The 72,089-nt window shown below is 40.3% G+C and overlaps 4 protein-coding genes and 2 long non-coding RNA genes across 8 annotated transcripts in view; 3 read left to right on the forward strand and 3 right to left on the reverse strand.

The window, feature by feature from the left end:
• Window positions 1-32,930: 32,930 nt before the first annotated feature.
• Window positions 32,931-36,381, forward strand: LOC307016174 (uncharacterized protein; the record flags this gene model as incomplete). The annotated part of the gene is made up of 6 exons (XM_079645210.1): window positions 32,931-33,115; window positions 33,727-33,943; window positions 35,246-35,411; window positions 35,677-35,751; window positions 36,114-36,155; window positions 36,260-36,381. Exons 2-6 carry the CDS (start codon window positions 33,728-33,730, stop codon window positions 36,379-36,381), a joined length of 621 nt encoding a protein of 206 aa, XP_079501336.1. The 5' UTR covers window positions 32,931-33,115; window position 33,727.
• A 400-nt stretch (window positions 36,382-36,781) lies between these two features.
• On the forward strand, window positions 36,782-37,841 carry LOC307017284. Its single transcript, XR_013802114.1, has 4 exons — window positions 36,782-36,873; window positions 37,231-37,298; window positions 37,401-37,444; window positions 37,645-37,841. It is a non-coding gene; the product is annotated as an uncharacterized lncRNA (long non-coding RNA).
• A 2,185-nt stretch (window positions 37,842-40,026) lies between these two features.
• On the reverse strand, window positions 40,027-40,712 carry LOC307015305. Its single transcript, XR_013801460.1, has 3 exons — window positions 40,636-40,712; window positions 40,351-40,545; window positions 40,027-40,188 (listed from the first exon to the last, which is right to left on the reverse strand). It is a non-coding gene; the product is annotated as an uncharacterized lncRNA (long non-coding RNA).
• A 1,105-nt stretch (window positions 40,713-41,817) lies between these two features.
• LOC307016067 (uncharacterized protein) lies at window positions 41,818-43,767 on the reverse strand. The gene is made up of 6 exons (XM_079645112.1): window positions 43,482-43,767; window positions 43,291-43,386; window positions 42,977-43,209; window positions 42,264-42,442; window positions 42,086-42,176; window positions 41,818-42,002 (listed from the first exon to the last, which is right to left on the reverse strand). Exons 1-6 carry the CDS (start codon window positions 43,699-43,701, stop codon window positions 41,925-41,927), a joined length of 897 nt encoding a protein of 298 aa, XP_079501238.1. The 5' UTR covers window positions 43,702-43,767; the 3' UTR covers window positions 41,818-41,924.
• Window positions 43,768-66,205: 22,438 nt separating this feature from the next.
• LOC307014654 (uncharacterized protein) lies at window positions 66,206-70,711 on the forward strand. 3 transcript variants are annotated; one of them, XM_079642714.1, is made up of 14 exons: window positions 66,206-66,304; window positions 66,925-67,073; window positions 67,321-67,546; window positions 67,647-67,722; window positions 67,869-68,149; window positions 68,252-68,290; window positions 68,385-68,458; window positions 68,568-68,648; window positions 68,946-69,151; window positions 69,229-69,572; window positions 69,669-69,775; window positions 69,854-69,998; window positions 70,143-70,269; window positions 70,408-70,711. In XM_079642714.1, exons 1-14 carry the CDS (start codon window positions 66,263-66,265, stop codon window positions 70,707-70,709), a joined length of 2,199 nt encoding a protein of 732 aa, XP_079498840.1. In that variant the 5' UTR covers window positions 66,206-66,262; the 3' UTR covers window positions 70,710-70,711. The 3 variants fall into 3 exon arrangements, with proteins under 3 accessions (XP_079498840.1, XP_079498839.1, XP_079498838.1); XM_079642713.1 differs by having other exon boundaries at window positions 69,229-69,328; window positions 69,410-69,775; XM_079642712.1 differs by having other exon boundaries at window positions 69,229-69,775.
• Window positions 70,712-70,776: 65 nt separating this feature from the next.
• The window catches only part of LOC307014655 (uncharacterized protein), a 5,077-nt gene continuing 3,764 nt past the window's right edge, over window positions 70,777-72,089 (reverse strand). Inside the window, exons 6-8 of the mRNA XM_079642715.1 lie at window positions 72,016-72,089; window positions 71,615-71,888; window positions 70,777-71,148 (exon numbers count right to left, since the gene is read on the reverse strand). The exon at window positions 72,016-72,089 is cut by the window's right edge and continues 37 nt beyond it. Of these exons, the coding sequence (XP_079498841.1) occupies window positions 71,056-71,148; window positions 71,615-71,888; window positions 72,016-72,089 (441 nt within the window). The 3' untranslated portion in view covers window positions 70,777-71,055. The remainder of the gene's footprint in view (window positions 71,149-71,614; window positions 71,889-72,015) is intronic.

The following is a 72,089-nucleotide window of genomic DNA, read 5'->3' on the forward strand; positions in this document are numbered from 1 at the left end:
CCTAGGAGTGCGGTCCCAGGAGTGCGGTCCTGAAACTGCAGTCTCCGACGCTGCAGCTTCTTACTATTGCTCGGAACCGAGAGCAGACCCGTCCCAGAAGACCTGAGACACCTTAATGGTTCATAATTATGCAGAAGAGATCGTTAATATACTTTGGTCCTAAACCATTTCGTGATTTAGAATTACCAATAATACTTTAAAATCAATATTTTGTGAGCCCTGTGAAGACACTAATGCAGTAGTTGAGTCTACTGAAGATAAAAGCATGGACAAGCTTTTCTAAATCCTGTTGTGACATTAGTTTTTTAATCCTAGATATGTTCTTCAGGTGATAGTATGCTATGCAGACCTAATAACTGTTGTAGACTGTTACAATTCAGGTCTGAGTCCATCACTACACCTAGATTTCTAGCTTTATGAGTTACTTTGTAGTCTGCCGACTGAAGCTCTGCGATTACTTTTTATCAGTCCTTCTTTGTTCCAAAAACAATGATCTCAGTTTTTGGTTTGTTCAATTGGTGAATGTTCTGAGTCATCCAGTCATTTATGTGCTCAATGCACTTGCTCAGTCTTCTAATCGGAGAGTAGTCTCCCGGTGTAATTTAAAAATAAATCTTTGTGTCGTCTGCATAGATGTGATAGCTTAGATCGTTGTTTTTCATAATTTGAGCCAGTGGTAGCATATAGATATTAAAAAGCAAAGGTCCTAATATGGAGCCTTGACATATTTGTCAGGGCTGATGTGTAGTTGCCTATTGAGACAACGTTTTTTCTGTCCTTTAAGTAGGAACTAAACTAAACCAATTATTACATTTAGATATGTTATTAGCATTCTCTCAAATATTTATCCTTGTTTCTTCTTCTATCTCTACCCCAAGGTCTTGAGCCCACGTTTGCAAGATGTCATTATCTACTTCGCAGGGCTTATATATAGAGCTTCATAGTGGGATCTATCTTATTAAAGAAACCTATCGAACCAAAAGTACATTTATTTATGTTTTATAATGTATTTATTTGTGTGTCTTTCCACATACATTCATCATGGTCCTTGTCTCCATTCTCTTTGTTGTACTTGACATTGCTGCTGTCTTCAGGTTTTCTCCAGCATAGAGTCCAGCTTCCTCATCATCTCTCCCCCCCACTACCTCCCCCAGATCCTCCAGTTGACACCATCTGAAGAGCCAGCCGTCCTCTCGAACCTCTTCTCTCTCAGCACAGCCTGTGATATTAAGATAAGAGGTACCACTTTACAATAAGACTATGAATAGTTTGTAATTCATGTATTAATTAGCTTGTGAACACTTTATAAATCATTAATAAGCTTTTACAAGACATGAGATAAACAGGGCAACTGTGACCGGTTGCTTGCCAAATAGTGAGCCCACATTTATCTGTACTGCTAAGCCTTATATTGGCTACTTCGCTTACTTTGTCTTCTTCATCAGCCAGCATCCTTGGTATCTGTTGTTTACAGAGTTGATTCTCCCCCCATCCATCTTGAAGTTTATTGGCATCTCTTATGACCATCTATGAATGAGTTACTAATATTTGTAACTGCCAAAAGGGAGCCTTATTGTAAAGTGTAAAACACATTCCCATTTATTAATGAGTTACTACCATTTATAATTGGTAAAAGAGAGCCTTATTGTAAAGTGTGAAACACATCATCATCTATTGATGAGTCACTAACATGTACTGTATAACTTCTGAAAGGGTGCGTTGTTTTTAAGTTTAATCCACATGTCCATTTATGAATGAGTTATAACATTCACGCTTAATACACATTGTTCACATGAAATGCAAAGTAAGATGCAACAGAACCAAGCAAAACATTTTATTCACACATAAATAATAAACAAATCAAAATAATGACAATTTAGTATGACTGATACAGATACTGTATTTAAACATAAAAGTCTTCTCAGACATAAATGAAAGACTTGGTAAGACATAATGGTACTCAGACTGGAAAGGCTTTGTGTATATTCTTGAACAAGCGTCCAAGCAGTCCATCCGGATGAGCAGAGCCAAGCCAAGATGACTATTAAAGAACCTTGAGATGTTCCTCCAACAAACTATCTGTTTCCTCTCAGTCTACGGCAGGGGCGGACTGGCCATCGGGACGCTCGGGACGAATCCCGATGGGCCGTTACTGAAGTGGGCCGGTCGGACGATGTGGGCCGGCCGGTAACCGGCAGGGCTCGACATTATAAATGGCCCGCTGGCCCGGAAGAACTATTTAGACACCCCAGGCAAGCATAATGTACTTTCCACTTGCCCGCTCGGGCCACTACAAATATTGCTTTAAAATAATTGTCCTGTGGTATTGGTATTTTGACTAGCAATTTAGTTAAATTGTTTCGTTTATCGACGCTACAACATAGAGTTCCGTGAGTTTTTGGGTGTCGTTGTTGGGTGAAAAGCAAACAGCTGTTTGCTGCGGGGCGCAGCGCGAGCAGGCTCCCGTGAGCGGGAGCGCGCTCCTTCACTACAGACAATCGTGCCACCTAACCATTGGCCAAAAATGTTTTTAATACCAGCGGTAACCGGCCAAGCGCCGGGCAAAAAACAATCTTCAAATAAAATAAAGTTATCGGAGGAGTTAAAGGAGAGTGACAGGGAGCATGAGAAGAAGAGGGAGAGAAAGTTTCAGCCAGCTTGATCGAACTTTGGCTTCTAGTGGTGCAGTGACGCGTCCTAAAACCCTTTTTTATCATCTATCGATTAGATTTATGATTTGAAAATTATAATAGAAGGGTAGACATGTGGAGATTATCCGGCTGAACAAAACGTGCATTTATCTAACAGGTTTGTTTTCCACAGACCTTATTTCCAGCTATTTTCCAAAACCCTTTTGAGAAATCCCATTGCTTTTTGTCGAGGGAACCAGCAGCTTACTTCCTGGTTTAGGACGCGTCACTGGCTGCACCTCTCAATATGATGCCAATATAAATAAGGTCTTCTGTCGGCTCTGTTCATCAATGCCAACCTATGCTGACAAGTAAGTGAAGAGTAGACAATATAAAGGTATTGGCGAAATGTCCCAGCAGTTTAGGATAATGAAGGGTCTATCAAATCAATTACATAGCCATTACATGTCTAACTCCTAATGACAGGAAGGCAGAAAGTGCATTATACAAATAATAATACTCATAATAATAGCAGACATTTTTTAACAATGACCACAATATCATTATTTTAATCAACCAAATATGAACAATTGAGGAAAATGAGGAAGAACCGATTATTCAAATGTTGTAGTACAAGTAGTAATGTAGTTTGTGCATAAATTACTATTGCAACAAAGGTGTTAATTTTCTTCATTATTAGTCGATTTCTTTTTGGACGAATGCTCCGGGCCATTGGTTACAATGGTGGGGCCAGTGATAATATAATGCCAGTGGCATTTTACCATGCATTTTATCCTTAATGTCTACCTCTGCGGTAAGTCACTAGCACCGCGGTGGGCCGGCGGTACGGAAGTGGGCCGATCGAGAGTCCCGGGCTGATTTGTAGTCCCAGTCCGCCCCTGGTCTACGGACATGTCCTTTGACAGTCGACCAAGCTCTTTCTATATGTTGGATATGACTGCCGTCTGGAGGTTCACAAACCACCTGCTGTGGTTTATGGTGTAGTGGTTGTTACTCAGCACTCTCCTGTATGCCCTCCACTCATCACTAATAATGCTACTTCCTGACTTAACATGCCGTCTAATCAGAGGGACAAGGTGGCATCTTGATCGTTTCTACACTAGTTTCAACACTAGTCTCCGCCTTTTGTCTTTAACTCCCATCTTTCCGAAGATCCATTTGTTCCTTCTCCAGGTATGTCCAAAGCGTCCACGTGCATACTAACACAGAAGAAATAATAACACCATCTTAGTTAGCAACAAAATGCACACAAATTACAGTAAAAATTGTTGCACATCATTTTTCAAAATACCATACTTGTTAATTAGGTGCATTGTATAACATCATTTAAAGATAATTATACAGTAATGGTCCGTATTGATTTAAAAAAACATAGGAACTGGGTACAGTACCTTCTCCCAGACACAAATACTCAAATAAAATATTTTACTTTATCAGCATTCGTATTCCCAATGCTTACTATTTATTTGATACCAATTTGGTAATACAATTAAAGAACAAGGTTTGGGTTCGTTCTTCAGATATGACTGTGACGTTAACGTGTAAGCTCAATAATGAATTCCAGCTCCACCAGCCATATTGTAATATCTAAGTAATCATCTTGAAATATGACATTATTATTTGTCATATACACACATCTTATTGTGAGGTTGATTTCACATACACCAGTCCGCTCTTCAACACTACTTTGGCGTTAGCTTGTCTAAATAATCGATCATAGCGAATTTAAATTAACCTTAGCAATGCATAAAGTTGCCTACCTAATAAAATATCTCTCTAACTTACAAGGATGATCTTATTTTACCAACCTCAAACAGAAGCCGTTTATTCTACAGTATTATCCCACTTAATGCTTAACACTTCTCTTTTACGTTTTAACTTGGAGGCTACGATTAGCATCGTTAGCAAAGATGTAGCTACCACTTGCTTACATGCTAACCCAAGCCTTAACATTCATTAACGTTAGCTGACTCAAAACATAAGCAACACATAAATAAAGTACTCGAATTTCACTTACCGTAAAACTGCATTCATGCACCGTCTGTTTTAAACGCAAAGCGAGTCACAATAGTCCGAAATAAGCATGAAGAATAGTCCATAAGGCACCAGCACAACAAACACGGCCGAGTTCAAGTTATATCTCTCACAGGCTCCGCCCTCTACTGCAGTGCTTCTCAAAGTGTGGTCCGCGGACCACTGGTGGTCCGTGAGCGCCCCCTAGTGGTCCGTGAGTATATTGGTAACATTTCACATTTTAAATAAATAAATACATTTCAGTTTTCCGCACTCTCGCGGGAATATCTCCGCAATGGAGCGAGGTTAACTTTTGATTACATGATATAGCCCAGCGCAACACCTTCATCACACATGTTGCCACCTGTTTGTACCATTTTCTGGCGATTTGTAATCTGTTCTAAAGAAACGATGTGTTTTTTGATATTTGTGGAGTTAGGTGGTCCGCGAGTGTTTTTTTATTGGTTAAGTGATCCTTGGTATGAAAAAGTTTGAGAAACACTGCTCTACTGGACTCTATGGGTACTACCTTATCATGCAAGCATTCACTTACTGAGAATTCTATAGACGTAGCCGGCCCCGGGGCGGGCCTACCTGAATGCGAGCGCATCTCACCGTATAAAAGGAGGCCTCGCCTGCTGACTGTCATCCCTTTCTCTTCAGCAAGCGGAAGTGATGCACTGGGCATAGACGCGAATAAGAGAAAGAGAAGGAAAGCATGGACTCACCACTCCTTGAGCACCGGACCTGCCCGATATGCCTTGGCCTGATTGCTGGGGGCTGATCTGCTCCCAGTGCCTGGGGCCGGACCACGCCGAAGATGGCCTAGGCCAGTCGCCGGCCTGTAACGCCTGCCGGATGATCCCTCGGCTGAGCCGCCGACATCGTGGCGATCATTTCCGGGTGAGGTTCGGCCCGCAGGTGGAGGTGGAAGATCAAGACCTCGAGGTGTTGGAGATGGATGAACTTCATGACGAGGTGCCATTCGAGTTCACCCTCCCGATGGGCCGTGGGTGAGGGCTATTCAGTAAGGGGCAGGCTTGGAATTTCGTCATTTTAGGGGCAAGGCCATTTGGCCTTTGGTGTTACACATTTTTTCAGGGCGCAAAGGCCACATGCCAGGGCACAAAGGCCATTGAGGGAAACATTTGGATTTGGAGCTTACAAATAAATAACTTCACTTTTTGAAAAGAAAAACACACGAATGACATGGAAAACAAATCACTTTTTTAATATCAATAATGTCAAACATGATATCATCATATAGGCCTATGCCTCCTTAGTATTACCGTATATAAAATAAAATACTCAACTTTGAATAATTAGTGTTTGGTATGTTTTCTATCTACTACTTCTCCCATTCACAAATCAAAAATCAAATCAAAAAATCTAAAATTCTATTAATATGCAACAAATATATTCCATTTCAGAGCAGAAGTGTGTGTGTACGAGAATATCTTTCATCAACTCCTCACAGCTCTGGTCAGAAACTGGACAAAAGTTAAACATGTACAAATCACAGACTGTTATGGCAAATACAATATCTGCTTTAATTCTGTCTTTAGGACGTTGTTGTGAGTGTGGACGGAGCAGCTACAGGTTAGTTTGGCCTGATTGATCCATTCAGAAAACACGCATTTTAAAAGGTTTTTCGCTTGCCGTCTTGTCTGCAGACTTGTCAAAGCATTAATTCATGTTTTTTACTAACCGGTATCAGTATATAGTTACTTCGGCATCATTTTGAAACGTGTATTACAATTAAATCGCTGTAAAATAGGTTAATTTTGTCGTAGCTGGCTTCCACCACAGTATTTACATGGAAATAAGCCCCGCCCCCTCTCCAGCGCGTCCTGTTTGAATGACAGGAGTAAACACAGCTGACGCAGCATAATGCAGTTCAGAAAACACTGTTCTGTCGCTTTTAAAGCAACTTCGAGATTTTAACAGTATCATTGGCACACAGGCCATGGTGGCCGTAGGACGTACAATTATTTGTGGGGCATAACGGCCAGACCGAGGGGCTACGACGTCCATGGCCGTCATGGCCGGCATGAAAATCCTACCCTGGTAAGGGGGCTTTAGTCTTCCACCCTATAGTGGGGCCAGGGAAGCTAAACTGCACCTCCTCCGCCCGGTGCGTGCGCTAGCATGTTATGTGGAGCGCACGGCTGCCCTTGGAGACACTGAACAGCTGTCCTTCATAAAGTTTTATCTCTTGGACATGTCTGGCTCTTTCTCCTCGTCTGTGCTTGCTGGGGCAACACAGGACTGCCGAGGAGGGTCAGTGGGCATCTGACCCCATCCCCGGGCATAATGCGCTGGAGGGCTCTCCTTGCCTGCCTGGGGGCAGGAGGGGAGAGCCCTCCACACTATAGTCCAGTGACCACCAACTGGCGGCCCGCGGGCCACATCTGGCCCGCCAGACATTCTCATCCGGCCCGCACGACGGGGGTGACGGTGGCGTTGGTGGAGTGGTTACTGCGTTCGCCCCCCACCCTTTTTTTTACAACGTCTCGTGAGTAAGGTGCAGTACCGGAGTCCAACAGAGAGGCAGCAGCTGCGGGTCAGTAGACTGCGTACTGCGAAACCTTCCCTGCCTTGAAGAAGTGATCCTTCGTTGTGAAGAGTCTGGTTAATGCGCTCGGCACCACAGCAGCAGCCCCGCTGCGACAGAGTCCAACAGAGAGGCTGGAGCTGCGGGACAGTAGCCTAGAAGCAGGGTTGGGTTGTAACGGAATATATGTAACGGCGTTACGTAATCAGAATACAAAAATCAAGTAGGCTAACTGTATTCAGCTGGCGTTACATTTGAAAAACGAGTAATCTGATTACAGTTACTTTCGTAAACCTGAAGTGAATACATTTTGGAATACTTATTGGAATTATTGGTGGAAAAGTTTCCTCACAAAATGTAATATTCATTACCGGAAGAACTGTGTGCACACTGCACAGCGCTGCAGCATGTCTGTGAGCGAGAGAGATGGTGTCTGTGAGGCCCCGCCCCCGCAAGCAAATGAGAGAGAGATCTCTTTTAAAATATATTGAAAGTTAGAAACGGAGATGGTTAGATAAAATGTGCAAGATAACGTTTATGTAGCATTTATTTATTGTCGAAATTATGACATTTCGTAACGGGATACAATCAAAGTGAATGGCCTGCTGCTGCTGAATGCATGGGGCAAGTGACTGGAAACAGTTTTAAAAGTTATTACATCGTTTCAGATAATAAATAATGATAATTCATTCTATTTAGGGGCGCCTTTCAAAGCACCCAAGGACACCTTACAATTCATAACATATTCCAAGGAAAGGTTTTAAGACAGTACAAAGAATGCAGTCCGGGTGATGTTTTTTATGTGGGGTGCAGATGAGAGAGCTGTCCAGAATGACACCAAGATGTTGTGTTTGAGTTCTCGATAAGCCATTAAAACAGTAAAATAAGTGTCTCCTGTTCACCAAAACATACCCATCTGTTATGGAAAAATAAAGCATACGTTTTTAAGACACGTAACTGTAACTGTATTCTGATTACTTTCAAAAATTGCTGGCCCGCGAAAGTGTCTATTTGATACATTTTGGCCCTTGGACAAATGTAGTTGTTGATCCTTGCTTTAGTCCATGCACACTCTGCACGGGGTCAGTGTCTGAGTGTAGGGGACATGGGGCAGTTGCGCTCTCCCCGGGCTCCTTAGGGACTCGGGAGAGGTGGTGCATAGTGAACCCATACGGGGGAGGGTGGGAGCCCCAGCACTGTTTTCCGAGCACACTTTTGGCAAGGTAAGCGCATCAGAGTGTGCTCTGTCAGCCGCAGCCCAGACTTCTCCACGGTTACAACCGAGGGAGAGGTGAGTGAGGTACAGCGGCTGCTGACCAGAAAGCCGGTCAGGGGCAGTGAGGGGGAATGGTGTTGTTGGACGACAGCGCGTGTATACATTGGGGCTGAGCCTGTGAGAGATATAACGAGGGGTTAGGTATGGTAACCCTTGTTATATAAGCACAGGCGGAGCCCTCTACTAGGGGCACTGTCTGTCCTATACCGCTCACTGAAGAGAAGTGTAGGATAACAGTCAGGAGGCGAGGCCTCCTTTTATACGGTGAGATGCGCACGCATTCAGGTAGGCCCGCCCCGGGGCCGGCTACGTCTATAGAAGTCTTTGTAGGTGAATGCTTGCATTAAAAGGTAGTACCCATATAGTCCAGTAGAGGGCTCCGCCTGTGCTTATATAACAAGGGTTACCATACGTAACCCCTCGTTAGGTTCACCGGATGAGTTGAGCTGGCTGAGTCCCTGTAGCATCACGTAGCTGCTAGCATAGAGACAGGAAGCTAACAACAGCAGTCACTGGAATTACCTGTCACTCAATGTGACCACGACCTAATTTATGCATAAGTTTAAGGCTTAAAGGTGGGGTAGGTAAGTTTGAGAAAACGGCCCGAGATACACTTTTTGTTATATTCCATGGAATGCTCTTAACATCCCGATAGCAATGAGTATCTTAAGTGCTTTGACAAAAAAAAGAATCCATAAATAAATGTCATCTCTGGAAGCCGTAGTACTGTAAAAAGCACGACCAATCATCTGAGCCGGCCCGGCTAAAATAACTGGATGGCCTACCTGCCTGTCAGCCTTCCATCTGTGCACAAACTTACCTCGTGCCCTCATTGGTCATGTGCGCGTTCGTGTGTGTTGGAGGAGGGGCTCTGTAAGGAAGTGGCAGATTTTTTCCGGCTGTGTATTTTCAAATTCTAGCGCACTCGAGATGGGTTCTCCAAAATTACCTACCCCACCTTTAATATAACTTTAACAAATTATAAATTGTAGTAACTCATTAATAAATGGTGATTTGATTGACACTTTACAAGGCTCCCTTTTGGCAGTTCTAAATGTTAGTAACTTGTCATAAAGAGATGCCAAGAAGCATCAAGATGGATGGGGGCAGAATCAACTCAGTGAACAACAGATACCAAGGATGCTGGCTGATGAAGAAGACAAAGTAAGCTAGTGCCAATATAAGACTTAGTCATCTTGCCAAATAGTGAGCCTGTGTTGAGGTATGACAACTATGTTAGAACTGGTTTATAAATGGTTCTTAATGATTAATAAAGTGTTTACAACCTAATTAATAACCTAATTATAAACCCTTTATGAATTATGTATAAGGATAGTGTAGGTGCCATAATGCTACTTAGCCTAAGTTCATTATTAGGGCCTGAGCACGAAGTGTGCGAAGACCTATTGTTATGCATAGAATTATTATTCTCCCGATTCTTGTTCTGGGGGCTAAACCTGTTTTTGAGGGCTTTACGACGCCATTCATGTAGCGACATTTGGCAAAGTTGGCAGGACGGGTGAAACATTTTAGATTCTGGAGTCGATGGGTTCAAAATTTCAAACATGCTCGCTAGCGCCACCTGTGAAAATTCAGTTTTCGAAAAATGTACATAGTCGCAGCGTAAGTCTGATGGACCTGACATTTTGCACACTTATCCGGGTGGAGCTGCTCTACATATTGTCCTCTGGTATCCCTAAGCTCCGCCTACTTAGATTTTTTATTATTAGCATAATGTTAAAAACAGTGAAATATTAACTTCAATTTCAATTTCTTGTTTTTTAACACCCAACTTAGTGTACAGCATCATTGGAGGGCCAGACATATTACCGTAGGACATGAGCACGGTGTGTGGAAAAATGTGGCCGACATCAATTGCAACGTATTAGCAAAAAGGCGTGGCTTACACATAAATGCTCATAATTCATCCACACTTTATCCAAATACCTATTTTGGTGGATAGGTTCAATCTGTCTTGGGGAATAGGCACAAAAAAGCATGTTCATTTTTGACAATAGGGGGCGCCAAAAACACAACAAATGTATACCTCAAGAACGGATGGACAAAATATATATATTTTGTAATAGATATACTGGCAGGATGAGTATAAACTGAGATTTAAAGTCTCGCAACCAATGATGAATGTGGGCATGTCCTATTCAGTTTTTTCTCGAAATTGAAGGGTTAAAAACACTTACGGTCACATAACTTTTTATTGAAATGAGTTATGGCCTGTACACTTGGAACACACGTGACAGCATGACCTTTTCCAGACTGTACAAATAAATAGTATGTTTTTGCAAATACGGCTCAATAGCGCCCCCTATTGTGCGGTAGTCACATATAGTTTCTCCAAGCTACCCGAATCTTGGAACAGACATTCCTCATGGAATTGCGGACATATTTCAAAATGGCTTCCATTAGCCCCTCCCCACATAAAGTTGGTCATTTTGGAAAATGTGCGTTTTAAGCACATTTTTGCTCACTTCTCCTTGGGAAATTATTGGGAAAATTCCAATCCAGGACAAGTTCAGCCCATATCCAATGTCATGCTAAATTGCGAATAAAATAGCTGCAAGCTCAATCGGGGAGGTCGTAAGCTAACAGAGAATATACCTTTTTTGACGATTTACATGTCGCAAATGACTCCAAACTTCTCGCATATAGTTTTCCCGATATTCACGAAATGCTGTATACACATTGCTATTATTATTATTATTATTATGGCACACATATTTCAAATAGCTTTTCAATAGCCTCGTCCACCAGAAAAATTGCTATTTTGAAAGATGACCATTTTTCATGCATTTTGAGCACATGTTTGTACACTGCTCTTAGGGAAATTATCGGGAAAAATCCACTCAGACAAATTCTGCCCATATCCACAGCAATGCTAAATTGGGAATAAAAAAGTTGCTAGCTCAATCGGGGCGGTTGTAAGCTAACAGAGAATATACCATTTTTGACGATTTACATGTCGCAAATTACTCCAAACTACTCGCATATGGTTGTTCCGATATGCACGAGATGTTACACATTGCTCTTATGATTGCGGACATCTTTCAAATTGCTTTCCATTTGGCCCGGCACTCAGAAAGTCGGCCATTTTGAGAAAAAAAATTATTCATGCCTTTTCCGCACATTTTTCCAAAGGCCTCCAAGGGAAATGGCCGGGAAAATTCATTCCAGGACAAGTTCAGCCCATATCCAATGCGATGCTACATTGCGAAGGAATAGTCAGTTGCTCTAACGGGGAGCTCACAGGCTAGAATGTACCATTTTCCAACATTTAGATGTCAGATAAGCTACTCTGCCTTCCACATCATCTGTTCCTCTATCACACACACGCACACGCACACGCACACACGCACGCACGTACGCACGCACGCACGCACGCACGCACACACGCACGCACACACACACACACACACAGACACACACACACACACACACACACACACACACACACACACACACACACACACACACACACACACACACACACACACACACACTGCTGGCAATGATGTTGAGTGTTAGTCCAGCAGCTCCCTCTGCTGGCGGCACATGCAGTCACACATACACTCCATAACACACACATACAGCTCTTAAAGCATATAATATATATCAGGCTACAGCCCATGTATATGTTATGATGTGATGCACTATTTGGTTTCTTGAGCATACAAATAAAGTGTGTAATGTTGGCCTGTTACTTATATTATTGAGTGACATATATTATACACACTGTTCTGCTTTCTGCACTGGCCTCAGCAGCTGTTCTCACTGTAAATGTCGGCTCACAATTAAAGCAGTTGTATTACAAACATACATAGCCTAATATCCAGAGGAGATGTGTTTATTGAGGAAACAAACAGTAAAAGGCAGAAAGTCTGCACAACCCACCGCACCACACGCCACGGTTACTGCTCCTCCAGACAGCCTCCGCGATAATCGATCCTCGACGAGCCTTTACAGAAATTTGTTTTCCTTCGAGGCGGCGCGCCCACATCCGTTTCCGGTTCGCTGCCGGAGGACCGAAGAGTCCGGGACACGAACATTTACAAATGGCTAATTTCGGAGGACTCACTCGCGTCTGCCGGGACGACCGGCGACCCTCCCCGACAGGCGCTCGGACGCGAAGGCCCGCCCACAACTGCGTGCACGTCTGTGACCGCAGTTTTAATTTGTATTATTATTATTATAATTTGTTTCCGTCACTTTTATTTGTTTGTTGAGCACTTCCGGTAATTGTCACATGGGTGTGGTTTGTGCGGATGGCAGAGGGTGAGCTTGTGCTGTCATTTTTTCTGTTGACCGTTTAGTCCATAGTTACTATGTTATGTTTTTGTTTATTACATTTCCTAAAACTATCTTGCTTCAGTATGGACTTTCTCTTCGAAAACGCATCACAGTTTATAGCCAAGATTAGCCTCTCGGCGACTCAAACTGAACTGGAAATTGAGCCGCCACAGGTAGTCTTATTGTAAAGTGGTACAGATAAGATCAGATAAGATATCCTTTACTGATCCCAATTAGCTAAATGTTTTCATCACAGCAGCAATATAAAATATATTTACAAAAAGTAGAAAATAAACAAATACAAAATAGAAACATCTCAAAATAGAAAATAAAACAGAACAAAAAAGTTAAATATATACATTTTGACAGTGAAAGATACTGACTATCTGTCAAATAAACAAAATGAAGGGCCAAATTACAGCTAATATATTTCAGTGATTCTGATTCTGGCTCACTGTCTGCTACTGTTAACCTGAAAACTGCGAATATAAACTACCTGACATTACGTTACGGTGCTATTCTTATTATGCCCATCATATAATTAAGCAATAGCTCATGACAGGCCGTGGTATATTCTCATTGTATCACAGCTAAGGGGCATGGTTCAGCCCGACTTTATTTCAGTTAAAGTATTTTTACTTTAATTTTATGTTTTTTGTTTGGCAGCCGCTGCTGCCATTCATTTGACCGGTTTTTTTACGGGTTTTTGCCCGTAGACGTTTTAGTGCTGTACTTTTATTAAAGGTTATTGACTGTAAAAAGAGAGGATAAATCTGTAAAATTAGAGTATTTGCCTGTAGAAGTATTAGTGCTGTACTTTTATTAAAGGATATTGACTGTAAAAAGAGAGGATACATCTGTAAAATTACAATGTTTTCCTGTAAACTCTTTAAGTACGATTCCCGTAAATTAATGGCTTATTCACTTTATTTCAGTTAAAGTATTTTACTTTAATTTAAGGGATTTTGACCGTTTTTTTACAGTGCATCCTAGCACCAGGAGTCTAGTACTAGGAGCAGTGGGCAGCTATTGCACATCGCCCGGGGAGCAATGGGAGAGAGGGGGGAAGGAGGTTGTCCGGTGCCTTGCTCAAGGGCACCACGGCAGGGCAGGAGGTGAACTGGGAGCTCTCCAAGTAGCAGTCCACACTCCATTTTTAGGTCTGGTCGGGGACTTGAACCGGCGACCCTACGGCTCACAGTCCAATCCCCTACTGACTGAGCCACTGCCGGATAGGATGAGGAGACAGCCATGGCCATTGCCCTTCGAAATCGCTGGAGACGCTGTAGTACATATGCCAGGCCTGTAGGTGGCGCTGTAGTCTGCCACAAAAGCAGCGAAGAAGACTTTTCACAGATTAAGCCCTTGCAAAAACAGGGCTAAAAAAGAGCAAATAGAGAGAAATGAGGCATGGCTAAAATGCATGAACTGTTTGGTATTTTGAAAAAATTACTTCGCAGACATGATTTGGTATGGTATATATACAGAATAATATATATGATATGTTTTGTAATGATTGATCATTAAATAGACCCTCCAGAAAAACGCGATTCTGCGTAACTTCCCGCAATTTCACCGCATAAAATCACATAAAAACCCTGCATGTTTAATCGCATAATCAAGGATTTTAGCCCGCATAATCAAGGATTTTTGCCCGCGTTTTTCTGGAGGGTCTAATTAAAGTGTTCTCAAAGCTGGTAAAGGTGCGGCTAGTTTGAATGACTATGTATTCTGCACACTGTAAAAAAAAATTGTAAAAAAACGAAAATGTTCTGGCGACAGGGGCGCCAGAAAATGTCCGTTAAAAAAAGGAAAACAACTGTAAAATAAAATACAGAGATAACATGTAAAAAAAAAAACAGTAACTTACCTTACCACAAATAGCCTCTATTACTGTAATTTTACATGAAATATTTTTCTTTTAACATATATTATTTGTTAGAATATAGTCATAAACCTCTAGAGAACAGAATAATTATCTTTTAAAAATGATAAAGAAAAGCTCAAATACAGAAAATTACCATTTACAAGTAAAACACCAAGAAAATAACGTCATTTTACTTTGCAAAAGCGTTAGTTTACATTAACTATCATATTTTTTGCCAAAAAAGATCTGTAATTTTACAAGAATCTTTTTTGTAATTCCATTAAATATTTTTCTTTTAATATATATTAATTGTTAGAATAGAGTCATACACCTCTAAAAAAAACAGAATACATTTTGTTTTTAAATGATAAAAAAAAAGCTTAAAGACAGAAGATTACTGTTGTAATTTTAGGACCAGAAACGTTTTTAAGGTTCTTCTTGCCCCTTTTGAACATGATAGACAATTTGAGAATACATTTTTTTTATACCTTGAACCTTGAATTATTATTATTGTTTGTTTTCTTTCTAACATGTTCAATACATTGACTAATACAATTTAAAAAAGAGCCGCTGTTTTGGTGATGCTGTTCGTGTGATGAGTCCATGTCAGGTCCTCAGTGAAGAGTCCATGTCAGGTCCTCAGTGAAGAGTCCATGTCAGGTCCTCAGTGATGAGTCCATGTCAGATCCTCAGTGATGAGTCCATGTCAGTTCCTCAGTGATGAGTCCATGTTAGGTCCTCAGTGAAGAGTCCATGTCAGGTCCTCAGTGAAGAGTCCATGTCAGGTCCTCAGTGATGATTCAGGTCCTCAGTGATGAGTACATGTCAGGTCCTCAGTGATAAGTCCATGTAAGGTCCTCAGTGATGAGTCCATGTCAGGTCCTCAGTGAAGAGTCCATGTCAGGTCCTCAGTGAAGAGTCCATGTCAGGTCCTCAGTGAAGAGTCCATGTCAGGTCCTCAGTGAAGAGTCCATGTCAGATCCTCAGTGATGAATCAGGTCCTCAGTGATGAATCCATGTCAGGTCCTCAGTGATGAGTCAGGTCCTCAGTCATGAGTCCATGTCAGGTCCTCAGTGATGAGTCTATTTCAGGTCCTCAGTGATGAGTCCATGTCAGGTCCTCAGTGAAGAGTCCATGTCAGGTCCTCAGTGAAGAGTCCATGTCAGGTCCTCAGTGAAGAGTCCATGTCAGATCCTCAGTGATGAGTCAGGTCCTCAGTGATGAGTCCATGTCAGGTCCTCAGTGATGAGTCGGGTCCTCAGTGATGAGTCCATGTCAGGTCCTCAGTGATGAGTCTATGTCAGGTCCTCAGTGAAGAGTCCATGTCAGGTCCTCAGTGATGAGTCCATGTCAGGTCCTCAGTGATGAGTGCATGTCAGGTCCTCAGTGATGAGTCCATTTCAGATCCTCAGTGATGAGTCTATGTCAGGTCCTCAGTGAAGAGTCCATGTCAGTTCCTCAGTGATGAGTCCATGTCAGGTCCTCCGTGATGAGTCCATGTCAGGTCCTCAGTGAAGAGTCCATGTCAGGTCCTCAGTATAGAGTCCATGTCAGGTCCTCAGTGAAGAGTCTATGTCAGGTCCTCAGTGAAGAGTCCATGTCAGGTCCTCAGTGATGAGTGCATGTCAGGTCCTCAGTGATGAGTCCATTTCAGATCCTCAGTGATTAGTCTATGTCAGGTCCTCAGTGAAGAGTCCATGTCAGTTCCTCAGTGATGAGTCCATGTCAGGTCCTCCGTGATGAGTCCATGTCAGGTCCTCAGTGAAGAGTCCATGTCAGGTCCTCAGTATAGAGTCCATGTCAGGTCCTCAGTGAAGAGTCCATGTCAGGTCCTCAGTGAAGAGTCCATGTCAGGTCCTCATTGATGAGTCCATGTCAGATCCTCAGTGATGAGTCCATGTCAGGTCCTCAGTGATGAGTCCATGTCAGGTCCTCAGTGATGAGTCCATGTCAGGTCCTCAGTGAAGAGTCCATGTCAGGTCCTCAGTGATGAGTCCATGTCAGGTCCTCAGTGAAGAGTACATGTCAGTTCCTCAGTGATGAGTCCATGTCAGGTCCTCAGTGATGAGTCAGGTCCTCAGTGATGAGTCCATGTCAGGTCCTCCGTGATGAGTCCATGTCAGGTCCTCAGTGAAGAGTCCATGTCAGGTCCTCAGTGATGAGTCCATGTCAGGTCCTCAGTGATGAGTCCATGTCAGGTCCTCAGTGATGAGTCTATGTCAGGTCCTCAGTGAAGAGTCCATGTCAGTTCCTCAGTGATGAGTCCATGTCAGGTCCTCCGTGATGAGTCCATGTCAGGTCCTCAGTGAAGAGTCCATGTCAGGTCCTCAGTATAGAGTCCATGTCAGGTCCTCAGTGAAGAGTCTATGTCAGGTCCTCAGTGAAGAGTCCATGTCAGGTCCTCAGTGATGAGTGCATGTCAGGTCCTCAGTGATGAGTCCATTTCAGATCCTCAGTGATTAGTCTATGTCAGGTCCTCAGTGAAGAGTCCATGTCAGTTCCTCAGTGATGAGTCCATGTCAGGTCCTCCGTGATGAGTCCATGTCAGGTCCTCAGTGAAGAGTCCATGTCAGGTCCTCAGTATAGAGTCCATGTCAGGTCCTCAGTGAAGAGTCCATGTCAGGTCCTCAGTGAAGAGTCCATGTCAGGTCCTCATTGATGAGTCCATGTCAGATCCTCAGTGATGAGTCCATGTCAGGTCCTCAGTGATGAGTCCATGTCAGGTCCTCAGTGATGAGTCCATGTCAGGTCCTCAGTGAAGAGTCCATGTCAGGTCCTCAGTGATGAGTCCATGTCAGGTCCTCAGTGAAGAGTACATGTCAGTTCCTCAGTGATGAGTCCATGTCAGGTCCTCAGTGATGAGTCAGGTCCTCAGTGATGAGTCCATGTCAGGTCCTCAGTGAAGAGTCCATGTCAGGTCCTCAGTGAAGAGTCCATGTCAGGTCCTCAGTGAAGAGTCCATGTCAGATCCTCAGTGATGAGTCAGGTCCTCAGTGATGAGTCCATGTCAGGTCCTCAGTGATGAGTCAGGTCCTCAGTGATGAGTCCATGTCAGGTCCTCAGTGAAGAGTCCATGTCAGGTCCTCAGTGAAGAGTCCATGTCAGGTCCTCAGTGAAAAGTCCATGTCAGGTTCTCAGTGATGAGTCCATGTCAGGTCCTCAGTGATGAGTCCATGTCAAATCCTCAGTGAAGAGTCCATGTCAGGTCCTCAGTGAAGACTCCATGTCAGGTCCTCAGTGAAGAGTCCATGTCAGGTCCTCAGTGAAGAGTCCATGTCAGGTCCTCAGTGATGAGTCCATGTCAGGTCCTCAGTGATGAGTCCATTTCAGGTCCTCAGTGATGAGTCCATGTCAGGTCCTCAGTGAAGAGTCCATGTCAGGTCCTCAGTGATGAGTCCATGTCAGGTCCTCAGTGAAGAGTCCATGTCAGGTCCTCAGTGAAGAGTCCATGTCAGATCCTCAGTGAAGAGTCCATGGCAGATCCTCAGTGATGAGTCCATGTCAGGTCCTCAGTGATGAGTCCATGTCAGGTCCTCAGTGATGTGGACACCGAGGAACCTCAAGCTGCTGACTCTCTCCACCGTAGTCCCATTGATGGCGATTGGGACGTGTCCCTCTCCCTGCTGCTTCCTGTAGTCCACAATCAGCTCCTTGCAACTTTCCGCATATTTCACAATTTCCCGAAATTTCACCGCATAAAATCACATAAAAACCCTGCATGTTTAATCGCATAATCAAGGATTTTAGCCCGCATAATCAAGGATTTTTGCCCGCGTTTTTCTGGAGGGTCTAATTATATCACAGCTAAGGGGGTTGTCGACCCTCCGCTTCGCGTCGGGCCGAAACCACGCCCCTTAGCTGTGATATAATGAGCATACCACGGCCTGTCGTGAGCTATTGCTTATCTATATCACTGGGTTAAATATAAACCATACATAGGGTTGTTTATTTGACCCAAGCTAGTGATTAAAATTAACTATATCACTGGGTTAAATATAAACCATACATTGGGTTGTTAATTTGACCCAAGATATTGATTGAAATTAACTATATTGTTGGGCTAAATAGAATATAATAATAATGTATAATAGTGTAATGAATTATCTCCAAACACACCGTATATAAATAAAAAATGCATTTACTGATAATTTGAACAGCTTTGGCAAATCGCCAACATTCCATTTCCACTATAAAATAACAATGCATTTTAGCACAATACAAATTCACGTAACATGAAGCATGTGACTTAAACAGCTGAGGAGGATGTAAACTTCCTCACATTAATACATGAAACATGTCTTCCAAGTCCATCAACATTTCCACATTCTTTTCCCAACCTTTGAGGTTTGAATGGTGTTTTTTTTAAATGGCATCGGTTCCCGATCCTGAAGCTGAAGAAATCCAACAGTCCGGCATGTTCTTCAGTCCAAGGACTTTGGGGGAAAGCTTTTCACCATCCATTTGCAAGAGCACTTTCGGAATGAATTCATAGTAGTACCTTAGCTCTTTGGGGTAAGCCATGTACAGTGTATAGATGACTCCCAGCATGATGGCACAAGCTCGGGCTACAGATCCAATGTTGTCCAGAATGATTAGTCCTTCAACAAAAATCCCAACGTCGTCAAAATGTCCAGGTTCTCCACCCTCCTTGTTGATGACATATACAGGACTGTCTCAGAAAATTTGAATATTGTGATAAAGTTCTTTATTTTCTGTAATGCAATTAAAAAAACAAAAATGTCATACATTCTGGATTCATTACAAATCAACTGAAATATTGCAAGCCTTTTATTATTTTAATATTGCTGATTATGGCATACAGCTTAAGAAAACTCAAAAATCCTATCTCAAAAAATTAGAATAGTTCCTCAGACCAAGTAAAAAAAAAAGATTTATAACAGCAAAACACAATCAAACATTGGAAAATGTCCATTAATGCACTCAGTACTTGGTTGGGAATCCTTTTGCACGGATTACTGCATTAATGCGGCGTGGCATGGAGGCAATCAGCCTGTGGCATTGCTGAGGTGTTATGGATGCCCAGGATGCTTCAATAGCGGCCTTTAGCTCATTAGCATTGTTGGGTCTGGTGTCTTTCAGCTTCTTCTTCACAATACCCCACATATTCTCTATGGGGTTCAGGTCAGGGGAATTTGCAGGCCAATCGAGGACAGTAATGCCATGGTCAGTACACCAGTTACTGGTGGTTTTGGCACTGTGGGCAGGTGCCAGATCATGCTGGAAAATGAATTCCTCATCTCCATAGAGCTTTTCAGCAGACGGAAGCATGTAGTGCTCTAAAATCTCTTGGTACACAGATGCATTTACTCTGGGCTTGATGAAACACAGTGGACCAACACCAGCAGCTGACATGGCTCCCCAAACCATCGCTGACTGTGGGAACTTCACACTGGATTTCAAGCAACTTGGATTTTGCTCCTCTCCAGCCTTTCTCCAGACTCTGGCACCTTGACTTCCAAATGAAATACAAAACTTGCTTTCGTCTGAAAAGAGGACTTTGGACCACTGTGCAACTGTCCAGTGCTTCTTTTCCTTAGCCCAAGTCAGACGCCTCTTCCGTTGTCTTGAGTTCAGAAGTGGCTTGACCATGGGAATACGGCTATTGTAGCCCATTTCCCGGACACGTCTGTGAACAGTGACTTTTGATACCTGGACTCCAGCTTCAGTCCACTGTCTTTGAAGCTCCCCCAAATTCTGGAAGCGACTCTTCTTCACAATGCTGTTAAGGCTGCGGTCATCTCTCTTGGTTGTGCAGCGTTTCCTGCCACATTTCCCCCTTCCAACAGACTTTTTGTGGATGTGCTTTGAAACTGCACTCTGTGAACAGCTTGCTCTTTGAGAAATTTCTTTTTGTGTCTTACCCTCCTGATGGAGGGTGTCAATGACGGTCCTCTGGACAGCAGTCAGATCAGCAGTCTTCCCCATACTTGTGATTTAGTTTACTGAACCAAGCTGAGTGTTTTTCAAGGCTCAGGAAACCCTTGCAGGTGTTTCGAGTTAATTAGACGATTCAAGTGATTCGTTGAACACCCTACTAGTATACTTTTTCATGATATTCTAATATTTAGAGATAGGATATTTGAGTTTTCTTAAGCTGTATGCCATAATCAGCAATATTAAAATAATAAAAGGCTTGCAATATTTCAGTTGATTTGTAATGAATCCAGAATGTATGACATTTTTGTTTTTTTAATTGCATTACAGAAAATAAAGAACTTTATCACAATATTCTAATTTTCTGAGACAGTCCTGTATACCCATGGTAGATTTCTGCAGGTCTCTGGTGACGTCATCTCCTTCGATGTCCTGTATATTTAAAGAAAAAACATGTATTTATTCAATATATGTAATTTTAATGACATACTTTATCGTATACATTTTTTGTAATATTGCTCACATACCTTTTAATCCCTTAAAACAAAGCTGGTCATATTGTATATATTTCTGAATCAAACTAAATATGTGTGAGGTGTTTTTAAAAATTTAGGTAGGAACCAATAAGCTTTGTGCTGAGTGTCAGAAGTCAGAGAGGATTGACAGATGGACTAAGACATTGTTGATTATGGTCTTTCCATTGGACAATAAGAAAAATAATGAATAAAGCCAACCTCATCGTATAAAGAACCAAGCTGATGGTTTGAAATGCTTTAGTCTGTTGATGAATATCAACATTCATATACATATTCTCAACCTTCATGCTCCTTATAAGGTAAAACATAATTATCTAAAATTGATGCCTGACACTAGGATCTTAAAACACCACATGTGACTGACAAATGCAATTACAATGACTTACCATATACTACATTCTTGCATCTGGCAAGTAATCCAGGCTGTTCTGAGGCACATGGGGCTCTATACAGTACTAGACAGGTACATTTCATAAAATTGCTCCACAGAGTATATGACAATTTGTATAAAACAGTGTACAGTATACACACATTTACCTTTTGCAAGATCGCCAGATGTTTGGCTAGTTTCTGGCCAACAATTCCTCCCTTCTTCTGGAAGACAGATGTCAGCTGAGGTAGATGGCTGTCCAACTGCGCCATGAAGACTGTTTCAAGTGGGATAGTTGTTATGCGCTGGAATTCAGCATGTATCTGTTATGCAAAAACAAAACAAGACAAAGAGCACATTCAGACATTGGTGTAATGATATTTTGTATCTACTATATAATTAAAGGATAGATTCTAATTTTGACCTCCTCATTAACCAAGTCCATGATAAGATGTGTATTGGTGTACAGTGTGTTCTAACCAGTATTTCTATTAATCTAAGGTAATTGCAAGGAATCAAAACTAGACCTGTAAGCTGTATGGTTGTTTAAACCTTGCTAATACTTTTTTTAATTGACAATGGGTAAAATGTTGAGGTATAAAGTGAAAACCCCAATTCCAGCAGCAGCTGTTTTCTTCAGACAATCAAATAGACAGTTAGAGAATAGCTGGTGAAGAAAGCAGAACATTGAGCAGCTAAAGAGCCAAATACTTTACTAAGGAGTTGGTGGAGAGCATAAACAGAGCTAAAAGTTAGTGAATATTGGACTTATCAGATGGACAGAAACACCATTTCAAATGTATGATCATGTTGCTCTTTATCAGCTCGATGTGCACAGTACAGGCATTTCACCATACATTCACCATGTGAAATATATAACTTACCTCATCAATATGGAGTATTGTGAGTAAGGTTCTATTCCACATTACACCAACATATAGCAAAACCTGCAATACAAATAAAGATAAGCAGAAATTAAAACTAATAATAATTGTAAACGAAAAAAGGTAATTGATTGCCAATGATTACTAACTTGTGTTAGGCCAATGACTCAAAATCCTACAAACTCCTTTGTGACAAACAATGTAACGTTTTTTTTTTTTTTAAACAGAGCCTAAATATGACTGGATGTGGTGCACTTTTGCTAAATGTTTAGACAAATTGCTTGTGTGCCCTTACATGCTCAAACGTTATTGCACTTGATGGTACCTTTTAAAAAGGGAGAAGCTTTTTCTTAATTCTTTCATGTATAATGACATTAAATGATTATATTCTATAGCAAAAAGCAATAAATGATTTCGCACATTTGGCAAAGAGCATTGTCCACCTCAAGACGGGTAACATTTAACCACACCTCGGAGCGCTTAGTTCTCTCTGCACCGTGTGTGTGTGTGTGTGTGTGTGTGTGTGTGTGTGTGTGTGTGTGTGTGTGTGTGTGTGTGTGTGTGTGTGTGTTGGATGCATGTAGCAGCTGCGTGTGTATAAACTGCCCCGCCCCCTCGCACACAGACGGGGACAGATCTCTCTCGTCTGGATTGGAAAGATCGAAAATACATCATAGACACATTTTGTCTTATTGCATATTATAAACGGTGTTGGCGAAACTAAGACTGTAATATAATGTTTAAGTAGCAATAATACATATGACATGTCTTTTTTAAATGTCTCAAGTACAGATAAACAGACCGTCCTGCTAGAGAGGTGGTACTTTCCTGGGGAGAAAAGGTTTGTGGGTGTATCGGCCAAATTAACAATTTCTGACTAATTTATGGCAACACAAAATAATACATGGGAGCGGTGGAGTGATGAGGAGGTGTTGGCGCTTCTGTCGATTTACTCGGAAGGCTTCAGTAGAAGCCAGTCCCCAACTCCGGGGTCTTCCGGCCGGCAGTATACGCCGTGAAGCTGTTTGCGGTGTAGTGGGGCCGACACACCCACGAACCATTTCCTCCTCAGGAAAGTACTAACTCGCTAGCAGAGACTATCTGGGGGTGAAAATAAAGTTTGCGCAAACTAGGGACTAGTTCCAGATCCTTTTTGGTGTGAAACCAAATCTCCCCCCATCTGCCTAGTTCGGGGGGAAAAGTACTATGAAAGCGTCTACAAAACCAAGATTATATATGAACGTTAGCTGCGGTAACATTAACCCCTTGCAGCCAGAGAGTAACGTTACCAAAAGCACCCTTACCAACGTGATTTCACATTTTTAGTTCAACCCGGTATCACGGCAAGACGTGAACATGTGACGTTTTACCATGCTGGGAGACGTGAATATGTCACGGTTTTGTCCCTTCAAAACGTGACAGTTACACGGTATTGTTAACCCATGTTAACCAGTGGAGAAATACCCGGAAGTGCTAAGCAAAGGCTCTACCGCGCCTATTGGTCGGTTTTTATTTTCAAAATTAGATGTTTTTAATTTATTTTTTAATCCTCACACTCGATTTCGCCGATGTTCTTGTGGCCCTAGCTGGTCGACACCTCTTTCAGCAGAAACAAAGGCTACATTCTTGTATTACATCGATGTTAATCTCCTTCAAGCGTGACAGTTACACGGTATTGTTAACATGGAGAAATACCCGGAAGTGCCAAGCAAATGGTCTACCGCGCCTATTGGTCGGTTTTTATTGTCAAAATTAGATGTTTTTAATTTATTTTTTAATCGTCACACTCGATTTCGCCGATTTTCTTGTGGCCCTAGCTGGTCGACACCTCTTTTAGCAGAAACAAAGGCTACGATGTTAATCCATTTGTGTTGTTGTGGAAATACCGGACGTGACGTTGTATGATCGCTTAGCAACTGATCTCCGTGAAAAATAAACACCACTAAGGTTCAAGGGTTTTTGTTATCAGATGCTAGCTACAGTGTAATTTTGGCATTTCGAATCTTAGATCCCGAGCTCCTCCAACAGTGCAACATAATATAAATAGGACATAATAAGAAAATAAATAAAGAGAGATAAAAAATAGTGCAAAATGCACCACTTTTGGTTCAAATGATGAAACCAGTAGATTCATTCATTTATTTATTTTTGTTGCCCAGCTAAATCGATGTTAATCCATTTATGTGGTTGTGGAATTACTGTAGGTTACATTGTGCGGTCACGTAGTAAGTGAACACCATGCTACCGATTATTATCCGATGACCATGAACGCACCGGACATCGGCTACAACCTCCTCTCTATCTGACTTCGCCAAGCAGGTAATGTGCTGCACCGCATGACTCCAATATTTTAATGTTTATTGCAAGTAAATCAGTTGTAGTTACATATCTTTTTAAAGCATGAGCTAGCTAAACACATATTAGCTTTACTTGACCGGAGCTGTGTCCCAATTCAGAGGCTGGGTCCTCCTGAGGACCCAGCCTCGCAGCCCGCGGAGGACCCAAGAAATGAGACGGTCTATGCAGCATGTCCTTGTACGTCACCGGCAGTTACCCCTACATTTTGCCACCCCCGGCACCTAGCAACCAGCTGCAGTCACAAGTGCCGGTGTCGGTACCAGATGTGTTCGGGGTACTATAGCTGTGTCCCAATTCAGCGGCCGCATCCTCCTGAGGATGCATTCGGAGACCGCGTACGTCACTTCCGCCAAACGAAGGCTGTCCCAATTTTAAAAAAAGACAAGACTCCTCCGAATGCGGCCCGCAAATGCAGCCTTCTTTCCCCAGATTTAGAGATACATCTGATGTACACTCCGCGGTGTACCATATCCCAGGATGCAACGGGTGACTGTGACGAATGAGTTTTAAAAAAAAGATATGGCTTATAACAGACCTGGGCACTGTACGGCCCCCGGGCCACATACGGCCCTTTGGTTGACTCTGACCGGCCCGTGTAAGGTTAATTGGAAATTACAAAATAAACATATTTTCTAATTTTACCTCATGCATGGACTAAAGCTGCAATGCTTTTATTTTGAAGTTGTTTTTTATTCACGTACATAATGACGCAATACGCCAAATCAAGACGTGCGCGTTATTGGATAATTGTCACAAGACGACTTTAGCGCTCAAAAATGTCAGCTGATGCTAAAAAAAGAAAGGTAGATGCCGAATGTAGGGTTTTCAACAAAAATTGGACTGCTAAGTATTTATTTACTGAAGTCGGAGGTAAAGCCGTGTGTTTAGTTTGCGGGGAGCAGATCGCCGTGTTCAAGGACTACAATTTGAGTCGGCATTACGAGACGAAACACGCGGAGAAATACAAAAACTTGACTGATGCTGAAAGGGCGCGCACATCGAACGCTTTGCTAGCTAAGCTGCAAAAGCAGCAAGGCTTTTTTACCAAGCTTCACACATCCAAGGATGCAGCAACCAAGACCAGCTTCGTGATATCCCACAAAATAGCTCAACACAGTAAGCCATTCTCAGAGGGGGAGTTTGTCAAAGAGTGCTTAGTGGACTCTGCAGCACTAATATGCCCTGAAAAAAAGAAGCCTTTGAGCAAGTCCCGCTGTCCAGGCGAACCGTGACGAGAAGGATCGAGGACATTGCGGGGAATCTGGAGCTTCAGCTGCAACATGAAGTGGCAAGTTTTGACTTTATCTCCTTGGCTTTGGACGAGAGCTGTGATGTCCGCGACACAGCGCAGTTACTCGTATTTGTCCGTGGGATAACGCCGGACTTCAAGATTACGGAGGAGCTGGCAGCAATGCGGCCGATGAAAGGGACGACGACAGGGAGCGATCTGTTCACGGAGGTAAATGCGTGCATGGACACGCTGGGACTGAAATGGGACAGACTGGCAGGTGTCACAACAGACGGTTGTCCAAATCTTACAGGTAAAAATGTTGGACTTTTGAAACGTGTGCAAGATAAAGTGACTGAAATCGACGCAGATCAGAAATTGGTATTTTTGCATTGTATTATACACCAACATGTGTTGTGCAAGTCAGTGCTAAAAATTCACCATTTTATTGATGTTGTTACTAAAATAGTAAACTTCATCAGGGCACGGGCATTGAATCACAGACAGTTTGTTGCACTTTTGGAGGAGCATGAGACTGAGCATAGTGACATCAGCTACCACACAGCTGTCAGATGGCTCAGCCTGGGCAAAGTGCTAAAAAGAGTTTGGGACCTGAAAGCAGAGATTCAAGAGTTTTGTGAGAAGAAAGGCAAAGACATCCCAGAGCTCTCAGACGAGGACTGGATGGCAGATTTTGCATTTGCTGTTGATGTGACTGCACTGATGAATGAACTGAACACCAAACTGCAAGGCAAGGGCCTTTTTGTTCATGAAATCCATCCATGTTAGGAGCATTGCATGGTGAGTTTTCAAGGCGATTTGAAGATCTCCGAACAATCGAGGATGAAATGCTCATGATTTCCTCTCCCTTTACCTGCAGTATGGATAATGCACCCAGTGATGTTCAGCTGGAACTCATTGACCTGCAGTCTGATGCAGTACTGGCAGAGCGCTTTAAGTCAGGATCTCTGCTGGATTTCTACTCTTCTCTCGAGGAGGAGAACTTTCCAAACATGAGGAGACATGCTCAGAAGATGTTGGTTCTCTTTGGCTCTACCTACATATGTGATCAAACATTTTCAAAGATGAAGTTTATGAAATCCAGGTATAGATCCTCTCTCACTGATGATCATCTGTCAGCTGTGCTTCGCATCTCCACCTCAGACATTCAACCTGACTTCGATGCACTCGTTAAAGCCCAGCAGAGACTAGATTTCTCTCACTGAACAAGAAAAAATAACTTAAAAACACCAAATGAGGTGGTTAGACTACAAATGTAGGCATGTAAAGGAACCAACTAGCAGTGAACTGGGACACTTTCTTTGGAAGCCTTTTCTCAAAATCACAGTTCAGTGATGTTCAGTGACAGTTCAATATGATGTATCTTGCTGAATGTTTGGAGCACAAAGACAATGTTGTGATGTCTTAAGAATGCTAAGAACCTTTACACAACTTTCCAACAGTATATGAAACTCAAAATGTGTTTTGTAGTGAATGTGACTGAAAATGTTCACTAATATGAGTCAGAAATGGTGAAAAACGTTCACATTTTGTTTACCATTGTTTTGGGAAATTTGATTGAATAAATTACATTTTTTGTAAGGCAACCTCACTTTTTCATTGCTCAACTATAACATATACTCTTACCAGCGTGTCAAAACAATGCTATTTACTGCTTTTTATAAAGAAATACAATTAATATTATGCAGAATTGAGTTCAGCCTTTTGGCCCGGCCCTCCACAATATTTTTTGTTTCTCATGTGGCCCCATGGAAAAAATAATTGCCCACCCCTGGCTTATAACGTGCCATCAACGGCTACAACGGTTTCAGCTGGATTCGTTTTTAAATGTACTCACCCAAATAGTAAACGACATGAAAGAAAAGTAAACCTATTTAATTTGTGTATTTAAATATACGGGCAATTGGAGATGTCTTCTTTATATTACATACATAAAATAATATGAAGTGAAAATATTTCTAAACCCTGGTTGGTTTTCATATTGTTGGGATTCATTATAAAGCTAATTTATTTATTTAACTGCTTTTGTTATACAAATCTTACTGCAACAATTTTGTTTTGATAGGGAGCAAGGAGCAGACTGCGCAATTTATCCAGATGCGCGGGGAGAATGAAGCCCTCTTCGAGGGGGCCTGTTGCGACCTCGGGAAAATAATTTAAACATATTATATAACACCAAAATAAGTACAGCTAGATCTGACTCCATATTGAACAGTTTTGAAAACAGTTTTGAAAACAGTTTGAAAACAGTTTGAAAACAGTTTGAAAATATTTTGCCTAGTGTCAGAAATTATTACCGGTGTCGGTACCAGATGTGTTCGGGGTACCATATGTGTTCGGGGGCCGTCTCTTACCAATGACGTCACGCATTGTACGCATTGTGATTGGCTGTACGGTAATTTACCCAGGGGTGCTCGGGGGCAAATCACATCTACAGATCATGACGAACCAAATTGAATTATTCCTATGCTCCTAGCGTGTGAAAATGTTTCTGAAAAACATGTTAAAAAAACATGAAAACGGAGCAATGGCTGTACGCCATTGGCTGTACGGCAACTCAAGAGGACCATCATACACGGTCAAATTCCGAACATTTAAACATAGCCTACACTTCATTCTTTACTTTGTCCGTTATTATATGTAGAAGATGAACTACCTCTCTGAAAGGTCCCAATGTGTTCATTTTGATGGGCTGTCTTATGAGTGGTTAAACATCACTAATGATTTTCTGACTTCTGACTGCTTTGGATATATAATTACACCACAATAAGGTTTTACTATCACAGTGGACTGAGATTTGTGACAAACTGTAAAGCACTTACGCATCACTGTACACTGTAAACCAAGGCGGTTTTGCCATCACTTACTGTACGGAGGCTCAGTCACTGGTACTTTTTCATTTACAAAGCCATGTTGGATAAAGTACCATCTTATATCTGCTCCCTGATCTCTCGGCAAATTGAAAGTACTTATTGCCTGAGATCTCATGCTGTGGTTTTATTAAATGTGCCAAGTGCTAGGACTGTCTTAGGGAAGAAAGCTTTTAGATGTGCAGCTCCACTAACTTGGAACAGTCTGCAAAAAGAATGTAAAATTACCAAGCTGGTACCACTACATGTTTTTAAAGCTTGGTTGGATGCTCCACAGTCAGATGCTGTTGATACCTGTACATGTGGATAGATATGTAAATTGTAATCCCTGTATTTTTTGCTGTATGATGTCCTTTTGTTATTCTGTTGTTTATGTTTTTATGTCTTCATGTGGAACCTACTGCTGCAGGTCTCCATTGAAAAATAGATCATTGATCTCAATGGGATTTTACCTGGATAAATAAAGGTTTTGAATTGAATGTCGAGCATTAACTGCAAGTCACTCAAATGCATAAACTGGAGAATAATTATGTTACAAGTGTTACAGAAAACATATCCAAGTGTAACAAACATCCAGTATTAACCTTACTGTTTTTTACTAACAGTAACCAACTAATAATTTTCATAAAGTGCATATTTATTCCAAACTCACTATATATATATATATATGTAATAAAACATAATGCACAATGGTACACAGTATCCAACTCTTTAGGCACTGGTTAGAGGCATTCATGTAAAGCAGATCACCAGAATCCAATACTGGTAAAAACGTTGCAGAGATCAAATGTTTCCTTGTCTGAAAGGAGAAACCTAATTTTAAAACAACATTTTCAGTGTGTGACTTGAAAGATAAGTTCTGATCAATAATAAAACCTAGATATGTGTAGTGACCCTTTCAATGTCAATGTCAGTCCCTTGAACAGTACAAATGTTGGGGAGAAAAGAAGTTAACTTTTTGCCATTTGAGAATATCATGAGTTTGGAGCTGTCTGCATTTAATACTAACTTGAGTTGAGATAAATGGGATGGAATAACATCAAAGGCAGACTGGAGGAAATCAAGACTTGCTCTATAGAAGAGGATGAACAATAAATAACAGTATCATCTGCATAAAAATGGAAAGCATCATTTGAAAAATTATTAGAGATTATTTACATATATGGTGAAATGATTGGTCTTAATATGGAACCTTGGCACACACCCTTTCAAATCAAATCAATCAAATCAAGTTTTATTTATATAGCACATTTTAAACGATTTTTGGTTGAGCCAAAGTGCTGTACAAATAATAAAAATACCCTACAGTAAAGACATTTTACAGCTAATACAACAGCAGTTTGTTCAGAATATCAGTATGAGAAGAAAACGACACCCTCTGTCCTTAGACCCTCACATCGTACAAGGAAAAACTTCAAGAGAAAACCCACAGTTTAAAGGGAAAAATGGGAGAAACCTCGGGGAGAGCAACAGAAGAGGGATCCCTCTCCCAGGACGGACAGACGTGCAATAGATGCCGTGTGTAAATCGAGGAGATAATACATTTGCAACATAGGTAGACCGAATGTTAGGAAATGCATGTGTCTATAATAATAGGATGAATCCACGAAGATGTCAACAATCCTGTGGGAGCCATCAGGGAAGCAGCACGACGAGACCCAGGCAGGACCGCAGAGACAGGTTCAGCCACGACCCGAAGTCCACGACTTAATCCAGAACTCAGGATAGAGGATCCAGGATGCGGGACCACAGCAAGAGGATCAGCCTCGACTCAAGATCACATCAAGACACAAAAGAAGAAAAATTTGTCTGGGTTAATCGGAACATGAGAATACACAGATTCAGACAGACAGAAGGAAGAACAAGCACTCCCTTTGGAGTGATTTTTTTTAAATATTGAAGTTAAATGTATCAATCTGGTGCACTTTGAGAGCAAAATGAAGAGATATATGGATACCTCTCAACATCCATATGAAACAACTGTAAACAGATTTACTTTGTCTTTATAGATTCGATTGTGGACTTGATTGTGATTGCTGCACATTATCCCTTACTTAATAAATACTTTTTGATAATCTATTATATAGAAAAGTATATCATATTGATATATAATATATAATTTATTGATAATATATAATATAATCAAATATAACAATCAAAACGAAATAAGTAGTATTAAGTATGAGGGCTAAGAAAAAATTGTACATGTGAAATAGTTGTATGTATTGATTTAAATTGACATGCATACGCTAAGAAAAATAGTCCGTTGTTACTGTTTGAACGTACCAACGGCACTGAACATATTAAATATTACCTACCATATTACGTTATATACTTCTTACCTTCGATTTCACTTGTTCTTCTCCTCATTCGTCTTTGTTTTTCCTCAAGTTTTATTGTATTTCTTCAAGTTTTTATCTTGTTGGTCGAATGCACTTAAGCGTCAGCTAAATGCAATGTAATGTAATGATCAAAAAACCCCTCTATACTCTAGACAGCGTGAGTAAATTACCGTACAGCCAATCACAATGTGTGACGTCATTGACGTCATTACGTCGTGACGTCACTGGTAAGAGACGGACCCCGAACACATATGGTACCCCGAACACATCTGGTACCGACACCGGTAATCATTTCTGACACTAGGCAAAATATTTTCAAACTGTTTTCAAACTGTTTTCAAACTGTTTTCAAAACTGTTTTCAAAACTGTTCAATATGGAGTCAGATCTAGCTGTACTTATTTTGGTGTTATATAATATGTTTAAATTATTTTCCCGAGGTCGCAACAGGCCCCCTCGAAGAGGGCTTCATTCTCCCCGCGCATCTGGATAAATTGCGCAGTCTGCTCCTTGTTCCCTATCAAAACAAAATTGTTGCAGTAAGATTTGTATAACAAAAGCAGTTAAATAAATAAATTAGCTTTATAATGAATCCCAACAATATGAAAACCAAACAGGGTTTAGAAATATTTTCACTTCATATTATTTTATGTATGTAATATAAAGAAGACATCTCCAATTGCCCGTATATTTAAATACACAAATTAAATAGGTTTACTTTTCTTTCATGTCGTTTACTATTTGGGTGAGTACATTTAAAAACGAATCCAGCTGAAACCGTTGTAGCCATTGATGGGACGTTACAAGCCATATATTTTTTTTAAAACTCATTCGTCACCGTCACCCGTTGCATCCTGGGATATGGTACACCGCGGAGTGTACATCAGATGTATCCTCTAAATCTGGGACACAGCTTATAGTGCAGTGGTGAGTCCTACAACCCGGAAGTGAGTTAGCATTTTACAACTATTGGTTCCCTCGTCTCAGAGTCAATGGGATTTCTCCATAGGATTTTGGAAAATAGCTCGAAATAAGATCTGTGGAAAACGAACCTGCTTGATAAAGGCACCTTTTGTTCAGCCGGATAATCTCCACATATCTACCCTACTTTTATAATTTTCGAATCATAAATCTAATGGCCAGAAGCAAAATGCTAACGTTATGCTATAAACGAACTACAGACCATGGATGTATAATAAGAACCTTTAGAATAATTACCTTTAGAAGTACACCAAAACATAAGTGCTAACAATGTAAATGCTGTGTTGGAAACAAAGTTAATGTAAGAAAATGTTGAGTTAAATACTTTTGGCACTGTATATACAAAGCTTGGAAAAATGCCTATTGTGGCTGTCATACTTGCATACAGTGGCAACTAATAGTATTGTGAAGAAATGTCATGAAAACCATCTACAGACTGTTACTGCACGCTGATTGTTGTGGTCCTATTTAGGACAAAACGTTCAGAGCTGTCCTTGTTCCAGTCCGCCCCTGATTGATTAGTGCTTTAACTCGTAAATTACACATAATGTTAAAGCTTGTTGATGATAGGTGAGATTGTAAATTGTCATGCATTCTAAAGTGTTCACTGTATGTTTTTCCTTCAACAGATACCAAACCAAGGCAAGATCAAACAGCACTTTTAAGAGCCTTTTTCAATTTATTTTCTTCTCCCTCCTCAGAGCTATATTCCCTACATTTCTTCCTGTCTTCTCCCCATTTTTACCATCTTCATCTCTGTCTCTTTACCACTTTCTCTTTTATACACACACACACACACACACACACACACACACACACACACACACACACACACACACACACACACACACACACACACACACACACACACACACACACACACACACACACACACACACACACACACACACACACACACACACACACACACACACACACACACACACACAGGTAGTTGTGCCCACAGGTAAGAACTTAAACTTTTCACGATTTACATATAGCATTACAATCGACTAACAGTGTCATATATTTATCTCTTTGTTATGCAAAACGTACAGGGAAATTAAAAATGGTCTTATTCGAGCTGGGAACACAGTAAACAACGTTGCAGTGTATTATACTGTAGTACTGCTATAATTCTAGATTATATTATAAAAACAATTTTATATATAGGATTTCAACAGATTAACATTATCATATAGTTTCGTCAAATTCAAGATAGTGCTTTTACAGTGCAATGTCATGGTCAAGCTGGTAAGATAGTAGAAGTTGTGTAACCTTACGTTTCGATGACATAATATTTTACCGCTGAATTTTAGCTTTGCTTTGAAATTGCACTAAAACTAAGTAAGGGGCCATTATTGCATTGATACTAAATTAATTTACTCAAATTAAATAAAAATGCAAGTGTTTTTATTCTATTCTAAACAGGATACAGTTTTTGTTGTAGCTTGGGGAGGGACTTACAGTCACGGACTAGACAAAGGAACATTAGTCAATATTTGTATTTGATTGTATTCTGAATTTGAAACCCAGTTTTAAATGACCTTGTCTTTTATTTGTCTTTATCTCCAAAAGAATGCCAGGACCAGGTTCCACTTCGAGGCATTGCTCAAGCTGCTGCATGTCACTGAATGTGGCATGCAAAACTTGCAAATTCTGCAAGGCGGTGCAGCCCCGCAAACTGCACCCTAGCAAACGAATGGACAAGTTTGATACGAAAGCAAACACCTGGGTCCAGGCACAAAAAAAGAATACAACTTCATCCCACCTGAGGGATCAAGCTGCATTGGTGGTATGTGATGGACTTTTTTTGTTGTTGGCCTGCATGCATAATTAATAACAGCCCTGTACTTGTTCATTCTGGATTTGGAAAAAATATTTACATTTGATACAGAAATGTAATATCTGACCATATCTGATCATAATTACGTAATACAAATCTGCTGCTCAAAGCCCTAGGTAAAAATGGGCTTTGAGCTGGTGCACATTATGCAAATTTCATGACCTGCATGAACTGTTTGCCCCCCAAAAAATGTGACTATACGTACATTCAAGTTTTAAAGCACTGTGTCAGAACACAGCTAAATACATTTGCTCTATTTAATCATTTATCCAATTCAACTTACATTCGAAATAGACATTTTCCTCAGTGTGTCTGCTCCCTGTCAATACAACTACTGTAGACACAGGGATAAGTTATGTTTATTTAATTTTGGCGAATCATCGCTGAATTGGATTCAATGGAATTGAAAGGTACACTGTGTAATAGTGAGGTTTCTAAATTGCAACCAACTGAGTACCTCTCCCTTTATAAGCATGTACAAAAACCTACAGTGGCCATCCATTGCCATAACAACATGAAAGGCCTTCTCTAGAGCCAGTGTTTTTTTTCTTCCGATTGAAGTACTGTAGTAACACGGCAAAGAGAAGAGAGTGAAATAGACCGGCTCGCTATGTATATATGAAGGGCTTATTCTAAGCTAATCACAACAAAAAATTGTTATAGGTGATTATACACATTAATGGAAACCTAATTATGAATACCATAATCAATTATATCTTATAGAACCCCTATAAATACTCCACAGTGTACTTTAGAGATAGAGATATTATCTCAACACTGTGATTGAGCCTGTGCGCAACAGCAGATCATCTAGTATACTTGTAAGGCATCCAAGTGAATACTCACCTTCTAGTAGTACAATTACCCCAAGCACAAGAAAAGATACTGCAGGTGATCAAAAATTGCAACGTTTATGTTGTAGAATGGCTCTAAACTTAATCCCACTTAGAATCTATGGCACTGTTCATAAACCACAGTGCTGCTCCACAAACCTAAATGATATATACAGTGTAAATTCCGCCAAGAGAAATGAGAAATGCAATGCAGAATAATGTTCAAAGCTTCTACTTGCTGATCGCAACAGTCTTAAGACTGTTAATGCATGCATAACAATTTTTTTCTTTGTTATTGCATAGGGTTGAATATTTGTGCAAGCAGTGTATGTGATTTATGTTTAACAACTGGTTTTGCCTTTGTAAATAACCAGGGCATAATTGTTCTGAAATAATGTATATTTTGGTTTGTTGGAAGCTGGAAAAATGTCAGGCCCTTGGAGCCAGAGGCCTCTTGTTCCTAGCCCGGCCTGGAATAAAGAAGGACTGGACCTGCGAAGTAATGATGCCAAGGTGCAATGTCAGCAGCAATGCCTCCACCTGCCTCCGAAGGATGGAGGTGTTATTTGAATTTGTTGCGAAAGGTATTGTTGTCTGTTAAAGTGAATAAAGAAATTATTAAGTGGGTAGTACTGTAACTTACATTTTTGTAGAATTAACCAATAATGTCATTGGAAATGAAATTAGAAACTTAGATGTCGTTTTCTTAATAAAGTTTAGGAGGAGCCCATAGGGGTAATTGACAGCAATTAACTTACACCTCTTCCTTAAATCAAGCATACAAATGGGAGAACTAGTGAATCACATGATGTTGTTGATGAAATCCAAAGCTTATTTTCTTTAATCTAGGTTGGAGTCATACAGAGCCTGCAGCAGCCTCCGAAACCCCAAAGCCTCCTGCGGAAAACTCGCCAGCCACATCAAGTAATTGCAGAAGTCTATTGTACCACTCTTTTTATTGTTTTCTGACTATATTCGTTATATTAGGATTTTATAAACAGCCAGGAGCTGACCATTCAAAATGACATTTGTTGAACTGCCTAATGAGACAAATAACACCTAAGAACTTAATGTCATTACTTTTATTAGCACTTATGAGGACATTCCTATTGGTGGGGTTAGAGACCAACGTGTCCTTTTTCTGTGGTAAAGTTATGTTTGCATGGTGCATTGAGTGTTTGTACTTGATGCAATATAAACTTGTGTTATTTTTGTAAGCTTCAAAGTCATTGTCACTTTTAACAGCAACTTGTATGTTTTACAAATTGTAACCTTTTCTTTTTCAGAAGTCGCCATTGCCACCGCAGACACCCCCACCAAGTCCTCTGGTAAGTAGCACAGCATAGTTCATCGCGAATTCTAGTAAAATAGGAGGTTCTGTACATTGAAGAAGGTGGCGTACATCCATTCTACTCTTTCTACTTCTATGTAGGAAACCTATCCGAGGAGATGTACACCCTGACACTCATCCCTGTCCCAGCTGCAAGCTCCTTACACCATCGGCTGCGTCCCAGCCAGGGAAGAGGAAGAAGGGTTAGTGTTTTGTTTGTGTGATTCATTACATTTTAAATAATGAGTGTTGAGTGTTATTTGCCCTCTGGCATCATGGTTTATAATAATAGCACTTGTCATTGAAATGCACCTTTCAAGGAACCCAAGGTCATTTTACACAACAGAAAAACAAATACAACACAATTCACAGATATCTTAGGGAAACCGTCTTTCCATAAATAGGGTGTGATTTGTCATAAAGTCACAGCTGGACGCAAACAAAAAATATTAGGAAAGTTATTTAAGTTACATAATACATTTTGACATACTCCATATTTGAAGTCAGTAGATCAGGAACATGAAGGGCAAAAATCATCTATAGCCCACAGAGGTTGTGATGCTATCTATACCCCAGTCTCCACCGTCACTCATTGAACTTTTTTACATCTGTCACAGGTTTGCCCACAGAGCGCTGCTCCTCTCCAAGACTTGCTACCTCTGTAGCAAATGGGTGTAGCAGTACCACAGGTGAAGGGATGAAGAAGAAGAATAAGGGTATGTTTTGTTTTTGTGGTACATTCTACGGAACAAATAAATAGCTGTATACTATTCTCCCATTCACGCGCAAGTCCTTTTGCACACAAGATATCAGATCCAGGTTTCCATAATCCCTCTCTTTTTAATAACCATAAAAAACCATAAAGGTTTGCTCAATGACTTGCCTTTATTTATAAGGTGGTTAGAAATTATGTTTCATGAAATAAAACAAAAAGGAAGTTGGACACAAATAGGCCACATTGCAGATTAGCTAATGTTCTCTTCCTATATGAAAGTCATTAATCAAATATTCGTCTGGAGGATGTCCAAACCTTTTCTTCATTTGTTTATAACTTCTTATTTGCACCATTTCAGGCTGCAGAAAATGCTCAAGGCATCAGATATTCAACTACAACGGAATAAAAGACAGAAGGGTAGAGAAGGTAAGATGTTGAAACTGACAGAGCATGAAGCAGCAATGCATTTACCCGTAGTCGCTGATATGGCTAACACTTGTTTTTGTCTGTTTGTGTGCCTGTGTGTAGGGAAGAGAGGAGGTAATGGTCTGCTGGCTGCCTTGCGCATCATGGTGAGAACACAGCTCTTTGGTTAGCTTTTTTTTAGACTGTGCGTTATAAATAAATGTATTACTTCATAACTAGTTTACTATCAGGCTTCTACAAAACTGACCCTAAGTAATTTGTTGTTTTATGATAACCCATGCATATGAAATTATCTTGTGGCACATGCAATGATCTTATGGTTGTTTTTATTCATTGTGTTTTTCAGTGGGAGAAAATGGGAAAATACATGGGAGCCTGCCAGTCAACTCAGTGTCGTGTGTGTGTGTGTGTGTGTGTGTGTGTGTGTGTGTGTGTGTGTGTGTGTGTGTGTGTGTGTGTGTGTGTGTGTGTGTGTGTGTGTGTGTGTGTGTGTGTGTGTGTGTGTGTGTGTGTGTGTGAACATACCAATTTGTTTTATTAAAATATTTCCCTTTTTGCAACATGGAGACACTACTACACCACATTTCAAATAGATATAACCCATGAAATAATATTATAAATATTTAGGGATTGAGATTGTGAAATCTAACAAGTACCTTGGTGTTAATCTGAATAATAAACTGGACTGGTCGGATCACTGCTGCTATCTACAAGAAGAGACAGAGCAGACTTTATCTGCTGAGGAGACAGGTATTTTGGAGTGCAGGGGGCACTACTTCAGACCTTCCATGACTCTGTGATGGCATAAGCAATCTTTTATGCTCTGGTCTGCTGGGGCTGCAACATCTCGGCTGCTGTCATGAAAGTTACATGTAGTTTGGTAACAGCACCAGAATGGACAGGGTGTGCAGACACAAGAGAGCCGAGTCAAGGGTAAAGGAGCTTTGCATTAATTGTATTTATATTGACCCGAATGGTCTACAGATTGAACGGGACTTTAGTGGCACTAGATCTAGGAGTAGGCAATGTAATTTTTTCCCCTAGTTGTATCCCATAAGTGTGCATCTTACTGAGATTAAGGAGCTAAAACAATATTCCCTAGTCCTTGATAAACCAATCTGACAACATGAGCATTTCTGTTTCAGTTTGTTCTTAATGGCAACATGACCGCAACACATGCTCTTTGTACCAAAAGGACAAAAATGTAGATCTGAAATACACACCTACATATAACAACAAAACAGTTTGACTTCCTAGCTGACAAAACTCCAACAAAGTCAACACAAAATGCGGTCATTGATCCTCCTGTTGTGTTCGGGTCAAATCTGACCGATTTACTACTTTCATCAATCAAAACTTTTTTGTTTTACATTCGATTGCATTAAGGTTTATGATCTCCTTCACAGTAGACATTTGAACATATGCAATTGCTGATCAGCACTTTCATTTAAGTTTTGATGATTTAGTCAACTTTTTAACACCAATGACCGCCATAAAGAAATGGAATTCGTAACCATCCGGATCAGATACAACACACACACACATACACTAGATGTGTTTCCCCCCCTTATGTGCCCATCCCCCCATGTGAATCACACCTGGCACACACAAACACATACACACAGAAGTATTCTCTCCGCTATGTTTGACAAACCCCGTGACGAGTCCTCAAGCTCTGTGATTGGATGTTTGAGTGGCAGTGCGCCGTGGGTTACGCCGAGCGCCGAACAGGCAGCACTTTGAAATGGGATGGAACCACGGCAGACTATTCAAAACTGGATTCGGATGGGTCCACCACCCCCCTCCCCCAACCCTTCCCCAGAACTACACATGCTGGCTATTTTGTGTTTCGCAACCATGTTCGCAACATGTTCTATGGCACGTCTCTACTGGGAATTGTAGTTTTAAAAGACATTTTAAGAACATAATAAGAAGTTGCCAGTATTAAAACTGTGTACATCCCTGGAGGTTTAGGGGATAGGAAACACTCAAATGTAAAACATATAATTAATAAATGGGTGAAAATTAATGGGTGTGGCTGAGTGTGTGGGTTAATTATTGTAAATGTTTAGATGTTCATATTGTATGTGTGAGAGAGACTGGCACATAGAGGAAGAGACTGAGGGAGCACACAGAAAGGAGAGAGAGAGGTGGGGGGACATAAACCCAGCATGTGTGCCTATCTGTATGATGTGGCTCTTTGCAGTAACGCAGGGAAATGATTGGCTCTCAACCTCTAACTGGTTGACCACCCCTGCTGTACACCCTAGTGTCCTTCAGGGTAGGGTGGGGGAGAGAGGCGCTGTACCCCAGCATCCTTTCCTCAAGGAGGGGGTAGGGTGGGGGAGAGAGGCGCTGTGCCCCAGTGTCCTTTCCTCAAGGTGGGGGTAGGGTGTGTGTGATGTCCTCATCAGGGTCTTCCTCACTGTCATCACTGATTTTACTGTCTTGGTCATGGTTCTCCACAGAGTCATCAGGCCATTGAGGGGCATTTGGTCCGATTGCCAGGCTGTAGGCCGAAGAAAGATGCTGGATGTGTGTGTCCACGTCAGCAAGTCTTTTCTTTAGAAGACTAGCGAATCCATCTCTCCCTTCTTGAGTCATGTCTAGGGCAGAACATAGAGAATATAATAGTGAAAAGGCATCTCATTTTTGTTACTAGTACACACTGTGGATGTTAAGTAGTATTTGGTTATGGCATCATGGAATTTACCACTATGTTCTCCACATGACACATGTTGCATCTGCATCCTGATCTTGTCAGCCTGACTTCTCAGATAAAGGCAGTGCTGCCTCTTCTCCCTCACAATTATGGCCCTCTCCTCCACAAGTCTCCTTTTGCCCATGTAGGCATCAAAGACCTTTTTTTGGGCCAAAATGGACACCGATTCTGAAGAGAGAGGAACAGCAAGCATACCATTACCGACCAAGACATGCACCAGTAGGATAAGTGAACGGTCATAGTCCATTGACTGGGAAGCTGGTGTTATAGGTCTTGCTTAGTGCCAGAAAATAAACATATTATATAAACACAAACAAGAGAAGCTCTTACCATCACTTTGCACTTCCCATGGCCATATTAGACTGTCTGTTGTTTGCTGTTCTGCAGACAGTCTTCTCTCCACCTCTTCTTCCTGGATTTCTCCTTCAGGAGGCTGTCCGGTGTTGTACTGGCGTATTGTCGCTAAGAGTTTGGTCTTTTCCTCCCTTAACCTTTTGCGACGCAACTGCCAAATCTTATTGCTGTCTATATGACGTAATTGTAAAAAAGATTACAGAAACAATGTTCAATGGAATTTTTTAATTACATGACTGCAACTGAATAATAATAACTTACCAGTCTGTCTATAGAGAGGCAAGCTTTCTTTTGGCACAGCCCTAGAAATAGCTGCTCAATGGACATCTGGAGAGATTGATTGTCGCCTGATGTGTTGTCTTGGGTAAATAACAAGAAACACAGTTTGAGGACAAAGAAAACATAGGTGTTAATACTATACGTTAAATAACAATGTTATATTATCAAGTTAGGAAACAGCATACCGTCTGTGGCCCAGTCTCTAACATCATTAACCCATTGTTGGACTTTGTCCTCAGGGCATCCAAGCTCTTCGCAGGTTTCCTTCATTTTTTGAGTCTCAACCTTCAACATTGCGATTGTCTGTTGTAAAAAAGATGTTGCCGATACAGATGTATTTTCAAGATTTTCACCCAAATTTCCATAACTTTTCATGTCTTGAAAACAGTAATTAATCATTCAAACTTTTCCAGACCTGCGCAAGCACTCAGTATTCAACACTTTACCAGCTTGGACAATTATTTGTTTGTGACAGGTTTGCACATTAGTCTTACAAATCTAATCTTGTCATGACTATGCTTACATGGCCAATTACCTTGACATATCTCTTGGCCAACACGACATGAAGGTTTTCCTGCTTCCGTCTGTTCCATCCCATTGCATGTACAGTCAACATGTCATTGCGAGCTGTTTTTAAAAGTAAAATTGACAAGCAGATAATATAACTTGGGTATTTGGAAATCAACTCATAAAAACTCTAGTACTGTTGAAACAGACTACATCAAAGACAAAGATAAAGTAAAGTAAGAGATGGATAATAACTTCAAGACAGAATTATATTGGTCTAATGACAAGAGGACATACCTGATTTTGTCATGTACTTAGTTGTGATGGCACAACGTGACAGAAAGCTGTTCACCATCTCCACTTCTTCCCCGTCCGTCGAACCAGCACCCTCCAAATTTCTCCCACTCCACACAATCTAACAAATACACATATATTATATGTCATAGATTAATAAAAAAAAATTCTTACAATCACAATAATATAAGAGTGGACCTACCTCACACTTTGTGGAATGGGCCTCGGCATGCATGACCGAGAGAAACGGTTGCATGCTCAGCAAAGGTCGCTGTTCTGGCATTGTCTTTGCCACTTTCTCGAGGTAGGGCCAGTATTTACAAGCAATATTTTTGCAATAAAAATGCACGTTTGTAGCTTGAAACTGCGTTTGAAGGAACAAGAGGTAGGCAAATATTTCTCCTCTGAACATGTTGAGAGCTTTCAGTAGCACTCCATGTCTACATACAGCCACCTCTAAACCCTCTTCATCAAGCCTGCTGGCTCTTCTTGCTGTCTCTCGAGCAGCTGACCACTGGCTGGTGCCACATGTACCTTTTCCTGGGGGTCTACAATTAAAGACATTTTAATGTTACACTCTCAAAACAAGTAAAGGCTAGAAAAATGATAGGAAAAAAAATGTTGTGCTTACACATTTTACATTTGTTCTGACTTTGTCAACAAAGTCTGTGACAGCCGAGTCTTCCATGATGAACGGCCCTTTAAAAAGTGGTTCATCGATCCTAAATTCAAAAATAAATATTCAATTCATTATTATCATCATTGATAGGCTACTTCTTAAATTCCATTGAAATACAAAAAAGATGTACCTCTGTGACTGTCGGAAACGGTACTGTTTCCTATTCCCATCCACTGACACAGCCAACATTTTGGGAGTACAAGCTGGGCATGAGAAGGGTTCCTCACACGTCATTTTCTGGCACTCGTACTGGCAGGCCATATACTCCAGAAAGCTTCTTTGGAAGACATCTCCATGGATTTTTCCTGTCTGGAAGTTTGAGAAGCAAAATTGTTACCTTACACATGTCAGAATAATACGAGGAAACAGGAAGACTTTCACAGTGGTTGGAAGCAAGAGGGGGGCTATTAGGAGTATCCCTAACACACGATATCCTGAAAAGTGAAGGTCAGGTTAGGATTGGCAGATGCTGGAAGAGAAGGAGCATTATTTCAGCTTTTGTCATATGCACCATGACTCTACTTTCCCACAGTACAATACATAATCCTATTTTTTCCCACAGAAGAGCACAATGTTTTTCATCATACAAATTGTGTTCTTCAGTAAAGAACAAAAGTTGGATTATGATGTTTGATCTTATACAGTACGCCTACATCTACCAGTGCTAGGTTTTTAGCTCTAATGTAACACTAGTTAAACTACTTTCAGTAACATTGTAAGCTTTTCAATTTAGTTATTTTGACATAAACATATTTCCAATCAACCTGTTTCATCTACACAAAATAAAATGCATCCTTTCACAATGCCCTCTACTTATGCAATACTCAGTGAAAGTCATCTTACCCTTCCATAATGCTGTGTCCTCCGTTCCAGCATCTGTAAAAAGGCCTGTCTGGACAAACCTGGTGCCACAGTCTTCAGGTCCTCAAAAGATTTGAAGACATCCGTGGAATATAACGTGTCTCCGTTCACAGAAGCTGGCCAGTAACCGCTTCTAATGAGGTCTCCCCAATCAGGTGTCCATTCGTAATGGCATGTGTTGCACACCCTCTTGGGGAGATGCAAATCATAACGCCCTAATAACAAATACAGTTTAGTAAAAACAATCGCATTCATTACCTGTATTAGGGTGACAAAAAGAACACTTAAAATCATACCATTAATGCAGACGAAAATGACAGGCCTGCCTATAGACTCTCTAACACCTTCAGGGTTACACGAGTGTGAAGGCTTACCAGTGGGCAGAAGACGATCTGGGAAGAGAGGTTAAAAATATGTCTTAAACTACCAGCACATTAGGAAAGTTATAAAATAACCACTTGGGGCTAAATTGTGTTAAGTGAAATACCTTGGTGTCTCAAAGTGAACATGTCATTTGTCTTGACTAGTGACATTGTTGGGGGAATACATTTGAAATATCCTTCATTGAAGGACTCCCTGTTATGAAGGGTGTGTATGCTGTGTTTAGAAATGTCACAGTCATGACACAACCATTCAAGGGGCATGCATTCTCTGCAGCGAAGGACCGCAGGAGCGGAGCAATGTGAGCATCTCCTTTCCGGTACCATAGTTGAAGACAGCAAGCTGTCCAAGTGATGGGACCTTGCCTTTTGCCACTCCTATTGGGCAGCACTTTGGCGCAGGCACCATGAGGAAGAGGTTGATGGTTGATCAACCAAAAGCTCCTGCAATTGCTGAATCTCATCTTCTGGAAACAAACAAAAAAGAAAATGTTCAGCATCACAAAAGCGTACTCATATTGCATCACATATTCGTTTGATGTTATGTTGACACATTTCCTAACTTTCAATGATAGTAAATGTCATCCTACCAAAAAGCTGAGGGGATTACTGCAGAGGTTGCTCCAGCTGCTTCCACAGTCACTGGACTGTCAATGGCAACAGTTCTGGCTGAAAAATAATAATAATAATAATAGATATATTGGTAACAGATAATAATTACAGGCAATCGCAGGCAAATGTTATGCATTAAAAGAGTTCTAACAGTTCTAACCAACTCTAACTATTTATTACAATGGCCTATTTTTATATGTACGACGGAATAATAGATATTTGTTCAATACCTCTCTAAGCTGAAACATGCTGTACCAATCATGTTGCGAACAATCAAAACTAAAATGATATGTTAATCATGAATACCTGTATACATGCACAAACCTTTAGTACGTCGGCAGGTTGCCCCACTTCTGCTCCTCCTTTTTAGAGGACACCCCTGAGCATCTTTGCCAACCCAGCGGATTCTGCTCTTGTTAGATGCTGCTCTGGCCCTGTCTTCTTCCTCCTTCAATAAAGTACCGTAATTTTCGAACTATAAGCCGCACCTTTTTCCCAATTTTTCGGCCCTGCGGCTTATATAACGGTGCGGCTAATCTATGGATTTTTACAGCTAACGGCCACTAGGGGACTTCCTAAATCTATGAATTTTACAGGTTACAGTCCACCCCCTTTAACTCTATGGGCTCTATGGCCGGTCCACGCCCCCCACCTTTAAGCGGCGGGCTCCAGCAGGAAAAGCTGGAGGCCGGAAAAGAGTGAGACAGGTAGCGCGCAAAAGTAAAAGTGGAACCGAGAGTGGTACGAGAGACAGAACGAGAGCAAGACAGACAGACATTACGAGAGTGAGACAGTTTGTCCCCGTACCACTGGTTGAAAACCACTGCTGTAGATCACTGACGGTACGTACGCTGGGAGTTTGAAAGTTGAAAAGTTTGTGTGTCTGAAACGCTATGTGATACAGTACAGTTTACACAGCACATGTTCTGGAGCTACTATTGCACGAAATGGTAACACTTGAATACGTTATGCAAATATGCAACTTGTTTGTTGAAATGTTAATAAATGGGAGCTTCCTCAAACAGCCATCTCTTTCCCGACAATCCCCTCTGTGCACGAACCCTTACATATGGTAATTAAACATTAAAACACCTGCGGCTTATAGTCCAGTGCGGCTTATATATGTACACATCATTCAATTTAGCTGCTGCGGCTTATATTCAGGTGCGCCTTATAGTCCGAAGATTACGGTAGTCATGCATTTTCACAACAAGCTGCTTTTTATTCCCAGTGTATTCCTATTCACTTACAAGCATTACAAAATTACAAGCACATAATCAATCAACCTAATCAGTACATCGGGCACAAAACCAATACAATTGAAATAAAAAAAAATGTACTTTCAGTTGTTTACAAAGTAAATTGGCAAGGAAAATGGCATCTTCTAGCTGTTCCTCGCCTTGTTTAGCAGCCATTTCAGGAACTAGAAATCAAAACACACAGGTGTGTGTGTTTGCATGCGTATAAATACAAAAGAGAAAGTGGTAAAGAGACAGAGATGAAGATGGTAAAAATGGGGAGAATACAGGAAGAAATGTAGGGAATATAGCTCTGAGGAGGGAGAAGAGAAGAAATTGAAAAAGGGTCTTAAAAGTGCTGTTTGATCTTGCTTTGGTTTGGTATCTTTTGAAGGAAAAACATACAGTGAACACTTTAGAATGCATGACCATTTACAATCTCACCTATCATCAACAAGCTTTAACATTGGGTGTAATTTACAAGTTAAAGCACTAATCAATCAGGGGCGGACTGGAACAAGGACAGCTCTGAACGTTTTGTCCTAAATAGGACCACAACAATCAGCGTGCAGTAACAGTCTGTAGATGGTTTTCATGACATTTCTTCACAATACTATTAGTTGCCACTGTATGCAAGTATGACAGCCACAATAGGCATTTTTCCAAGCTTTGTATATACAGTGCCAAAAGTATTTAACTCAACATTTTCTTACATTAACTTTGTTTCCAACACAGCATTTACATTGTTAGCAGTTATGTTTTGGTGTACTTCTAAAGGTAATTATTCTAAAGGTTCTTAGTAGTAAGATTCATCCCGCTTTCGTCTCATTAGTATGCATAAAAAAGTGACAGGTCACACCTCCCCCCATTATGCAAATGAGCTAAGTCCCGCCTCCCCTTTGATCGAGGTGTGAGATCTCAAGTAGGTGTGATATCCCAAGTAGGTGTGAGATCCGTCGATAGGAGGGGGTTGATGTGTATTCACAGGTGTGAAAAGCCCCCACTGTTGCGCCTTATGGTGTATCATAAAAAATGTTTCAATCACATTAGTATGCATAAAAAGTGAGAGGTGGGCCCGCCCCCAAGTCTATTAAAACAAAATGCCGCTTCCATCACATTAGTATGCATAAAAGTGACAGAAGGGCCCGCCCCAATTATGTGATGTCAGAAGACCGAGGGGGTGGAGTGAGATAAAAAAAAAAGAACCCCGTGCAGATAAAAAGCCAGTCATTTCCAATCATCAAGTCATCTTTCCAAAAAGAAAAAATGGCCAAGAGACGCCTCGATATGGGTTTAATCAGCGAGACGCCTATGACAATTTACCGCCATCCGTCCGGAGCGCCAATCAAGAAACGGATGCCGTATCTGTGCCGGGTTCAAACACCTCCGGTCGAAGATCTTGAAGAGAAATGGCTTCTGGAAAATGAACATGTTTGGGGATACGTATTCAACTATATGGCGAATGAACTGCATTTCTACAATCTGAAGAATGGAGAAATGTATGGACCCCACAGTGTTAAAGCGACGTTGACCTCAACAGATTGGGCTGTGTTAACTCTGGTGTCTTCCAGAGATCTCCACGCAACCATTGTATCGGAAGAAGTAGTGCATCAAGAAAATACTGTGAAACCAGCGGTGTACAAGATATTTGCAACAAAAAGCAAAGAAACGCAAACAAAAAGCGAGATCAGAGAAGAGTTTTCACCGTTACCCCCCAATGTGGAGGAAGAAGAAGGAAATATCCCCCCGCCGCCAGAAGTGAAAAGAGTCCTGACAAGCACCGTCTGAGAAACTAAAAGCGGACCATCTGGGCGATGGTATTACCGCGCAAGCCGTTTGCTGACGCAGGGGGGAGGGGTTCTCTCTAAAACATAGTGTCCTGCCATCTCTCTCTGTTTCTGCTGATGTGTAAAATATACAAAATAACGTTTTATATACTTACTCTCTTGTTAAAAGGTGATGAAGTTTGTAGTGTAAGCCAGCCATCAGTGTCCTAGTTTTAAGGATCGAAGGATCCAATGTATTTTTAAATGGAGCAGAAATAGAACTAGTCTCCCAGTGCAAGTATCTTGAACAGAGAGTGTCATATTGGACTCGCACTAATTTTTTTAAGAAACATATCCAGAAAGTAACCAATACCATTAAATTTAACTTGCAACATTTTAAACAAATTAGACCTTTTTCTTAACTGTCAATGCTGCAAAGTCATACCTCCACTGTATGATTCTATCCCACATTGAATACTGTTTTACAAACTGGTCGTTTGCTTGTGCCACACACCTGAAACCCATAGAACAGCTGTTCAAGAGAGCTATCCAGGTGTTTGACAGAAAGCCACAGTCATACCACCACTGTACCATCCTTGAATATGCTGCTCATGCTCTTTCTGCATATCGTGTATTTATTTTTGCTGTATGTATATATATAAATGTCATGTTCTTATATGCTGTATGTGACGAGACTAAAGATGGAAATTAGCTCAAAGCTAAAATCCGGCTCATTTACACTTGTAAGCATTATATTTGTTTTAAAGTGTTCATCAATGTGCACTACGGTAGCCCTGAAGAAAATTAAACATTAAAATATGTTATCGACGTCCCCATTCCCAGTTTGTTTTGGGAATAATTGCGATGTTTACTATGTTTTTGGTAGCTCTTACCAAAACAGAATTTTTGTAAAAGACTGCGACTCTAAAAGGCAAGTTTGTGATTTTAACACTGTTTCGAAGAAACAATACATTATACAATATTACGACTTTTTGCCATATTTTTAACACAATCTTTTTTTTTTGGTTGTAGGGCTTCAAGATATTTTGCATGTCATGCATAAACACGGTGTCATCTTTTCCTTGAAACTGACGTGCTGCCCGTTTTACAAAACAAGTTATTTTTCTGCTTCTTCATCCTCTGAATGTTCCTCCCCCGTCCCTCTTCCTTCAGCCAGCACAACAAGAATCAAGGTGGATCTGTGAAATGAAACACCTCTTCCCAAAGCGTGATTTCCCTATTGAGAGCATGCGTCTAGGGCAGTAGGGTCTAAACCAATTGGCCAGATATACTAACATGCAGAACGTATGGTATGTTTGAAGACTAACCATTTATCCAGTTCAAGCTGTCTTTAAGATGTGACAATGCGCTCTGACTATCCCCCGTAAAATCGTGACAAACTATTACTTATTCTTAAATTTGACCTCTTGCTGCTTGGTTGAAAATGATAGATGAAAAAATAACTTTAAAAAAAAGACTCAAACAGCGAGGGACATTATACTGGTGAAAAAACTCTCAACGACGATGTTCAGTAAACGATCAATCAAAATTGAAGGATCCAATGTATTTTTAAATGGAGCAGAAATAGAACTAGTCTCCCAGTGCAAGTATCTTGAACAGGGATTGTCATATTGGAACTCGCACTTGACTTTTTAAGAAACATATCCAGAAAATATCCAATACCATTAAATTCAACTTGCAACATTTTAAACAAATTAGACCTTTTTCTTAACTGTCAATGCTGCAAAGTCATACCTCCACTGTATGATTCTATCCCACATTGAATACTGTTTTACAAACTGGTCGTTTGCTTGTGCCACACACCTGAAACCCATAGAACAGCTGTTCAAGAGAGCTATCCAGGTGTTTGACAGAAAGCCACAGTCATACCACCACTGTACCATCCTTGAAAATCACAATTTCTTGAGTTTTTGACATTTGTATGTCTTTTAAAAGTATGTGTTTTTAAAAAAAAATAATATTTACATGGGCTGGCCCCCCTCCCCTTGGGGGAATTCATCCACAGAAAACACACTGGACGCAGCACTAGGTCAGAAACCAGAGGAGACTTTGAGGTCCACCACAGACGGACCACCTTTGACAAAATGTCCTCTCCATTAAAGGCAGCTCATTGTGGAATAGCCCCCCAACTGAGATACGGGATTGTCCCACTCTCAATAGTTTTAAAGGTCAACTTAAAGAATGGTTGAGCAACAAACAGACGTGTAATCACTGTTAAATAAATGCACTTTAACACAGGGGTATCTCCTCTTGCACTTTATGTATTGCTTTTATCTTATCTTGCACTTTATATATCATAGCTGCTACATTGTACTGCCATGTGGTAAATGCTTGTATGCTGCTCATGCTCTTTCTGCATATCATGTATTTTATTTTTTGCTGTATATATATATATATATAAATGTCATGTTCTTATATGCTGTATGTAACGGGACTACAGATGGAAATTAGCTCAAAGCTAAAATCCGGCTCATTTACACTTGTAGGCATTATTTTTGTTTTAAAGTGTTCATCAATGTGCACTACGGTAGCCCTGAAGAAAATTAAACATTAAAATATGTTATCGATGTCCCCATTCCCAGTTTGTTTTGGGAATAATTGCGATGGTTACTATGTTTTGGTAGCTCTTAACAAAACTGAATTTTTGTAAAAGACTGCGACTCTAAAAGGCAAGTTTGTGATTTTAACACTGTTTCGATGAAACAATACATTATACAATATTACGACTTTTTGCCATATTTTTAACACAATATACTTGTACCTTTTTTTTTGTTGTGGTTGTAGGGCTTCAAGATATTTTGCATGTCATGCATAAACACGGTGTCATCTTTTCCTTGAAACTGACGTGCTGCCCGTTTTACAAAACAAGTTATTTTTCTGCTTCTTCATCCTCTGAATTTTCCTCCCCCGTCCCTCTTCCTTCAGCCAGCACAACAAGAATCAAGGTGGATCTGTGAAATGAAACACCTCTTCCCAAAGCGTGACTTCCCTATTGAGAGCATGCGTCTAGGGCAGTAGGGTCTAAACCAATTGGCCAGATATACTAACATGCAGAACGTACGGTATGTTTGAAGACTAACCATTTATCCAGTTCAAGCTGTCTTTAAGATGTGACATTGCGCTCTGACTATTTCCCGTAAAATGGTGACAAACTATCACTTATTCTTAAATTTGACCTCTTGCTGCTTGGTTGAAAATGATAGTTGAAAAATAACTTAAAAAAAAAAAAAAAGACTCAAACAGCGAGGGACATTATACTGATGGAAAAAACTCTCAATTATACAGATGACTCCCCCTCCACTCAACGCAATAAGTCCCTCCCTCCACTCAGCAAAGCATCTAAAACTAAGGACCCCACTAAGACGACAATTTGAAAACTAGCTATGGATCTGAGAAAAACCAAGTCTCCCCCCGTGAGTTGCAGCCAGGAACAAACTCCTGGACTACCATCATCACCACCATTCTGGACACCCTAATCTTGCAGTACTACTGCTGCTTATTTTGCTCCTTGGTCCAAGACGTCTCTGTTTATGGACACAGTGAAATCAGTGTTGGTTGATATTGTGGAGGGGGTGATACATCGGTACAGAGAAGAAATATGCAACGGATGCCGAGTCAGTCACCCCGGCCAGAGGCAACACGATTGTCTGAATGGCATGCCCGATTTTTTCTTCAGAAACAATTACAACGCATTAATGAAAAGACTCTGGCTCACCGACTTCATTACTGAGATCGACCAGACTCTTATTGATAAAGACATTTTCACGGATGATTGGAGGATCCAAGGCGCTTCGGAGGCTTTTCTGCACAATCTCAAAAATTGTAGACGCCTCAAGGACAGACTTGAAAAGATCCATGCCGAGTTGGATGGAGAAGAAGAAGACTAATAACCTGCGGTTGGTTGAAGCCAGGGATTATTTCTTTTTCGATACATTGACTTTTTCTTTAAAGTAAAATAAAAATGGGGAACTACTATGCAAAACGCTATATATTGATCAGAATGTAGTCAATACCCTTTTAATAAGTGTGGTGATGAGGACGATTGAAAACAGAGTGAATAGTGATCCCCGTGTAAACAGAATGGCTGAAGTTTGTAAACTAGAAGACATTTTGGATATCGTTCGTTCTGGCAGTACTATTCCTGGTCATTGGGAAACGATTGTAAACGAAACATTGAAAGTGGTCCTGGAATCTTCATTTTCCTAAACATTCTGTAACATTACCGAAGAAATGAAACAAACACCAAAAGTGTATCATGTGCTCTCATTGTATGCTCTGTTTGTAGATGTAATGCATCTTTGTGTCAAAAACAGCATACACATGAATATTTTGACTGAAGTGAAAAAACTCCATCATGATATTTCCAGTAATCTGGGGAATTCTAAGCTGGAGACGGTCCTGGGGATGTTACAATCAGTATAACTATTGATTTTGTGTGTGAAAATGTTTAAATGTAAATAGGACATTTTTTTTTTTTAAATAAAAAAAAGTGTTTTTTACATTTTAAAAACTGTTGTCTTCATTATAGCAGGGGGAGCGTGTCTGATACATGTGTATTACAGTCCTTCACATGCACTGTTGTCTTCATTATAACAAGGGGAGGGTAACAGTGAAGATGTATGATACGTGTGTATTGAAACGTGCGTATTATACCCCCACAGAAACACAGAAACATGGCAACACAGAAACACAGAAACACAGAAAACACTGAAACCACTGAAACACTGAAAAAACACAGAAACACTGAAACACAGACACACAGAAACACCGAAACACAGAGACACAGAAACACAGAAACACAGAAACACAGAACCACAGAGACACAGAAACACGGAAACACAAAAACATGGAAACACAGAAACACAGAAAACACAGAAACACAGAAACACAAAAACACAAAAACACAGAGAAACACAGAAACACAGAAACACAAAAACACAAAAACACTGAAATACCGACACACCGAGACACAGAACCACAGAACCACAGAAACACAAAAACACAGAAACACAGAAACACAGAAACACAGAAACACCGAAAACACTGAAAACACAAAAAACAGGCTTGTGTGCTAGTATGGTTTTTGAATAAACACATCAGTATTTTAAAAAGTCGATGGGAGGCTGATACTATTTGACTTTTTAAAATAATGATGTGTTTATTCAAAAACCATACTAGCACACAAGCCTGTTTTTTGTGTTTTCAGTATTTTCGGTGTTTCTGTGTGTCGGTGTTTCAGTGTTTTTGTATTTTTTGTGTTTTTGTGTTTCTGTGTTTCTGTGTTTTCTGTGTTTTCTGTGTTTCTGTGGTTCTGTGTTTCTGTGTTTTCTGTGTTTCTGTGTGTCGGTGTTTCTGTGTTTTTGTGTTTCTGTGTTTCTGTGTTTTCTTTGTGTCTGTGTTTTTGTGTTTCTGTGTTTCTGTGTTTCTGTGTTTTTGTGTTTCTGTGGTTCTGTGTCTCGGTGTGTCGGTGTTTCAGTGTTTTTGTGTTTCTGTGTTTCTGTGTTTCTCTGTGTTTTTGTGTTTCTGTGTTTCTGTGTTTCCGTGTTTCTGTGTCTCTGTGGTTCTGTGTTTCTGTGTTTCTGTGTTTCAGTGTTTTTTCAGTGTGTCAGTGGTTTCAGTGTTTTCTGTGTTTCTGTGTTTCTGTGTTGCCATGTTTCTGTGTTTTTGTGGGGGTATAATACGCACGTTTCAATACACATGTATCATACATCTTCACTGTTACCCTCCCCTTGTTATAATGAAGACAACAGTGCATGTGAAGGACTGTAATACACATGTATCAGACACACTCCCCTTGCTATAATGAAGACAACAGTTTTTAAAATGTAAAAAACACTTTTTTTTATTTAAAAAAAAAAAAATGTCCTATTTACATTTAAACATTTTCACACACAAAATCAATAGTTATACTGATTGTAACATCCCCAGGACCGTCTCCAGCTTAGAATTCCCCAGATTACTGGAAATATCATGATGGAGTTTTTTCTCTTCAGTCAAAATATTCATGTGTATGCTGTTTTTGACACAAAGATGCATTACATCTACAAACAGAGCATACAATGAGAGCACATGATACACTTTTGATGTTTGTTTCATTTCTTCGGTAATGTTACAGAATGTTTCGGAAAATGAAAATTCCAGGACCACTTTAAATGTTTCGTTTACAATCGTTTCCCAATGACCAGGAATAGTACTGCCAGAACGAACGATATCCAAAATGTCTTCTAGTTTACAAACTTCAGCCATTCTGTTTACACGGGGATCACTATTCACTCTGTTTTCAATCGTCCTCATCACCACACTTATTAAAAGGGTATTGACTACATTCTGATCAATATATACCGAGCGTTTTGCATAGTAGTTCCCCATTTTTATTTTACTTTAAAGAAAAAGTCAATGTATCGAAAAAGAAAAAATCCCTGGCTTCAACCAACCGCAGGTTATTAGTCTTCTTCTTCTCCATCCAACTCGGCATGGATCTTTTCAAGTCTCTCCTTGAGGCGTCTACAATTTTTGAGATTGTGCAGAAAAGCCTCCGAAGCGCCTTGGATCCTCCAATCATCCGTGAACATTTCTTTATAAATAAGAGTCTGGTCGATCTCAGTAATGAAGTCGGTGAGCCAGAGTCTTTTCATTAACGTGTTGTAATTGTTTCTGAAGAAGAAAATCGGGCATGTCATTCAGACAATCGTGTTGCCTCTGGCCGGGGTGACTGACTCGGCATCCGTTGCATATTTCTTCTCTGTACCGATGTATCACCCTCTCCACAATATCAACCAACACTGATTTCACTGTGTCCATAAACAGAGACGTCTTGGCCCAAGGAGCAAAATAAGCAGCAGTAGTACTGCAAGATTAGGGTGTCCAGAATGGTGGTGATGATGGTAGTCCAGGAGTTTGTTCCTGGCTGCAACTCGCGGGGGGGGAGACTTGGTTTTTCTCAGATCCATAGCTAGTTTTCAAACTGTCGTCTTAGTGGGGTCCTTAGTTTTAGATGCTTTGCTGAGTGGAGGGAGGGACTTATTGCGTTGAGTGGGGGGAGTCATCTGTATAATTGAGAGTTTTTTTCACCAGTATAATGTCCCTCACTGTTTGAGTCTTTTTTTTTTTTTTAAGTTATTTTTCAACTATCATTTTCAACCAAGCAGCAAGAGGTCACATTTAGCTACCAAAACATAGTAAACATCGCAATTATTCCCAAAACAAACTGGGAATGGGGACATCGATAACATATTTTAATGTTTAATTTTCTTCAGGGCCACCGTAGTGCACATTGATGAACACTTTAAAACAAAAATAATGCGTACAAGTGTAAATGAGCCGGATTTTAGCTTTGAGCTAATTTCCATCTGTAGTCCCGTCCCATACAGCATATAAGAACATGACATTTATATATATATATATATACAGCAAAAAATAAAATACATGATATGCAGAAAGAGCATGAGCAGCATACAAGCATTTACCACATGGCAGTACAATGTAGCAGCTATGATATATAAATTGCAAGATAAGATAAAAGCAATACATAAAAGTGCATGAGGAGATACCCCTGTGTTAAAGTGCATTTATTTAACAGTGATTACACGTCTGTTTGGTGCTCAACCATTCTTTAAGTTGACCTTTAAAACTATTGAGAGTGGGACAATCCCGTATCTCAGCTGGGGGGCTATTCCACAATGAGCTGCCTTTAATGGAGAGGACATTTTGTCAAAGGTGGTCCGTCTGTGGTGGACCTCACAGTCTCCTCTGGTTTCTGACCTAGTGCTGCGTCCAGTGTGTTTTCTGTGGATGAATTCCCCCAAGGGGAAGGGGGGCCAGCCCATGTAAATATTATTTTTTTTTTAAAACACATACTTTTAAAAGACATAAAAATGTCAAAAACTCAAGAAATTGTGATTTTCAAGGATGGTACAGTGGTGGTATGACTGTGGCTTTCTGTCAAACACCTGGATAGCTCTCTTGAACAGCTGTTCTATGGGTTTCAGGTGTGTGGCACAAGCAAACGACCAGTTTGTAAAACAGTATTCAATGTGGGATAGAATCATACAGTGGAGGTATGACTTTGCAGCATTGACAGTTAAGAAAAAGGTCTAATTTGTTTAAAATGTTGCAAGTTGAATTTAATGGTATTGGATATTTTCTGGATATGTTTCTTAAAAGGTCAAGTGCGAGTCCAATATGACACTCCCTGTTCAAGATACTTGCACTGGGAGACTAGTTCTATTTCTGCTCCATTTAAAAATACATTGGATGCTTCGATTTTGATTGATCGTTTACTGAACATCGTCGTTGAGAGTTTTTTCACCAGTATAATGTCCCTCGCTGTTTGAGTCTTTTTTTTTAAAGTTATTTTTTCATCTATCATTTTCAACCAAGCAGCAAGAGGTCAAATTTAAGAATAAGTAATAGTTTGTCACGATTTTACGGGGGATAGTCAAAGCGCATTGTCACATCTTAAAGACAGCTTGAACTGGATAAATGGTTAGTCTTCAAACATACCATACATTCTGCATGTTAGTATATCTGGCCAATTGGTTTAGACCCTACTGCCCTAGACGCATGCTCTCAATAGGGAAGTCACGCTTTGGGAAGAGGTGTTTCATTTCACAGATCCACCTTGATTCTTGTTGTGCTGGCTGAAGGAAGAGGGACGGGGGAGGAAAATTCAGAGGATGAAGAAGCAGAAAAATAACTTGTTTTGTAAAACGGGCAGCACGTCAGTTTCAAGGAAAAGATGACGCCGTGTTTATGCATGACATGCAAAATATCTTGAAGCCCTACAACCACAAAACAAAGATTGTGTTAAAAAATATGGCAAAAAAGTCGTAATGTTGTATAATGTATTGTTTCTTCGAAACAGTGTTAAAATCACAAACTTGCCTTTTAGAGTCGCAGTCTTTTACAAAAATTCTGTTTTGGTAAGAGCTACCAAAAACATAGTAAACGTCGCAATTATTCCCAAAACAAACTGGGAATGGGGACATCGATAACATATTTTAATGTTTAATTTTCTTCAGGGCTACCGTAGTGCACATTGATGAACACTTTAAAACAAATATAATGCTTACAAGTGTAAATGAGCCGGATTTTAGCTTTGAGCTAATTTCCATCTGTAGTCTCGTCACATACATATATATATATATATACATACAGCAAAAATAAATACACGATATGCAGAAAGAGCATGAGCAGCATATTCAAGGATGGTACAGTGGTGGTATGACTGTGGCTTTCTGTCAAACACCTGGATAGCTCTCTTGAACAGCTGTTCTATGGGTTTCAGGTGTGTGGCACAAGCAAACGACCAGTTTGTAAAACAGTATTCAATGTGGGATAGAATCATACAGTGGAGCTATGACTTTGCAGCATTGACAGTTAAGAAAAAGGTCTAATTTGTTTAAAATGTTGCAAGTTGAATTTAATGGTATTGGTTACTTTCTGGATATGTTTCTTAAAAAGTCAAGTGCGAGTCCAATATGACACTCTCTGTTCAAGATACTTGCACTGGGAGACTAGTTCTATTTCTAATCCATTTAAAAATACATTGGATCCTTCGATCCTTAAAACTAGAATACTGATGGCTGGCTTACGCTACAAACTTCATCACCTTTTAACAAGAGAGTAAGTATATAAAACGTTATTTTGTATATTTTACACATCAGCAGAAACAGAGAGAGATGGCAGGACACTGTGTTTTAGAGAGAACCCCTCCCCCCTGCGTTAGCAAACGGCTTGCGCGGTAATACCATCGCCCAGATGGTCCGCTTTTAGTTTCTCAGACGGTGCTTGTCAGGACTCTTTTCACTTCTGGCGGCGGGGGGATATTTCCTTCTTCTTCCTCCACATTGGGGGGTAACGGTGAAAACTCTTCTCTGATCTCGCTTTTTGTTTGCGTTTCTTTGCTTTTTGTTGCAAATATCTTGTACACCGCTGGTTTCACAGTATTTTCTTGATGCACTACTTCTTCCGATACAATGGTTGCGTGGAGATCTCTGGAAGACACCAGAGTTAACACAGCCCAATATGTTGAGGTCAACGTCGCTTTAACACTGTGGGGTCCATACATTTCTCCATTCTTCAGATTGTAGAAATGCAGTTCATTCGCCATATAGTTGAATACGTATCCCCAAACATGTTCATTTTCCAGAAGCCATTTCTCTTCAAGATCTTCGACCGGAGGTGTTTGAACCCGGCACAGATACTGCATCCGTTTCTTGATTGGCGCTCCGGACGGATGGCGGTAAATTGTCATAGGCGTCTCGCTGATTAAACCCATATCGAGGCGTCTCTTGGCCATTTTTTCTTTTTGGAAAGATGACTTGATGATTGGAAATGACTGGCTTTTTATCTGCACGGGGTTCTTTTTTTTTTATCTCACTCCACCCCCTCGGTCTTCTGACATCACATAATTGGGGCGGGCCCTTCTGTCACTTTTATGCATACTAATGTGATGGAAGCGGCATTTTGTTTTAATAGACTTGGGGGCGGGCCCACCTGTCACTTTTTATGCATACTAATGTGATTGAAACATTTTTTATGATACACCATAAGGCGCAACAGTGGGGGCTTTTCACACCTGTGAATACACATCAACCCCCTCCTATCGACGGATCTCACACCTACTTGGGATATCACACCTACTTGAGATCTCACACCTCGATCAAAGGGGAGGCGGGACTTAGCTCATTTGCATAATGGGGGGAGGTGTGACCTGTCACTTTTTTATGCATACTAATGAGACGAAAGCGGGGTGAATCTTACTACTGTTCTTATTATACATCCATGGTCTGTAGTTCGTTTATAGCATAACGTTAGCATTTTGCTTCTGGCCATTAGATTTATGATTCGAAAATTATAAAAGTAGGGTAGATATGTGGAGATTATCCGGCTGAACAAAAGGTGCATTTATCAAGCAGGTTCGTTTTCCACAGATCTTATTTCGAGCTATTTTCCAAAATCCTATGAAGAAATCCCATTGACTCTGAGACGAGGGAACCAATAGTTGTAAAATGCTAACTCATTTCTGGGTTGTAGGACTCACCACTGCACTATATCTCCGGTCAAGTAAAGCTAATATGTGTTTAGCTAGCTCGTGCTTTAAAAAGATATGTAACTACAACTGATTTACTTGCAATAAACATTAAAATATTGGAGGCATGCGGTGCAGCACATTACCTGCTTGACGAAGTCAGACAGAGAGGAGGTTGTAGCCGATGTCCGGTGCGTTCATGGTCATCGGATAGTAATCGGTAGCATGGTGTTCACTTACTACGCGACCGCACGATGTAACATACAGTAATTCCACAACCACATAAATGGATTAACATTGATTTAGCTGGGGCAACAAAAATAAATAAATGAATGAATCTACTGGTTTCATCATTTGAACCAAAAGTGGTGCATTTTGCACTATTTTTTATCTATCTTTATTTATTTTCTTATTATGTCCTATTTATATTATGTTGGAGGAGCTCGGGATCTGACAAAATTACACTGTACAGATGTAGCACTGAATTTCGGACTCCAGCTTACAGCTTCCTGCCTACGGCCTGCCAAAGACCAGTATAGAGGAATGTTAAGCCCTCCCACTATTTTCCAAGAGGGCGTTGCCAAATTTTCAATTTCAGGTTTTAACCAGGAGATGGCGCTTCATTCACAAATACAGAAAGACAAGTTTCATGGACTTTCAGTTGTGTTTTGAAGAGCATTTGAACACATCAATATTTTAGATCAACTAAAGTATATCTAATCTTGTAATTCAATAATATATAGTCTTTATATATTAAATAATCATAAATATAATGTAAATGTTTACATTACACTTCTTTATTTGTTATGCTCATACTTTAACCTTTACAATCGTTTGCTTTAATATGCAGTATATTTTTGTGTTTGCTTCCTCCTGCTCCCTTTCGGACACATACTGTATGATTTATTATTATTATTAATATGAAGATATTATTAAGATAAGATAAGATGTTACTTTATTGATTGAACATTTTAGTTTAGAATGTGCTGTCCCACGGTGATTCAGAAGGCTCACAGGTCACATTCCGACCATTATTTAAAACAATAGGTGCTTTGACACCGTCTACAGTTTGATTTGTATAGAGGGAGCTCTGTCAGTTTTCGAATTACCCATTTGCTTTCGGGGAGCCCTATTTTTCAGAGCACATCCTGCTACTAAATATGTCACACGCACGCTCTGTTGACTGGCGCAGCAGCGCGGATGCGATCAATTGCTATAAAAACACTCTTCTACTAATACAGACGGTGTCACTATGCCGGCGGATGTGGCCGTTGTTGAAGCCTCTTCAGGCTCCGCATCAGCAGGCCTCTCCCTCGGTGTGGAGCTGTCAAACTCGACCCTAACGCCGCTTACAGCCGGCCAACTAAAAGTTGTTTTCCGTTCACGTTGTCATTTTTAGACTCCTTCGCTTCTTTGCTTGTGAATCCAAAAGCTGTGACGCTTGGCTGTTTTCGTTTTGCCATATTTTTTTATTACACAGCCAGAGTTAAAAAAATATCAATATGAACATTTCAAATACCGCGCCGGCATCACCGCCATAATCATAGCAACGTAAGTAAGAATGCAGCGCCGCCACATACAGATGGCAACACCCAGACATATTCACAAATATAAAACAAATATTCAGAAACTGTAATGAACAATAACTATTATTTATTTCAAGAACTGTTATTTACAGAAACTCAACATTTCTAATCCGTGTGACACAAATATGCACGATTGTTTTGGGCTCCCCCTCTTTATCTCAAAGTCAGCCTTTAGGGGAGCTCCCTCCCTCTTCGGGGGAGCCAAGCTCCTCCTAGCTCCCCCCCATTTCGAACAGTGTCTGTGGCTGAATGGCCAGCGATTAGGTGCGGCGCATTTGTCATAGGTGATCAGAGCTAACTGCCTGCCGTCAGATTTCATTTAAAAAACAGATCTGATTTTAAGACTATTTCTGCGCTCATAAAGAATGATAAGAATAAGAATAATGCGTATTGAACTGGTTTCATTAATTAGTGAGTTTATTTAATACTAGAACCGCCAATCGGGTCAATTTGTGTGATGTGTGTTGTGTGTGTGCAATGTAACTTTTTTTCAATAAAATATTAAAGTCTCCCAGTCCCTGACTTTTCCTGAAAGTGTGTTATGTAGCACCCTATGTTGTTAAAAATTGCATTCTAATAGCGGGATTTGACAGGTTTAGGTAGGCCTATACAAAAACCTCTGGCAGTTCTAGTGTTAAGGTAATTAGGTACAGTAGAAGCCCTTTTTTATCAGTAACGAATTTAGCAGTTGAACATAAAAGTCAACTAACTGAGGGTCACTTGCAATGACAGTGTTGTGTCTAACTGTAAGCTTGTCACTCAGAGTAACCTACCGTTAATTTAGCTGCTGGAGAAGAAAGATCAAGGGGGGAGGGGGGGGAGAGCTGTGGTTGATGGGCCATTACTTGTGTAAATACACAGCTGAGAGCTGCCGTTTCATTCAGACTGTTTAAAAAACTGTAACCACGGACTATTTTTCTTAGCGGATGCATGTCAATTTAAATCAATACATACAACTATTTTTTAAATCAATACATACAACCATTTTTTAAATCAATAAAAACATTTTCTAAGTCCATAAAAGCATTTCAATTAATATTGGGAGTCATGTCGTTACTTTGTTGAGAATTTGGCAGTGTAATAAGCGGGATAATTTGCAGTGACTTGTTCCTTATGGGGAAAATAACACCCGTCATGTGTGTGTAGAGGTGTGTGTGGTTAAAACACTTTCATTAAGTGAAGGAATTTCCTTCTATAAAACAGCTGTGGGCAGCAGTGAGTGTCACGGACATGAATTCATAGATCAAGGCAGACTGGTGCACACACTCTCCTGTCCTGCCAGGCGACACGCCCGTTCTAAGCCGTGTCCCTCACTCCTCACATCCCAAGCATCCCCACAAACTTGTCACCTTTCGGCGAAATTCGCCGTTTTGAATCCAAAATAAGTCGTTTGTGTGATTCATGTAGATCTGCAATACAAATATTTTTGGGGTATGGGGGGGGCTGGGACCCGGAGTAATCTGCGGCCGTGAGCTGTTATGTGCCATCATGACATGCATGGTGTTCTTTTTTTTATATATTATAATGAAGCACGAGCTGTGTGCTCGAGTCTTCCTGCCTGTCGGCTCTGCTCATGGATGTATAATAAGGCTCTGCTGCTCCGAGATGATGGTCTAGCTTCAGCAGCTACATTACCTACGGGTGCGTTCGTTAATATTAACTGTGCGTCCGGAGTCACTGTGGCATAGACTGGACCGCTGGTGAACAGCTGTTAGAACGGGCTGTTCAGGTGTTCAGAGCAGAGCTCCCTGTCGGAGCGGCAGAGCGTGATGTGAACTGAAAAGTTTTTCTGTGGCAATATTATTTAAGGAATCGTTGAGCTAGCTAGCTAGCATACATTGTCACTATCTGCTAACGTTAGCTTTAGCCTTCTATTTCTAATAGTTTTTTTCATAGGCTATAAACAGAGGTGGTATAAGTATATATATTGTACTTGAGTAAAAGTAGAAGTACTCAGGTCTTGTACTTGAGTAAAAGTAGAAGTACTCAGATCTTGTACTTGAGTAAAAGTAGAAGCACACAGATCTTGTACTAGAGTAAAAGTAGAAGTACTCAAATCTTGTACTTGAGTAAAAGTAGAAGCACACAGATCTTGTACTAAAGTAAAAGTAGAAGTACTCAAATCTTGTACTTGAGTAAAAGTAGAAGCACTCAGGTCTTGTACTTGAGTAAAAGTAGAAGCACACAGATCTTGTACTAGAGTAAAAGTAGAAGTACTCAGGTCTTGTACTTGAGTAAAAGTAGAAGTACTCAGATCTTGTACTTGATTAAAAGTAATAGTCCCAGAGTGTAGGAATACTCTGTTACAGTAAAAGTCCTGCATTCAAAATGTTCCTCAAGTAAAAGTAGAAAAGTATTATCATCAAAATATAGTGAAAGTAGCGACAGTAAAAGTAGTCATTGTGCAGATTGGTCCATTTCAGAATAATAGATATGATATGTTTTATAATGATTGATCATGAAAGTGTTCTCAAAGCTGCTAAAGGTGCAGCTAGTTTGAATGACTTTGTATACTGCAGGGTAGCTTGTGGATTTACTCCAGGTGGAACTAAAGTCTGATTTAACACTTGATTATATTTCACTTAATTAATCCAGATCTGTGAAGTAACTAAAGGTATTAAATACATGTAGTGGAGTCAAAGTACACCATGTCCCTCTGAACTGTAGTGGAGTAGAAGAACAAAGTAGCAAAACATTGAAATACTTAAATAAAGTACAAGTATCTCAAAATTGTGCCCAAGTATAGTACTTGTTGAGTTTATGAACTTAGTTACTTTACACCATGTGGCTTTAAAGATAAAAAGACTTAAGCCTTGCACAGAGGCATGAAAATACATTTTCAAAATGCTCAACAGTGCTGCCAAAATTATAAACTGACTGCTCCACAATTTAAAATAAATGCTTTTATATATTTCTATTAGATGTGACTATTTGGCGTTTATGTTATTATTAACACTGCTGCTTTAGTTGTTCTGACTGCTAAAATCCTCTGTCATGCTGTGGGGTGGGGGAGCCGGGGGCTCGGATCCTTGTCACCTTTTTCATACCTGATGAGTTTGCATCCCTGTATGTTAAAAAGCCTCAGTCACCTTAATTCATGTAATAAAAACATCTCAGGTCAGTAACACTCAAAGCTAAATGTGCAATACCATGTTCAGCTATGTTACTATTTATAATGTTATTGTTTTTACATCAGAAGATGCACATATTGAAATTATTTCTTAACTTACAGTAGGCTATTTTTTACAATGTGTGTTGGAAGGATTTATTAAATTACAATGAATATTGTCATTGTTGAAGGCTTTAAGAGAAGGGTGAACTATAAGCCTGAATTACATAACATTTTATACCTAAAAACATAAAAGCCACAATAAATAAGTCACAATTATTGTAGTTATTTTTACCTCCCGTATTGCTTTCAACCCACCAGCTTTTATGGTGTTGTTACGTCACTAACTGTAAACTTGTCACATACAGTCTATGGTCACTCAGAGTAACCTACTGTTAATTTAGCTGCTGGAGAAGAAAGATCAGGGGGGGAGGGGGGGAGAGAGCTGTGGTTGATGGGCCATTAGTTGTGTAAATACACAGCTGAGAGCTGCCGTTTCATTCAGACTGTTTAAAAAACTGCAACAACGGACTATTTTTCTTAGCGGATGCATGTGAATTTAAATCAATACATACAACTATTTTTTAAATCAATAAAAACATTTTCTAAATCCATAAAAGCATTTCAATTAATATTGGGAGTCATGTCGTTACTTTGTTGAGAATGTGGCAATGTAATAAGCGGGATAATTTGCAGCGACTTGTTCTTTATGGGGAAAATAACACCCTTCATCCAGATGAGGATCCCTCCTCTACACTTTGGGATCCTGATCGACCGACGAAACTCCATTAAAATATACATATTTTTGGTGAATTACTGAGTTTAGGCACATTAATAACGTTTTAATGAAGTTGAATACAGTATATTCATATGTGTCAGTGATTTCATGTCAATTCGGCGAACATAAACATAAATGATCGTGGTGAAGATGATGATTAAATTAGGATGAAAAATTGAGAGCCGGGCTGCATTTCCTCCCGTTCGTTTTTTTCGAATAACAAAATTATTTTGTTAAATAACAACATGGTGATGTTTTGTAAATTATTACATGTCTCTTATTTAGCACAGTAGTATGATATCCGTGACATATGGATCTTAACAAAATTCCGCTGTACATCCAGCATAATGTATCTGACTTTATTTCACATGAGCTCCAGTGTGGAACCCCACTGCACCCCCTGGTGGATCAATGATCCATTGCAGCTGGCTTCATTATAATTACATTTATCTATCACGGGGGCGGTCTCAAGTCAAGCTGGAGGTTTTCCCTTGAGCGAGGGCAGATCACGTACCAATCACGGCCCTCGCGTTTCAAACTGTCTGAAATGAATCGCTACATCTGTAGCTAGCATCTGTAGCTAGCATCTGATAACAAAAACCCTTGAACCTTAGTGGTGTTTATTTTTCACGGAGATCAGTTGCTAAGCGATCACACAACGTCACGTCCGGTATTTCCACAACAACACAAATGGATTAACATCGTAGCCTTTGTTTCTGCTAAAAGAGGTGTCGACCAGCTAGGGCCACAAGAAAATCGGTGAAATCGAGTGTGAGGATTACAAAATAAATTAAAAACATCTAATTTTGACAATAAAAACCGACCAATAGGCGCGGTAGAGCCTTTGCTTGGCACTACCGGGTATTTCTCCACTGGTTAGCATGGGTTAACAATACCGTGTAACTGTCACGTTTTGAACGGACAAAACCGTGACATATTCACGTCTCCCAGCATGGTAAAACGTCACATGTTCACGTCTTGCCGTCATGGTTTAGTTGTGTCCTAATATTACCACAATGATAAGAACAAGTAAAAAAGAAACATACTTACAGCCGGTAAGGAACACAGTAAGAATGGCCAGTATATAAGCCAGGGCAGCGGGGAAGGTGAAGCTACAAAAAAAAGCATAGAAACAGGCAGTTAACATTTAACTTGTATTAGCCACAAACTAATAAGAAAGTCTGACAAGACAAAGATTGAATTTATCACGTATTTAATTTGAAAGCAGTATCAAGTTATCTTATAAGGTTAATGATGCATGTTACACTTCAATTAGGTTACTTAAACATTACTACACAACTAAGCTAGGTTAACAGTAGGCTAACAGTTAGCTATCTGCTGTAGGCCTATGTTAACGGTTGCTAATGTTAATCTATCAAAACACACAGTCGATAGCGTTAATGTTAGCTATAAAGCTACCTGTTTAAGTATAATATAATACACCCAAGGCTATAAATGAGCTACTTACTTAAAACGGAGAGCCGTGGAGAACGTTCAGCTCACAACAGCGGAGCTACGCAGGCAGCTGAGTCCGGTCCTTCAGATTCCAAATGGAAAATGGAGGGAAAAGTGGCGGGCTGCTTGTGTATGCACATGCGCAAACAGGACAGTGTACATATTTTTTTCTAATTAGGCTACTTTTAAATGAATTAAATGAGCTCATTTTAAATAGTGACAATATATGTTAAGATTAATTAAAAAAGATAAGAAGGATGCAATAACACATTCAAATCTATTAAAAAAGGCTAGATTAAAACACGTAACATCTAAAAGGGGTCATAATCATTTTTTTTCAGTGTGTTTTGATGTGAGAAATGTCAAAAAGATGGTGCCAGAATGATTCAGCAGTGGGAAAATGAATAAAGCAACCTCTGGGTTAAAAATAACCCAGGCAGGTGTTCAACTGCAATTGAAGCCTAGTAACCCCTTTGACCCAGCATGAACAACCCACCAGTGTGTTTACAGTACCCAAATAACCCATAATTATGACCCAGCCAAATCAACCCAGCAATGTGTTTATAGAAATAACCCAGCATTTTTTACACATCCTTTAGGTTGCTGGGCCTGGAAACACTTTTTCCCATTGACTTACATGGGGAAAGAATGGTCTGTAAATCGTTGGATTATTTTTTTTTAAACTAAATAAACCACCCAGTATGAACACTTGTATAGCCCTTATTAAAAACATTCGTTCCTCAAGGTTGTAAAAATGTGCTAATAACGTTATTCTGAGAGTTATATCCCTCTGCATTATGAACGTGCATTAACCCACGGGACTGCGCCGCCCGGCTCGTTCATGTTACGTGTTCACCAGGTTCAGCACTACTATGGCGTTATATTTGTGCCTCTATCCTGAGCACGCAATGAAACATGTTGAGCATAGAAAATGCTATTGAGCGCGCACTTGAACACTTTTGAGCACAGAGAAATATATTTTCTCTCATAAAACTCCTGCTCCGTGCGCAGGCAGACCGCTGCACGCGCTCTCTCTCCCTCGCTCGCTCGACCTCTCCAGCCTGTGCGCGCTCAACTTTGCCTGCGCGCGCTCAACTTTGTCTGCGCGCTCGCTCAAATTGTCACAGCGTTACAAATGTGCCACAAAACCAACCAATCGGAGAACTCGAGAAGGTCAATTCTGATTGGCTGGCCGTCTCCAATCATATCTGAGATGAGAGAAGAGAGGGATTTTCATTTTCGGTTGGCATCAGGCTGTTGGCGTTCCTATTATCGTTGACATTTACAGGACATGACAGACTCGAACGAAGAGATTACTACGCCACAGTGTCAGGTGAGTTATACATTTCTAGTTTTCTGATATCACGTTATTGTTTGTAATACCTTTGACGAAACCTTTTATCCGATCGTTTCAGATAAGGGCGAGTTTGCTAGCCGGCAACATAGCTATATGGATAGTTTAAGCAAACAGCTAACAAACCGTAGCCTAATATTAGCGCTAGTATTAGACAAATATTGTCAATATAAATTGCCATTTATACCCATCTGCGCCAGCCGGTAATATTTACCTTATAGAACATTCAGTGATTTTCGCGCCATTGATCTTGTGCGAAGCAACGCCTGTTGTTTATTGCGGTTCCTAATAGAGAGAGAGAGAGAGAGAGAGAGAGAGAGAGAGAGAGAGAGAGAGAGAGAGAGAGAGAGAGAGAGAGAGAGACTTTGCACATAACTCACGGTAGCGATCTTTCATGCAATCTGCACATACTAGATGCCATATGAACGCTGAGAGTCCACAGATTCTATTGGTATACGTTTCATCACTCTGCGATAAAAACGCACTCTTAACCCTGTGTTCTAGTAACATAAATAAAAGAACATTGTACCTTGACCCCTGGCGGTTCTAGTTTAACTGAAAATATGATCATGTTAATGTTACATCCTGAATTGATTTAGGGCGATGGTGCAGTTGAGTCAGCAGCCAGAAACCTGGTTTCTTTGCTCCTTAACACTATGGCCGCAAGCGGCTCAGGAAGGCCGACGGAGACAGAGCCTCCTGCACCTAGGAATGTAGTGCCAGTGACAGTGCCGCAAGAGATGGCAAGGTTCGTATTTCAGCCACATCATTATATTTTCGTTTTGTTTAAAAAAATTCAAAAAATCAATGTTGTTTTCTTAAGTCCAGTAGTCACATCGCTGACATGATTAAATTAAAATATGAACTTGGACTTGAACAAGACTTGGTTTGTAATAGCATTGGAAAATATATATAGCCAACATGTACTATTTAGATTTTTTTGTGCAACACTTGATTGTTATAAATAAATATAAAACATATAATTTATTCCACAGATCTTTTCCAGGATATTTCAAACCAAACTTCCGTCGTGGTAAAAAGAGGTGTTTGACTGCCACCAAGCATCTTGTTAAGACAACAAGTAAAACAACTGCTTTACATTTTTATCTGTTGCCAAAAAATATCGCCCACACACCGTTGCCAACTGAGGAGCTTGAACTCCTCCAGGCAGGCATGGGAAGACAAACACTGACTCTTCCTGAAGATGGTGATCACACAGAGGTATCGTTTGTCAGTTCATTTGTTTGACTTATCATTAAAGTCAATTATTGTACTTCAGCGTATTGTCACCATCAATGTTTTTCTCTCTCTCTCTCTCAAGATTTTAAGGCTCCTGGCTGACACATTTCCAAAAATGGAGGGTCTATGTGGAGGATGGCTCTTGCATAAGGCTACAGGTTTGTGGGATTTTGTTTTGTTGAGTTTTCATATTACTGTATTACTTGTTGGTGTGCATGAACCCTTCTGAGGTATTGATTACTTGTTGTAAGCATTAGAGGTGGCAGAATGACAAAACATGTTCTCTCTCTTTCTCTCAATTAAGGTGGCAGTGGAAGACGAAAGCTCACTCTCATTCCACCAGAAGCAGAGGGGTATTCTGTCAAAGCTCTGCGAGCTATGTCAGCAGGTGGCAAAGCCACTTTTTACATAGTACCACTTCAGGAGACATTGGACACCGCTCCACTGCCTCCTGACTCGCACTGCTTTGCAAAAATGCCAAAGAAGACATGTTTCCAATGTCATGAAGTGATGCCTTTGCAGATGCTTGCAGTACACATTAGGACATGCAGTGGAAAACTGTCCTCTGATGAGACTGTTGATGAGGTGAGAGCAAATTCTTTTTGTATTTGGTAAATTGCCTTTAGAAAAAGACGAGGAAAATATAAATTGTTTATTGAAATAAATGACTTTTTTGTTAATCTGCAGTCCTCTGATGAATTGTGTATCATGGAGAACGCTTGCAAGGTACAGTAGAACAGCACACAACTAAACTGCACAATCAGTTTAGTTTAGTGTTTCAGCTGTTTGTAACATGGAGCATATTTCTTTCAAACTTTAGGTGGTGTGTCCAATTTGCACCAAAGAATTCCCAGACGATGAAATCACAGTCCATGCTAGTCTATGTGGAGAGAGGTGATCTGTCTTATTCTGCTCTTTGTATCATAAACATTATATTTGATAGATGTACCACCTGTAGAATGTCTACATATTCAGTGTTTTAAACTGCATATTGTTTGTGCAGCTTTGAATGTACAGGGACTCCTGCATCAGAGAACAATAGTCCAAGTACAGCTGCTCAACCTCCAGTATGCAAACCAAAAAGGTACGTTTTATTAAGATGACCTTTGCATGAGTTTATATCAAATACAGAATAAATAATGAGCACCATCATGCAATCCACATGCTTTAATGTCTCCCCAAAAAGCTAGCTCTCAAATTATTTGAACAGGCTATTCAAAACATAGCACATGGTGCACTCTTTTCTAATTACGCCATTTGATAGCCCTTTCTTTCCCAAATATTGTTCAGCATAATAATAGGACAGTTATATGGCAATAATGTATACAAAATGTTTGGAAAATTGGGATAGTCTTATATTTTCTCTGTCCTCTTCCTTAAGCACGGAAGATGTATTGCGCTTACTTGAACACCAAGTTGACAACACAACAGAGTTCAAACTGTGTGTGGACAGAGACGGCCTTCCAGACAGGGGCATTCTCCAGTGGAAACGAAAAAAAGCTGCATCTCCTGCCAGTGCTCTTAAGGTGGTCTACATAGGAGAGGCAGGCATTGACACTGGAGCAATAAGGAAAGAGTTTTTGACTGGTAAGTTCATTTAACTGTTTTGTTCTGATATTAAACAAAACCAAAGGATCATTGCTTATTTGCTTTTTTTCTGTAAGACATGGTTTCAGGTATTGAAAACAGATTCTTTGAAGGAACTGGGAGCCAGGGGGAACATCCTAAGTACTCTTTGACAGACCTTGATAATGACAACTTCAGGTTGGTAACATACTGTTTTTGTACACGTTGTCATTTATGTAAGGAGTTTTTTTACAAAGACTTTCTCTACCTTGCACACAGAACTATTGGTGAAATAATGTCAGTAAGCATCGCACAAGGTGGCCCACCTCCTGCCTTTCTGAGAGCGTGGTGCTACAACTTCCTCTGCACAGGAGAGGTAGACATTCATTCACTTTCAAAGGAGGATGTTTCTGATATAGAATCCGGTCTTCTCATCAGCAAGGTGAGTACTCTGTTGAGCATTGTTAGATATGAATTAGATATATGTTTTAACACCTATTGTAAATCTGTCCTTTATTTCAATGTTGCACATTCTCAGGTCGAAGATTCTGCAGATGAGCAGTCTCTGATGTTGTGGGCTGATGAAATTGTCAGCTGTGGATATACAAGCCAGCTCAAACTGGACAATAAACACAGAATCATTCGGTAAGAGTTGTACAATATTAATTTTACAATGTTTATTTTTCAAACCAGTGTGTAATTTCTTTCTGCTTTTCTTCAAAGAGCAATTGTCTTACATTCCACAACAAGACTGATTCCAATGCTGCAGCAACTCAGAAAGGGCATGGAGCTGTATGGCCTGGTGGATCAGATGGCTAGAAACCCTGAAGCTTGTCACTCCTTATTTGTTCCAGGGAAGATCACCAAAGTAAGAATTTTAACTGCCACTATTTATTTATTTTTAGACTCTATTCTTCTTTTGTATTGTACTTTTCATTCTGTATTGCCTTAATAGCTTTGGTTTGAACACTTGCAAGATATTAAACTAAATCTGCATTCACTCTCTTTATAGCCTGATGCAGATTTCATCATGATGAACTGCCAGCCACGTTTTAGCAAAAAAGGGACGTCTAAGGAGAGAACTGAGAGGAAGGTGATCAACTTCCTGCAAGATTTCTTGCAGGAAGTTGAAATGTCAGGTATGATATACTGTAGAATGCAGTACACATATGAATGAATGCCCAACTGATTTGAATGTACTGAGCACATACCTAATAAATGTTCTTGGATATTTGCTTTTCTTAATTTGTGTTATTTAAAATATACATCCGTCACAGATGGGGAGACAGACAGTGCAGCTGGTGACAAGGAGCCTCTTGCAGTGCCACACGTGCTCCAGTGGATGACAGGGCAGGCCCACATCCCCATCCTCCCTGATGAAAAGAGACATTTCAAAATAACATGCAAATTTGACCATGACTGCAGGGAGCGGCTAGGAGATCACTTAATTTGTTACCCAATTGTGAGTGCGTACACTAAAACTGTGACTTTTTCAGTAAAGCATCTCAGCACTTACACTGACTTTAGAAGAATCATGGGTGAAGCAGTGAGATATGGTGGTGGATTCCACAGAGTTTAAAACAACTAGCTCTACTCAAACTAAGGCAAGAGCTGAGTGTATATATGTTTAAATATATTTGTTAATGTTTGATGAAGTCATGCTTTTATTAGTTGGGAAAGCATACATTGTTACAAAGTTTTTTAACAAAACATCAGACAAGCAGAAAGGCAAATAAGGACCAATGGTTGGGCTCTGTGTATTCTCAACAGATATCTGTTAAACAAGGTTGTTGTAATCAGCTAATGTGTCAGTTTAAGAGTTCACGTTCAATTGTCATTGTACACACTGTGCAAGAATCGTGTGTACAAGTCACGGCCATGTGACTGAGAATGTTCCAGAGGATCAACAGTTCTCTGAAGTTCTTCTAGGTCTTCGTCATCCAGGGGGCACACAACTTCAGGAACCACAACTGCCCCGTTTGAGTCTTCTTGCAGTTGATGCCTGGGTCTTGAAGTTCCTAAGGATCCAGGAAAACAATTAAAATACGTTTAGTACATGATGTATTTTCATACACTTATGTAACGTGTGATTTTTAAAAATAAACATGTTACATAAAGGTGATTTTGTTTACTCAAAGTTGTATTATTCTAGAAATACTAGTTATTGAACAGGTTGCTGTTTCCAATAATGTTATACATCTGTCAGATATGCCTCTCATCACTCAATGCAACAGAACTGTAAGGTTTGTAGATGGAAAAAAATTGAATTACAGCATATCTATGCACAATTGAAGACAGAAGCTCACATTGATTCAGACCTTTTAACCATGTTGTTTAGAAATAAATATTTAAAAAAAATTTTGGGGCTTTCATGCTCCATTGTCCAATTGGCATTGATGTCTATTATGTCTCAAAACTAGATATATCTGCCTGCAACTCAATTGTTTTTTAAAATATATTTAATGGGAACTCTATAACTGTTACCTCAAGTCTCTCCCCTTCGTCTAGATCTTGTAGATGTCCCATACACCACAGCTGTTCAGGAGTGAGACCTCCCTCTGTCCTTAGAGGATGATTATTGCATCCTTGGATAAAGGCGTCAAGGTCTGCTCGAAGTCGAGGGACAAAGATGTAGTGCACACCAAAGAGGTGAACCACATCAGAGATATCAAGCAGACCATCTTCCTCCAGAGAGTGAAGAACATCATGGTACTTGCTGCTGACTGCAACCCAGACGTCACGCCAAAGTCGCTCTATCCTAGAATTGCATTTTAATTGATTTACTTGGATTTATACAGCTATTTGTGCTTTCATTGAACAACCAAACTGCTACAGTTACTAATAATTATACAGTCAACATTTCAAGACATAAAAACACAACTAACCTCTGATTGTGGACACTCTTTCCAGAGATAAAGCTGGCTCTTCCTGTGCCCCGTGTGGCAAACATGTATTGTGC

The sequence above is a fragment of the Notothenia rossii genome (genome assembly GCF_949606895.1).
Source record: "Notothenia rossii genome assembly, chromosome: 8".
In the NCBI taxonomy this organism is placed as follows: domain Eukaryota; kingdom Metazoa; phylum Chordata; class Actinopteri; order Perciformes; family Nototheniidae; genus Notothenia; species Notothenia rossii.

Bases quoted from the DNA above. Each gene is read 5' to 3' on its own strand.
- LOC307016067 (XM_079645112.1), bottom strand. From the start codon at position 43,701: ATGGTACCGGAAAGGAGATGCTCACATTGCTCCGCTCCTGCGGTCCTT. The intron at 43,387-43,481 runs GTATTTCACTTA...CTCTCTTCCCAG, and splicing joins GTTCACTTTGAGACACCAAG to ATCGTCTTCTGCCCACTGGT. The intron at 43,210-43,290 runs GTATGATTTTAA...ATTTGTTATTAG, and splicing joins CATTTTCGTCTGCATTAATG to GGCGTTATGATTTGCATCTC.
- LOC307014654 (XM_079642712.1), top strand. From the start codon at position 66,263: ATGACAGACTCGAACGAAGAGATTACTACGCCACAGTGTCAG. The intron at 68,291-68,384 runs GTACAGTAGAAC...TTCAAACTTTAG, and splicing joins TCATGGAGAACGCTTGCAAG to GTGGTGTGTCCAATTTGCAC. The intron at 69,152-69,228 runs GTAAGTTCATTT...TTTTTCTGTAAG, and splicing joins AAGGAAAGAGTTTTTGACTG to ACATGGTTTCAGGTATTGAA.